The sequence below is a fragment of the Cibotium barometz genome, chromosome 47, assembly GCF_041138505.1.
Source record: "Cibotium barometz isolate CiBa-2024 chromosome 47, ASM4113850v1, whole genome shotgun sequence".
Taxonomy (NCBI): Eukaryota; Viridiplantae; Streptophyta; class Polypodiopsida; order Cyatheales; family Cibotiaceae; genus Cibotium; species Cibotium barometz.
The window spans coordinates 45,237,192-45,309,280 of NC_141092.1; the positions used below are offsets into that span (position 1 = coordinate 45,237,192).

Genomic DNA, 72,089 nt, shown 5'->3' on the forward strand with positions numbered 1-72,089 from the left:
AAACATTCTGCCCACTCTGTTGCCTTTTGCAACCAACCTGCACTTGTCTTTGAAATCTTCAACATAGCACCCATCAGGGTTAAACTGAACCTGCAAACCCTGCTCAATCATCTGGCTAATTGAAACCATATTCTTTGTTATATTCGGTATATGAAGTACATCTGTAAGGTACTTCACTTTGCCATCCTGCATAGACAATGGCACATCTCCAACGTGGGCAATTGGATGAGCAGTGTCATCCCTTGTTTCCACAAAACCTAGTCTTTCCGGGTTTTTCATCTCCTTGAACCACTCCCCATGACTCGTCATGTGGTTCGAAGCGCCTGAATCCACATACCATACATTACCTTTTTGTGCTGCATCAACATTTTCAGACATGGCATTCCGACATGCTGCATAACAAACAACCTTTCATTATCCTCATTATTTCTGCTTGAGGATGCATAGTTGTTTTGCTGTACTTTCCCATTTTGCATGTCAGTCTGCTTCTTATAACATTCTGCCTGCACATATCCAGGCTTACTACAATAATAGCATTCACGTGCATCATTATATTGCCTTTGCCAATTTCCACGGCCTCTTTGACTCCCCCTGCCTCTGAATTTGCCTCTTCCACCTGTGTGTTGTTGTTGTTGTTGTTGATTCTAGGACTGTTGTTGTTGCTGCTGCTCTGCTGGCCATAATTCTGATTACCTGTTCGGCCACCTCCTTGACCTCGTCCACGGCCTCCTCTACCTCGTCCTCTTCTTGAACTCGTGTAGAAGGCCTGTTGCTCTGAACTGTTTTTGCTTTGTGAAGACTGTTGGTCTTCACCCAAGCTCTTCTCTTTGATAATCAGTATAGACACCAAATCTGTAAAGTTGGGAATGTTTTCCCGAGTCTGAATAGACGTCTTGAACGCCTTGTATTGTGGCCCGAGACCACGTAGACAGACTTCCACCTTGTCATCATCATCTACTAACACACCAATAGATGCGAGGGATTCCACAATGCCCTTTATCTTCAGCGCATAGTCATTCACAGACATGCTCTTTTTCTCCACAGTATGAAGTTCATTCTTCAACTGTATCTTACGTGCCTTGGTATTTGTTTCATAGAGCTTTACCAAGGTGTCCCATGCCTCCTTGGGGGACTTGGCATCCTGAATGTTCCCAATCATGGTGTCCTATATACTAATGGATATCCAATACATAACCTTCCTGGCTCCTTGGTTCCAGTCTTTAAACTCTTTCACATCTACAGCAGTCGGATTTATATCCGGTATCTCCAGTGCCTCTTCATGCTCACCTTCTATGTAGTCCCAATAGCCTTTTTCCATCAGGAAATTCGTCAACCTGAACCTCCAAGCATGGAAGTTATTCTTATCAAGCTTCTCAGGCACAATTTGAGTTATCCCATCATTTGACATCTTACCAAACACACAATTTTACCAGAAACTGCACTCTGGTTTTTTTGCACAAACTGCTGTATTTTCTGCACAGTGGTACTATAGTACTCTCAAATATCACAACCAATGACTTCAATGTGCATACATACACCCAATGGCAACTGTAGACCTCTTTGCAGCACCCACAGTGTCTGCTCAGTCAATTTGTCTTCCTGCAGTTCTTAAAACAGAGTTCTGCAGAGAATCGATGACTTACTTGCAGTGCTTGAAATCGCCTGCTTTCTGAAAAACGGAGGTCCAGACACGCCCGAAACGCGTTTTTGGCCCAGAAAAGTTAGTCCGATAGGACAATATAGTTGCCCTATAGCTTTACTCCCGCGAAGAAAGCTCCTCAATCATAGATCGTTGCCGGTGCCTCCCGTAGAGCTCCCGACAAGGGTGTAGTCACCAACACAAATAGGGAAGAGTAGTTGTTGCAGCTCTTACCCTCGTACCGCTTCCTGTGGTTCTCTTGCTTGCAGCTCAGCCCTTAGCACGAACCAGTATGGAATTGATTCATGTATTAACTTTATATATATATATATCTTGTCTTTGGTATGATTGTATTGTGTAAAAAGGCTGTTTTAACAAACCTTGTGAAAAGGGCCGTAATTAAGGAACATGTTTATTTGTCAAACAGTGTGGTAGGATTAATTAGAAAACAAATTGAAGCGTGAGTAGGGTGAGAAGTGGGAGGATGGAATGCCCCGATGGCACCATCCTACAGACGGGTGGACCCGATTAGTCGGGTAGCTTTCCAATAGATTAAGAGAGAGCCCTACGCTAGATAATTAGGTTCTTGGGCAACTCTATTCTAGAAGACTAGGCCAGTGGCTGTGCCTTGCATGGATGAGGAAAAAAGCGTTGTCCCTAGGAATCAAGACTAGTAGTTGCCCAAATTATGATCAATTACCCTATGGGTGATTTGATTTTTAGAAGACCACACTCCCCCTGCTGCGGGCGGCGGGATAGAACTAGGTCTTACCTATGAATCGTATCCTTGAATCTCTATATGGTCAAGGTGTCGAGATGAGTAGGAAATTTTCTCTCTAAGATAAGACTTAGTGGACTATCTTAAGTGTTTCCCCTATTTTTGGAAGGGGGGAACCTTACAAATCTATATTGCCTTGTACCTACTCACTAAAACATCAACGTTATACTTGAGCTTATGTAACCACTTGCATCCAATTTCTGCCTCGGTAATCTATATTTCCTTGTACCTACTCACTAAAACATCCAACGTTACACTTGAGCTTATGTAACCACTTGCATTGCCTTCTTTTCCCTAGGCAAAGGCACTTTCATTTGCATCCAATGCTGCCATCTCCTTTTCCCTAGGCAAAGGCACTTTCATTTGCATCCAATGCTGCCATCTCCTCATTCATGGTATCTTCCCATTTCTTATTTCCAAGTGCCTATTCAAAACAAGTGGTCTCAAACTCATGTATTTCTTTAACCATGTAAGCATAATGACGGGCTAGATATCCATCATATCTCAACCTGTCAATAGGGTACCTAACCCTCATAGACCTACATACACCTGGATCAATGTCAGGTGTCCTCAAAATAGTCTTGGTTCTCCTTACATAAAGGATTATCCATAGACAAAATGCCAAGTGTTGAGATATCGAGCTCATCTAGTGAGGCGGTGGACACTGATGACCCGCCTGGGGGATAGGCCCCACATTTACACCACTGGCATGGTTGGTGAGATCTTGGGTGATATGCAGCCAGTGGGATGACAGGCTGTGAGATAGCCATTCTAGAGACTGGCATAGTTATAGCGCCAGCTCATTTAGTCGGGTTCACACTATAGAGAACCCGTGTATGTATTGGTTGAGTACCTTTCATATTATGTGTACTCTTATTCTTGTATATGTAGTGTTGAGTGTTGAGTGAAGAAGAAGAAGATTTCAGCCTCTCACCTTGTGTGTTCTCTATTAGGGTTTTGTGAGTGTGTGTGTGTGTGCTTGCAAGAGCTCAAGCTCTCTTCCCCCCTGCATCTTTTCATGGTATCAGAGCCGAGTGTGTGAAAAGGATAGAGAATGGATCGGCAAATGTTACCAAATTGACCTTCCGATCTATGCAGACTCTCAACTTTCCATTCTTCTTTGGGATAATATTAGGCTATAGGTGATAGCCACTCTGACTTCTCCAATGATATATGAATCTAACCTTCAAAAACTTATCTATTTCTTACTTGACTTGTCGTGCATAGTTTGGTACATTTTGTATCTTCCTTGCTTGATGGTGGGTATTGCATCCTCCTTGAAATTAATCTTGTAATGCTTGATTTCCTTCATATTTGTGTGGCTCCATGCAAACGCATCTCAGTGTAATGCTTGATTTCCTTCATATTTGTGTGGCTCCATGCAAACGCATCTTTATATGAGGTTAGCAATTCCTTTTTCAAATATTTGCTCAGTTTGAAACTTGCTCTCACCATTTGTGGGTTTCTTTCTCACTACCCATTTTTTCTTCCGTGAGCTCATCCTCCTACACTACTCTAACACTACGCTTTTTACCTCTTCATTCAACTGTTTGAGTGCAAGAACCGTGTCCCCTCTATCGGCTCTTCTAGTCATTTCTCACTATCTTGTGTGGAGCATTGATCTTCAATAGGCTCAAGGAAAATAGTTAAAAGAGTCAAAGAAAGTAGAAAGTGTTAGAGCATGAAGAAAGAAGAGAGAAGTCTTCACATCATCCCTGCAAACTATCATTGGTAAATATAAAGGAGAGATAATACATTCTTTTATTTCCTTTCTTACTTTAAGTATTCTAAACTCATTGATAACACCTTGCAATCAAGCATGCTAATCAAGTATTTCCTTTCTTACTTTAAGTATTCTAAACTCATTGATAACACCTTGCAATCAAGCATGCTAATCTCATTATATGTCAAGTTTTATCACACGTGGTTGATCCCACAATTTTGGTTTGCTTATCCTAAATTGGGATGGCCATTACTTCACCTCAAATCTTTGTTGGCCACATCAACAAGTGGAAAAACTCTATGGATAGACAACTTAATAGTGGTTACATGCATGACATAATGTTTCAAGTCACTAAAGCTAGCTTAGTTATCACATTAATTCTTATATACATTTTTTTCCCCAATGCCTAAGAGCCATTCATTTTATGCACAACACTTAAGGAAGTAGAACTAACCTTCTTCTCAAAAGTTTTGCTTAAGATTGCCTCATTTTATGCCTCAGATTGCTACAAAGACCATATTAAGGAGTTTGGGAAAATGCCATTACTTTGGGAATTTTCTTTTCAATCTACTTTTTGGTGTATCTTGAGCATACTAATTTGCAATTTGTTGAAGAAAGTGGATTTAGAACCTACTCTTCAAGAGCTTTCCAATGATATGTCACATGAGGGGATTTTGAGACAAAATCTTAAAAGGGATCACCATGCCTCCCCCCTCCCCCACCCCCTTCCCCTTTTTTAACCTTGTAAAATGGGGATTGGGATTCTTCCAAAGTCCCTAATATGGTCTTTGCAATTTTATGAACAAAATTTAAGAGAGTAGAATTACCCTTTTTCAATCCCTCTAATTAGCATATTCTCTTCCATTGTCTCCATGGTTCACATTAAGGTTACAGCTATTTTTCATACTATATAAGGCAAGCGTTGATATTATTGAGGAGAGGCAAACCTCCTCATGGATTGACCATTACTTTAATATTTGTGAGCTTGATTGCAAATTATCTTTTACTTACTTAAATAGTGGTAGTCATTTCATTCTCTATGCTTTTTGGTAAAGTTTAGCTTGTTAAATGCTTTACTTTTCTATTTAGTTGATAATCTTTTTGCATGCTACTTCCACAACATCTATTATTTGTATAGTTCGTCGATGATCTTAACATGATATAGTATTTGAGATAACTCTATTGTTTTTAATTTTTTACCTTTATTATTCAGCAACCCATGTGATCATTAATTGCCCAACATTTTCTAGTTTTTAGTGGGTTCTGAAGACAAATTCACCAAAATTACACTACATACTACAATATAAGATAGAAAATTTCAAAGATTCACCCAAGTTTCTAAAGTTTTAGTTTTATATATATAAATATTCACCAACCCATCTATACTTATACTTTTTTTTTGGGTGTCTTATTTTTTACCCTATTTTGGCTACTCCTATGTGATTCTTTTCTCTTTGATAAATGGCTCTTTTTAATTGTAAGTGCGATATCCCAACCTACTCATGCGTCTTTCCATATTACAGCTAAACAACATGGCCTAGTTGGTCTCAAGTGTCCTTGATAGTAAAGTAAATAAGATTTCTCATTAAAGCACTTTGTGATTCTTTTCTCTTTGATAAATGGCTCTTTTTAATTGTAAGTGCGATATCCCAACCTACTCATGCGTCTTTCCATATTATAGCTAAACAACATAGCCTAGTTGGTCTCAAGTGTCCTTTACTATCAAATGTCCTTGATAGTAAAGTAAATAAGATTTCTCATTAAAGCACTTTTTGCATGGCTAGAGAACTCTTTGCATCATGTTGTATGCCCTTTTTTATTTAAGATAGTATCCATGTCCCATCGTCCGTAATATAATTGTTGAATATAGTAACAGTTGAAATGCTAGTTCGAGGCTTCTTAAAGGTTGCCATTTTGTGGAGAAGAAGAGACAGGATGAAGAAGATGAGAGCTAAATTTGGGCGAAACTTAGAAAAAAAGTACCACTATCTTGGAGACGAAGAAGATAAGAGCTAGATTTGGGGGAAAACTTAGACCTAGATTTGGGGGAAACTTAGAGATTGTCTATCATTAACTACCACTATCTTTTCAGCTTTGAAGCTTGTCCGTGCCCAAAGATTCATAATTCTATCCTTAGTATTATTTTAAGTTGAGTGTCTATTATTTTAAGTTGAGTTATTACTATTTTAAGATGTGTTTTGAGCATTATTCTACTGTAATTTCTTAAATTCTTATTTTAAGGTCACTAATGAAAATGTCAAGCTTCTTTGTTACAAAAGCCTCTTCCTCATTGGTTGAGTGCCACTCTCTCTCTCTCTCTCTCTCTCTCTCTCTCTCTCTCTCTCTCTCTCTCTCTCTCTCTCTCTCTCTCTCTAAAACGAAAAGGCCAAAAAATGAGCCTCTTCCTCATTGGTTGAGTGCCACTCTCTCTCTCTCTCTCTCTCTCTCTCTCTCTCTCTCTCTCTCTCTCTCTCTCTCTCTCTCTCTCTCTCTCTCTCTCTCTAAAACGAAAAGGCCAAAAAATGAGCCCACATTTCTCCTAATGCAATAAAGAGTCTGTGAAAGGCCATTTTTTCTTTGTCCTTGTTGCTAGTCATTGAGGCCTAGTTATGTTGAATCCATTAAGAAATGAGTATATCTCATTGCCCACCACCATTGCGTCCAGCAAAGAGTGTGTGCAAAAATGGTCCCGCGACGCCTTTGCCCGCATGCGGCCTTCCACAATCCATGCTCATGAAACGGCTCCATCGGCCTGTCGAGCGCATCTCGCGCGTTTACCTTGCGAGTCTCACCGATCACTTGCGTTCATGCCCGGCTCCCTTGGCCTTGTCTCAGGTCTGGCCTTCTTCCATCCACGATCCGTCGACCCGCCGGTCGCGTCTTGGCCCGTCGGCACAGCACGGCTCGCCAGTCCACCGGTCGATCGTTTTTCCACCGTTTTCCATTCGATCACCGTTTTCGGTCCGATCACCATCAAGGCGGGGAGGGCAACCCCCGGGGCTCTCGGCACCCATGGAACCTCGTCGGCACACGGGAAGGCCTAACGTGCCTACCCCCGGTGCGTGAGTGCGTCAAAATGGAATCAAAATATCTCAATTTTTATGTGTTTAAAACTTATGCTTGAATAAGTTTTAAACACATAAAAATTGAGATATTTTATCTCTCCTCTCTCCTCATTCAAGTCTAGTTCCAAAAAGTTAGCTTAACTGACCTAAAAATGGTCAAAAATTGACCAAACTGATTTGGAAAATTCTAGAATCAGTTTGTTTGGTTAGGAGCTCAATTTTTCTTATAAATAGAAGCCTCTTCCTTGTTGAAAAATATATAGTGTCTTATGCTTTGTTACTCTACTCTACCTAAGCCAAGAATTGTGAATTCTTTAATAATTCACTAGTTTTTGACACTTCTCTCTTTCTTCAATCCCCATTGGTGGCTCCATCAACATACTAAACCAATTGATTGGTTGGGGGGCTCTACCGTGAACAAAGAATCAAGCAATTTGTAAGGTAATGAGTGAATTTTGATCATTTTCTATAATTTCTCAATGTTTCTCTCTTCTCAACCCCTCTCAAGCTTGAGAAGCTTAATTGGAATGGTTTTTGAATGTTATTGAAGTTAATTGATGAATGGTAGTGAAGAGTTACATAATTTGATGAATACTATTGAAGTTAATTGATTAATGATAGTTAAGAATTACATAAATTTCTATTTATGCTTAATCCAAATGGTTTTTATGTAATTTCTCTCTCTCACTCAAGAAATGGTCATACTCATGACCCATTCTCAATCCAAATGAAGCTTTTCATAAAGCTTTTCCTTAATCCAAGATTAATCTATGCGCTTGAGGTCAAATTAATGGCTTTTTTCTATGCTTTTAGTTTATGTATTTCATGAATATTGATGATTCAATCCATTAGGGATTAATGATCCAATTAGGGATCATTCTAATTATTTCCTTAAAGATAAGCTTTATCCCTTAGAAAAATTGAGATTTATCAGTTATAGCAGCGGAGCTATGGCAAAATTTTTATAAAAATTACTCATAAAATGATTTCATTCAAAGCATAAAAAGAGGACTTCCTACCATATTCTAGGAATTATCATCCTAGATTAATTGAAAGATATTCATTGTAATCCTAGAGAAATTGATTTTTATATTATGCATAATTGAAATTCATGCATAGAGGTATGTATAAGAGATGAATATTTTATTATAAAAGTGTTACTTTTAGCATAATTGAAATTCATGCATAGAGGTATGCATAAGAGATGAATATTTTATTATAAAAGTGTTACTTTTAGCATAATTGAAATTCATGCATAGAGGTATGCATAAGAGATGAATATTTTATTATAAAAGAGTTACTTTTAGCTTAATTAAAATTCATGCATAGAGGTATGCATAAGAGATGAATATTTTATTATAAAAGTGTTACTTTTAGCATAATTGAATTTCATGCATAGAGGTATGCAAAAAAGATATGGGAAGTGATAAGATATGATAAGATGTATATGAGATGAGTTAGGATGTGATAAGATGAGTTAAGAAGTGATAGAATGTGTATGGGATGAGGTAAGAAGTGTATGTGATGGGATAAGATGTATATGGGTTGTGATAGGGTGAGAATATGGATGTGAATGTGGATGGGTATGTATGGATGTATGCATGTAGATGTGGATGCATGAATGTGGATGTATGGATGTGAATGAGGATGTGGATGTGGATGCATGGATGTAAATGTGGATGTGTATGTATGGATGTATGCATGTAGATGTGGATGCATGAATGTGGATGTATGGATGTGAATGAGGATATAGATGTGGATGTATGGATGTGAATGTGCATGTAGATGTGGATGTATAGATGTGGATGGGAATGTGGATGTGGATGTATGTATGTATGTGGATGTGGATGTATGTATGTATGTGGATGTGGATGTATGAATGAGGACGTGATAATGGATGTATGCATGTGGATGTGGATATGGATGTGTATGTATGAATGTGGATGTGTATGTATGAATGTGGATATGGGATGTGGATGTATAAAAGAGGATGTGAAAATGGAGATAAGCATGTAGATGTGGATGTATGGATGTGAATGTGGATGTGGATGTGGATGTGGATGTATGGATGTGAATGAGGATGTGGATGTGGATGCATGGATGTAAATGTGGATGTGTATATATGGATGTATGCATGTAGATGTGGATGCATGAATGTGGATGTATGGATGTGAATGAGGATATAGATGTGGATGTATGGATGTGAATGTGCATGTAGATGTGGATGTATAGATGTGAATGGGAATGTGGATGTGGATGTATGTATGTATGTGGATGTATGTATGTATGTGGATGTGGATGTATGAATGAGGACGTGATAATGGATGTATGCATGTGGATGTGGATATGGATGTGTATGTATGAATGTGGATATGGGATGTGGATGTATAAATGAGGATGTGAAAATAGAGATAAGCATGTAGATGTGGATGTATGGATGTGAATGTGGATGTGGATGTGGATGTATGGATGTGAATATATGATATGTGATGTGAAGGAATCTGAAGTGAAGAGATGGAAAATGAGGTGATTGGATGAGTACACATATAAATGGAATGTGGAATAAGTAATGTGGATTAATGAGGGATAATGTGGAGAAATGAGAGTTAATATAGAAACTGTATTTGTAAACTGTTTGTAAATGCTGTTTGTAAATGGCTGTTTTATGTCAAGAATGCTGGGGAAGCATTTTGACCGTCTTATGATTAAGGTCGTGGAGACCTAACTGATGAGACGGAGAGTCAATGGAGGACGTCTCGCGTAGCAAAGTAGGCCGAGGTCTTGACCAGCCTCGGTTCGATTAAAATGGTGAGCTTCCGGTATGGTGGATGAGGGACCAAGGAAGTGGCCTATGAGTGAAGCGCTAGGTCACCTGCGACGAAGGATCCTAGAGGGTGCTGACCATACGGTGCTCGGGCTCTTGGTCGCCTAGGATACCCACGCGTGCGTCGAGGAAGATATTGGAACAAGGAGTAAGAGTTGTTTTTCTGAAACCGAGCATAGATCTGGTTGATTGACCTTGCTGGTCTTCAATGGATGAGTCCATGGCTTTTTTTATGGATCTGTTGGTTGACCTTGCTGATCTTCAACGAGAGTCCATCTTAATTTTTATAAGTGATTATATTGCCGAGTATTATGGGCTAGGAACTATTGAAACAGCCCCTGTGTGGACAGGTGGTGAGCGTTCTAGTTGCCAATGATGCCATAGATACTCTGATGATGAAGGAATGATGGGAAATTAAGAATCAACCGGATAACTTGGAAGATGGTGATCAGTGATACTATGGTTTTATTAAAGGATTGTTTTAGAACTGGTTGAATCTATGAAAAAGGCAATTTCATATTGGGTGTGTGAGTGGTGTGACTAGTTTTATTTTTGCATGAACATCCGGCTAGGGGGCCTGGGAACTCTTTTCCCTGGTACCCGGGACAAAAATCAAATTCTAAATTGGATCTCATCACTACAGTGGTTGGGCGGTTGGCTAACCCATGGGATTGGATGGGGTTAGGCTGGACTGATGGATCTGTAAATCGAGACTCAACTTTTGTTTTTACGATAGATAAAATAAATCCCGGACAGTAATTGTTCTATGGATAGGAATCAACGGCTGTGCCTCTTGAATGGGAAAAAAAGCGTTGATCCCAATGATCCAAGTGCAAGTTTCTTCCTTGATCTGATCAAGTATCTTGAAGATGCAATTGGATCAGCTTGATCAGAAATGATCTTGACTACGTTAGAGTAAAAAGTTTTCCTGGTGGAATCACCCGTGCTTTCTGGTAAAGGAAGTTTTTTCCGGGTTCGGTTTTGAAACAACCGTCGGATTAGTCTCTTGTCCGGATATCCGTGGGTGAGGCCCCGAATGTGGGACCTCTGTCCTGCGCGAGAAGTGCTACTTCCGCTGCTAGTACCCCGAATCCGTTGCTCGGTGGGAACAGGGGAATCTCACATGCTTTGCCTCTCCTTGCACCTCCTCCCCGTATAGATGCATTATATTCGGGGTGGGCTAGCATACCCTCAAGGCACCAAGTCCCTTCGGATAGAAATAGGGATAAAGAATGGATCGACAAATGTTACCAAATTGAGCTTCTGATCTATGCAGACTCTCAACTTTTCATTCTTCTTTGGGATAATATTAGGCTATAGGTGATAGCCACTCTGACTTCTCCAATGATATATGAATCTGACCTTCAAAAACTTATCTATTTCTTACTTGACTTGTCGTGCATAGTTTGGTACATTTTGTATCTTCCTTGCTTGATGGTGGGTATTGCATCCTCCTTGAAATTAATCTTGTAATGCTAGAATTTAGGGTTGATTTCCTTCATATTTGTGTGGCTCCATGCAAACACGTCCTTATATGAGGTTAGAAATTCCTTTTTCAAATATTTGCTCAGTTTGGAACTTGCTCCCACCATATGTGGGGTTCTTTCTCATTACCCATATTTTCTTTCTCATTACCCATATGTGGGGTTCTTTCTCATTACCCATATTTTCTTTCTCATTACCCATATTTTCTTTCTCATTACCCATATGTGGGGTTCTTTCTCATTACCCATATTTTCTTCTGTGAGCTCATCCTCCTACACTCTAACAGTACGCTTTTTACCTCTTCATTCAACTGTTTGAGTGTAAGAACCTTGTCCCCTCTATCGGCTCTTCTAGTAGCCATTTCTCACTATCTTGTGTGGAGCATTGATCTTCAATAGGCTCAAGGAAAAATATCAAGGAAAATAGTTAAAAGAGTCAAAGAAAGTAGAAAGTACTGGAGCATGAAGACAGAAGAGAGAAGTCTTCACAACATCATCCCTGCAAACTATCATTGGTATATAAAGGAGAGATAATACATGCTTTTATTTCCTTTCTTACTTTAGGTATTCTAAACTCATTGATAACTCCTTGCAACCAAGCATGCTAATCTCATTATATATGTCAAGTTTTATCACACATGGTTGGTCCCACAATTTTGGTTTGCTTATCCTAAATTGGGATGGCCATTACTTCACCTCAAATCTTTGTTGGTCACATATCAACAAGTGGAAAAACTCTATGGATAGACAACTTAATAGTGGTTACATGTATGAAATATTTCAAAGTCACTAAAGCTGGCTTAGTTATCACATTAATTCTTGTATACATTGTTTTGCCCTATGCCTAAGAGTCCCATTCATTTTATGCACAACACTTATGCGAGTAGAACTAACCTTTATTATTCAACAACCCATGTGATCACATTGATCTTAAGTTTTTTAATAAAAAGAACCAAATAATGTTTTATTCTAGAAGTAGTTGATAAAAAGTGACTTCTTACAAAGAGAGGTTTTTTCACAAAAGTAATTTGGTTGAATTATTTTATGTGCCTTTATTAATGTAATTAATGTCATGTAATAAATACTCATGTTTTGAGTATCAAGCCATTAACTCGAGAGGAATTATTTTATGTGCCTTTATTAATGTAATTAATGTCATGTAATAATTACTCATGTTTTGAGTATCAAGCCATTAACTCGAGAGGAAGTGCACCCACTTTGTGCCATACTTTAGCCTCAAGGAAAAAATTAGGGGCTATTTTTAACCTAAGGGCTATTTTAGAGGGGTCTTTGATATTGTTGGGCTATTTCACCAAAAACTTTCAAAAAAAATTACCTAATATTTTCTAGTTTTTAGTGGGTTCTGAAGAAGAATTCACCAAAAGTACACTACATACTACCATATAAGATAGAAAATTTCAAAGATTCGCCCAAGTTTCTAAAGTTTTAGGTTTATATATGAAAACATTCACCAACCCATCTATACTTATACTATTTTATTCATGTCTTATTTTTTACCCTGTTTTGGCTACTCCTATGTGATTCTTTTCTGTTTGATAAATAGCACTTTTTAATTGTAAGTGCGATGTCCCAACCTACTCATGGATCTTTCCATATCACACCTAAACAACATGTCCTAGTTGGTCTCAAGTGTCCTTGATAGTAAAGTAAATATGATTTCTCATTAAAGTCCCTTAAAATCACTTTTTGAATGGCTAGAGAACTCTTTGCATCATGTTGGGGATGCCCTTTTTTGTTTAGTTACTAAGACCTTTAGAGTATATTTGAGTGACCTAACCTCTTTTTTTAAAGTAGCAAGAATTAACTCTCGTAGAGCCAAGGGTGATTGTTGCCAATTACATGTCAACTTTCGATAGATTGATGAGTTGTGCTCATGGTACTCATCTACGAGACTCTAAATTTGTAACCTCATATAAAGTGTAGGGTCATAGTTTATCATTCTTATCTTTTAGGTACCTTTACTAGACCCTTGATGTGAAAATTACTACCTGATATTGCTATTTCTATTGGCAAAAGAAAGTAATGCTCATTATATCTTCAAATATAATAACATTATTTTTGGTTTTTTAATGTTGATTGACACCCATTACACTAATTTAACTCCTTTTGACCATCCTTGAGTACCTTGCTTTCATTCCTTTATCATGATTGTTTGTCTGTAAAAGATAAGAAATATTTTTATGAAGCTTATAAGAATGAGTGATTCCATTTTATGTAGCATGTGCCCACCTTGTATAAATCGACTATTTTTTAGACAACATTCATACAAGAATATGCATCTTCTTTGTTGCTATATACTCTGTTATTCTTTAGCTTTTAAAAAAAAAGGCATACACCTAGAGATAACCTGAGATTATGTAAACAAAAAGATGGAAAGGTAAGGTTGTGATCTTATAAATTCCATAAATAGTCCTGAATGGAGAGGCATGAGGTTTCAATGATACACCTAGAAGGTAGCTTGAGATAGAAAGATTTACGTGATCGAACAAATTCTTTTAAAAAAAGAAGTCAATGGGGACGGCATGGAGTTTCAAGTGCTATGTGGAATTATAGATGACAAGGTGCTTGTTTTTGTAAAGGTCTTGAATGAAAGTAAAAAGGGGAGGAGGAGGATCTCACATATGCTAGAATGCTTAATGCTTATGAACTAGAAGTCTTATTAGAAGTGTTGACAGAAGATTGATTGGAAGTAAAATAATATGTGGCGGGCCACTAAGGTAGGAGTGACTTGAAAGTAAAAAGAAGTGCTTTAGTAGGGTTGCTTTATTCCCCTTTTTTTCCAAGTGACGTTTGGTAATGCTTTAGGATGAATGAAAGCCAAGTGAATGTAGCTCTCTCTTGGGGGAGGATGAAAAGGGCATTCCATCCTCCACTTGCTTAACTTCACGCTTCACTTGTACACGATGGAGATTAGTGTCAATAATCCTTCTCTAATCTAGCTTAAGCTTGGATCACATGTCATGCCAACAAGCATATAAGGGGCCTTGGGCATGGCTTAATCAAGCCTCTTCACCTTAATCTAGCTTAAGCTTGGATCACATGTTATGCCAACAAGCATATAAGGGGCCTTGGGCATGGCTTAATCAAGCCTCTTCACCCTAATCTTCACCTTAACCTCGAGATGGATAGCAAGAAGGCTAGGGGAGTGGCATCATGTGTGCTGCTGGTTGCCTTGTGTTTCATGTCAGTTTCTCAAGCCCACTATCTCTCAGTTTCCTCTAAGTGGCTGGTCCGAGAGACGGACGGGACGAGGGCCAAGCTGGCATGTGTGAACTGGGCAGGCCACCTCGAGCCCATGCTGCCTGAGGGCCTCAACAAGCAGCCTCTCTACAGAATCGCCTCTGCAGTGAAAGGCATGGGCTTCAACTGTGTCCGCCTCACATGGGCTACCTACATGCTCACCGACCCATCTCTAGCCAATCAAACCGTTACACAGGCCCTCACAGGCCTGAACCTGCAGAGCACCTTGAAAGGCATCGCCATCCACAACCCTGACCTCGTCAACCGCACCCTCGTCGATGCCTTCAAGTGGGTGGTCGCATGCTTGGCGCGCGTGGGGCTCTTGATCATCCTCGACAACCATGTGAGCAAGCCCCAATGGTGCTGTGGCGATAAGGATGGCAATGGGTTCTGGGAAGATTCTTTCTTCGACCCAGAAGCATGGATTGAAGGCCTCGTTTCCATGGCTTCCACATTCCAGGACAGGCCCGAGGTGGTGGGTATGAGCTTGAGGAATGAGCTCAGAGGGCCCAGGCAGAACACCCGCGACTGGTACAAATACATGGTTTTAGGTGCTAATGCCGTGTTTAACACTAACCCGAAGCTGATTATCATCATCTCCGGCCTTCATTATGACACAGACCTGCGCTTCTTGGCCAAAACGCAGCTTGCTTTGCCCTTCCAAGACAAGCTTGTGTATGAGATGCACTGGTACACATCCTCCTATGGGGTGAATTTTGCAAAGGGCAACCTCAACAAGGCTTGTGCAATTGCAACATCTAGCTTGATGAAATGTGGGGCATTCCTGGCAGCATCCAATGGAAGCTTGACAGCCCCTCTTTTTATCAGTGAGTTCGGGATTGATCAGAGGGGGGAGAACCAGGGTAATAACAGGTACATTAATTGCTTCTTTGCATTTATGGCGAGCTTGGACTTGGATTGGTCATACTGGCCGTTGCAAGGGAGCTACTACACTCGCAATGGGCGCCAAGGTGATGAAGAGTTCTTTGGCATCCTCAACTCACAGTGGAGTGCACCCAGGAACATCAGCCTCCTCGCAAGATTGCAGGCCATCCAGCAGCCTTGGCAAGGTGAACTGTGATTAAGCCTCCTCGTCTTGTTGTATCAGCTGCTAATTAGTACAAGAGCGATTATTATAATAATGGGGTTAAGCCTAATCGTTTGCCTAATCCAGCAGCCTTGGCAAGGTGAGTGATTAAACCTCCTCATCTTGTTGTATCAGCTGCTAATTAGTACAGCCCATTAGAGAGTGATTATTATAATAATGGGGTTTAGCTTAATCGTTTGCCAAATCCAGCAGCCTTGGCAAGGGAAGTGATTAAGCCTCCTCATCTTGTTGTATGAGCTGCTAATTAGTACAGCCCATTAGAGAGCGATTATTATAATAGTGGGGTTAAGCTTAATCGTTTGCCTAATCCAGCAGCCTTGGCAAGGCCTCCTCATCTTGTTGTATGAGCTGCTAATTAGTACAGCCCATTAGAGAGCGATTATTATAATAATGGGGTTAAGCTTAATCGTTTGCCTAATCCAGCAGCCTTGGCAAGTGATTAAGCCTCCTCATCTTGTCGTATCAGCTGCTAATTTTAGTACAGCCCATTAGAGAGCGATTACTATAATAGTGGGGTTTAGCTTAATCGTTTGCCTAATTCGTTAACCTATTTGTGATTAAACATTTGATGCAGTTATTGGTAGCAGCAGCTCCAAACGCGAGTATCAAATCCTTTTCCATCCGGCGACCGGGTTGTGCTTGCGGAAGGGCTATAAAAACACGCTCCTGTTGGGGCCATGCACGGCAGACAGCACCACCCACTGGCGATACACTCCACAGGGCCGCCTAGAGATGGTGAACAGCTACTTCTGTGTGGCCTCCGATGGAGAAGGCCAGCCCGCCAAGCTAGAGGCCATAGGCACCGAGAAGAATGGTCCTTGGACAATGGTCTCTGTAGCCAAGCTTCAGTTGGCAACAACGATTCGTCATGGCCATACTAGCGTAACCAACCATCACCCCAATATCATGAAAGCTAACTCTAATGAAGACAATGGTGATGATAATCACAACAATGATGATGATGATGATGATGATGACGAGCATGATGATGATGATGATGATGATGATGATGACGAGCATGATGATGATGACCATGATGATGATGATGAAGGTGACCACAATGACCATGATGATGAAGGTGACCACAATGACGATGATAATCATCATCATGATGACCATGATCTTGACATGACTAATGAGCCAGCCACACCACAACATGATGTCACCCACAGCCTCACACTCTGCCTGGATGGAAGCACCCCTCCATCTGTGACTACCAAGAGGTGTATATGTGTGCAAGATGATGAGATGGATTGTGGACCAGATGATGATCCCAGCTACCAATGGTTCATTCTTATCTCTACCAACAACCCCCCTAGTGTGCATAGTGGTGCTTCCAAGTTCTAATAGCCCTCTAGCACGGGTGCTTTGATGGAACCACCCCCCATCCATCCATTTGGAGGCAAGATAATGGGGCTAACACATTGGACTACATAGTAATTACTCATGTCAATGTGGAATTTATACAATATTCATGTACTAAAATTTTATCATGAGGACATTGGGCTACATAGTAATTACTCATGTTAATGTGGAATTTATTGTACTAAAATTTTATCATAAGGCCATATATTCATATACAAGGCCTACTTGTTTGTGTGGGTAGCATGTACATCACCTTATGAAGTGGAAGAAGATATGAGAGTTACTTGATTTTGCTGACCAGGTTATAGATAGCATGTGTGCATTATCTCATCAAATGGAAGAAGGTACAAGTTTCTTGTAAAAATAACATGAAGTGTGTATGTGTGTGTCACATAGTTACATAAGTCTCTTGAGAAAAGCTTTTATAAATGTAACCATATTTAAACTACAAGATTTGTGGGCTCTCCTTGTTCACTCTCTCAACAAAACATTATTGAGAGAGAGAGAGAGAGAGAGAGAGAGAGAGAGTTTTGTTTATTGGCAAAACTTCTCGCCATTAAAATATGGAGGAGGGGAATGTAGCGACTAGGCTTTGAGAGGTGGAGGAGTAGTGAGGCTTAGTTACAATGCAAATAAAAATTTACCAAGGAAAGTCTTGATGAACTGATGGCGGAGTAAGCTTGCACATGATTCCACGATTCCACATAAAGAATATTTGAGCTCTATTTAATTCAAGTGGTGTAATAGTCTACACACTCAACACCACTATGTAATAATCACTAACTTAGCTCTCTTTGTAGTCCCAACCCTTACCCAAATCAAATATTCTTCCACCCTTAGAAAGCCCGACTGATCTTATTTAAATGCATCTATTTATTAACTTATAAACCTAACTACCATTACTAGCTAGGATAACATCTCCTTCATCACTTTCACCCCACACCTGTCATTCTGCCTCCTCTTTTACATCAACATACAAAAGCACTCATCCCATGCTTATTATTCCATATGCTCCCTTATTGATGTGGCCTCTCCATGTCCATGTAAAATGCACTTAATCGCACTTGAGCCCTTAACTTGCCTTCAATCACCCATGCACATGCCCTCTACAAAACCCACTCCTCTTGTGAATCCTTTGTTTTGCCAATGTCAATATGTACAAGTCCACATCAAGGATAGCCCAACATTGTTTTTCAAATCCTACACCTGCACTACTCCTCAAATGTGGCACCCATGCTCTGGTCCTCCTCCTCCTCTTTTTGTGACCACAATTTCAACATCTTGATCCCTTCTTGTTTTTCCAAAATGCACCTTCTAAGTATTTGATCATCGATGCCTATTTTCTAAAGTTTCCCATCCACCACCACCACCACTATGAATTATTTACTCCTAAGTGTTGCTTCTTCCTCTGTTATCTTGACATACAGTACTCCAAAAAGAAAAAATCCAATAGAAATTGTAGCATCTCTTCATACTAGTCAACTTCCCACTATCTACTCCTCCAAACGGTTGTGCATCTAGGAAGTCATCCTTTACTCCTGTTGTTGATGCTTCTCTAGACTCCAATCTTGATAGTACTCAATGTGTGCTTGATGGTGAAGTTGAACTCCTGAAGCAGTAAATATCCATCATCGTGCCAGCTTTCCTACAAGATCAAGTTTGTTCCCAGATATACAGAAATGCCTTGTGATCCATGTGGAATTCAAGCTGTTTCCCAGCAGATAGTGCCTAAATTTTTTGATAGACTAGGTCAACCTTAATGACTCCTTTTATGTGGTAGAATAGATCCTCTCCAATTTAGAAAGCCTCCTACGTGTGTAGTACATTCAACCATCCTTCTTGTGCTTCTTGCATTTGGGTGCTTTTGGCCACATCTGAAGCATCCATAAAGACATGGAAAATGAGGTCATAATTGGACTATTGCATAATGGGTGTGGAAGCCATTACTTTCTTCAAATTTTTGAATGCCTCTTGACACCCTCCAGTCCAAACATACTCTACATCCTTTCCTATCAAAAGCAATACAAGGGTGTGGCTACTATATCTACTAGAAATCTCATGAACCTACTGTGCCATTTGATCCATCCCAAGAAACTAGCTAATTCCTTTGGATTTTTTGGTACTTGTAGTTTGACAAGACCTTAATCTTGGATTAATCCACTGTCAATCCATTTGTGTTGACACTTTGTGTCCTAGTAGTAGGGACCCACTAGTAGCTGTAAAAGCACACTTTTTTACATTCAAGCTGATCCTTGTTTCTCTATATTTCTTTTAAGCATAGAGTGTGGTGGCCTGTAGGTGATTTGCCTTGTTTCTAGACACCAAAATCATCCACAAAGACTTCCATAGAGGTGGTCAAGTATTCATAGAATATCTCCTCGAGAAGATTTCCAGTGCATTTTTTAGCCCAAATATCATCACAATTTTATCACATGGGAAGCAAATTCTCCCTAATGTCACAAAGGCCATTTTTTGTTTGTCATCGATGGCCATCTTGGGACCTGATTATACCCACTGAATCCATAAAGAAATGAGTATATCTCATGGCCCCCCACTATATCCATTATAGAGCCTATGAAAGGCCGTTTTTTCTTTATCCTTCCTAGCCATCGGGACCTGATTATACCCACTAAATCCATCAAGAAATCAGTATATCTCATGGCCCACCACTGCATCCAACAAAGAGTCTGTGAAAGGGATAGAGTGTGGATTGACAAATATTGCTACATTGAGCTTCCTATAATCTATGCAGACTCTCAGCTTTCCATCCTTCTTTGGGATGATGGCTATAGGCGATAGCCACCCTGACTTGTCCATTGGATATATGAATCTAACCTTCAAAAACTTATCTATTTCTTCCTTGACTTGTCGTGCATAGTTTGATTCATTCGGTATATGTCTTCTCGGATAGGTATTACATCCTCCTTCAGATTCATCTTGTGCTTGTAGAAGCTAGGGTTGATTCCCTTCATATCTATGTAGCTCCATGCAAATGCATCCTTATATAATGTTAGCGCTTCTTGCAAATCTTTTCACAGTTTGGCACTTGCTTTTAGGATATGTGGGGTTCTTTCTCATCACCTAAATTTGCTTCTGTGAAATCATCCTCTTGTACTCTAATTATGCTTTTTGACCTCTTTATTCAAGTGTTTGAGTGCAAGAACCTTATCCTCTACCGACTATTCTAGCCATTTCTCACTATCTTGTGTGGAGCATTGATATACAACAGGCTCAACAAAAAATATCGAGAAAAATAGTTAAAAGAGTCAAAGAAAATAGAAAGTGCTCGAGCATGAAGAAAGAAGAGAGAAGTCTTCAAGTCGTCCCTCTACAAACTATCATTGGTGTATAAAGGAGCGATAATACATGCTTTTGTTTCCTTTAAGTGCTTCAAGGATTCTAAACTCATTGATAACCCCTTGTAACCAAGCATGCTAGTCTCATTATATGCCAAGTTCTATCACACTTGCTTGGTCCCACAATTTGGTTTGTTTTTGTCCTGAATTGGGATGGTCATTACTTCACCCTGAATCTTTATCTATCATCAAATGTTAAGTGGAAAACCCCTAAAGCAGACAACTCAATAGTGGTTACATGCATATAACATTTTAAAGTCACTATTATCACACTAATTCTTATATGCACTAACCTTCTTTTTAATGCCTCAGATTGCTACATATTTTATGCACAACATTTAAGCGAGTAGAACTAGTTAGCATATTCTCTTCCATTATCTTCGTTGTTCAGATTAAGGTTACACCTCTTTTTCATACCATATAAGAAAGCTTCGGTATTATTGAGGAGAGGCAAACCTTATCATGCATCGACCATTACTTCAATATTCGTAAGCTTGTTATCATTACTCATGTTTTAAGGATCAAGCCATTAACTCACTCTATGCGATACTTTTGTCTACTCCTATGTTTAGATTCTTTTCTCTTTGATAAATGGTTCTTTTTAATTGTAAGTTTGAAGTGCACCCACTTTGTGCAATACTTTTGGGTACTCCTATGCGTTTCTTTTCTCTTTGATAAATGGCCCTTTTTAATTGTAAGTGTGATGTCCCAACCTACTCATGGGTCTCTCCACATCAAAGCTAAACAACATGTCCTAGTTGGTCTCAAGTGTCCTTGATAATAAATTAAATAAGATTTCTCATTAAAGTCCCTTGAAAGCGCTTTTCGCACGGGTAGGGAACTCTTTGCATCATGTTGAATGCCCTTTCTTGTTTAGTTACTAAGACCTTCAGAGTATATTTGAGTGAGCTAACCTCTTTTTTTGAAGTAGGAAGAATTAACTCTTGTAGCCAAGGGCAATTTTTCCAATGTACATGCCAACTTCCCATAGATTGATGAGTTGTGCAAATGGGACTCATCTACAAGACTCTAAATTTGTAACCTCATATAAAGTGTATTTGAAATTCTAAGCATAAGTGCTATGGTTCATCATTCTTATCTCTTGGGTACCTTTAATGAACCGTTGATGTTGAAAATTACCACTTGATATTGCTATTTCTATTGGCAAAAGAAAGTAATGCTTAGTATATCTTCAAATAGAATAACATTACTTTTGGCTTTTTTTACTTAATGTTGATTAACACCCATTACACTAATTTAACTCCCTCCTTTTGACCATACTTGAGTACCTTGCTTTCATTCTTTTATCATGGTTGTTTGTATGTGGAATATATATATATATATATATATATATATATATATATATATTTATGAAGCTTATAAGAATGGTGATTCCATTTTATGTAGCATGTGCCCAGCTTGTATAAATCGACTATTTTTGAGACAGCATGAATCATACTAAAATATGCATTTTCTTTGAACTGAAAAAAGGCGTACACCTAGAGATAACATGAGATTATGTAAACAAAAAGATGGAAAGGTAAGGTTGTGATCTTATAAATTCCACAAATAGTGCTGAATGGAGAGGCATGAGGTTTCAATGGTACACCTAGGAGATAGCTTGAGATGATGTAAACAGAAAGATTTCAGTGATGTGATAAATTCTTTGAAAAAAGAAGTCAATGGAGTTTCTTAAGTGCTTTGTGATAAATTGGTAGTGTTTGCATGTACGTGAACTAGATTGTGGTGCACATGTGAACAAGGTCTTAGGATTCAAGTTTATTGGGTTAAAAGGAGCATCAATAGATTAAGGTTTGAAAAGGTGAGGAGGTTTGAAAAGGTTTGCAAGCGTTGCATTAGTATGAACAAAGGATGAAGTAGTTTTGGGAGCCTTTGGGATGGGATACCATGATTAGATGCTCAATATACACAATACAAGAAGAGAGAGAGGTGGAAAGGATGCATAGGAGAGAGGTGCACATGAGTGAATATTTGATTAATTGATTGTTTGATACGATCACATTGATGTAGGCATTGATGCCTCTAGGGTCGCACCTCTTGAGGGAGGGTCACACCCTTTGGTTAAGGTTATTAATTGTAAATTAAAATTTACTTAAGTTAATTAATATTACAATACCTTCACCCCGCTTCTTGACCATGGCAGTCACCTAATTGATCTTTTGAATCCAGTGGTTTAGTCTCATATGCTCATGATCACAGACATCCTTTGACATCATGGGTTTGTACAAGGCTTTGTGTTGCATCATGGAATCAATTGATGAAGCTTTGTGCCACACCTTCTTGCTCAATTGGTAGCTCGATCATTCCCATGTGAGTGTGCCATAGCTTGCTAATGACGTGATTCTATGCAAAGCACAATCATACCCCTTGGTGGTAAAAGCACTACAATTACCCTGGTGCATGTCCCATTTGCCATTTTGCAAAGAGGTGTATGTGGACCCTATCTTTTGGCCATTGTAGGCGAGCTACTCCATGAAGAGTTTGAGCTTCTTTCCATGAGACAAACATACAAAGAAACTCGCATGTTTTTCAATCATGTCTGCATTTTTTTTCTCTCCTAAAATCAACAAAATTCACCTTCTCATGTTCTCCTTAAATCAAGCTTGAGACATTGAAATTCCTCTAGTGATATTGTCAGGCTTAAGAGGGCCGTCAAAGTGGCCCTCCTATCTAGCTGGTATCATCACTATGCTAGGAGGTGAAAAGAAAAGCATGTAACACAAAATTATTGCTTGAATATAGGAAGAATACCCAAAGAATCTCTCTCTCTCTCTCTCTCTCTCTCTCTCTCTCTCTCTCTCGCACTCAAAGAGCCTTCTATGGCAAAGGTATTGTTTAATGTCTAAGGTCCACCTTAGTAAAACTGATTAAGGTCCACCTTAGTAAAATCGATGGTTTAACATCCACCGGTCCACAAGCTCCTCCTCCTCTTCCTCTTTATCTCACAAGCACACTTACACAATCCCTATTCTGAGAGGTCATCCTTCTTCTCGTCTTTCTCACAAGCACAAATGTGTAATCTTTTTTCCTTCGCAAAACAAAGAGGAGTAAGTATGCTAATGTCCACCAAAGAGAAGAGGATAGCTCATTCTCTCATTTTTTGTAACATGCACACATGCATGCGCTTGCGCGCGCACACACACACACACACACATACATATACAAAAGACTCAAAGGGCCCATGAGACCATGAATAGTATAATGATACCATGGGTATACAATGCTATGGAAAAACTTTTTTTTTTAAAGGACGTAAAAACTAAAAGCTGAAACATGACTCTATAAGCCTCCTGATGGCAGATGTCGCTATGGTGAGGGCATGTCATGTCATTGAAGAATATCATATCTATCTATGTGTGGTGGAGATCCTCGGTGCTCTCGGTAGGGGAAGCTTGGCATGTAGGATGGAGTAGGCATGCCTAGTTAGGACACCTCTAGGACGCAAATATGGCCCCTATGTACAGCTGGTATGACCTGATGTCGATGCGGGGGTGTCAGCATGGGTGGCTAACGTGGATGCTCGTGGGTCGTCTGAGCACTATCAACTACATTGTGAGACATCTCTGGTCCTCGCACTGCATCACGTGTGTGCTAGTGGCCCGAAACCCTCTCATCCAAGGGCCCTGCATTGGGAAATCACTCATCTTCCTCCTCTGCATACTTAAAATGCACTGCGATTTCTTTGTTTCTTGAGTAGATCCTTATATAGCTGCAATTTGATATCTGCACGCAGGCGGCTTGGTCTTCCCACACAAAGGCCTTACAACTTCTGGTCATAAAAGCGGCCACTATACCAATGGGGGCCTACAGAGATTTGAACTCGCGACCTCCCCTTCCCGAGTCGAGCTCGGGCCAATGAAAACTCTTAACACATTGGTTTCTTTGCTCCTTTTTTTCCTACTTTATTTTACTCTCTTGATGCAACTTATGTGTGGCACCCCTGGATGAGGGGTGTGTATCGACTTTGGCCCATAAAGAATTGGAAAGTAGTAGGCAAAGTCGACTGGGGTGAGACTTATCAACTTGCATTGGTTCCAAAGATACCATCTGCCTCACAAAATGACATAATGAAGGGCTTACGAAAAACGGCCAATGATCAGAACAATGCATGATACCAAGGTGGTTGTACAATTAAGGGTCCTCACTTTGGAATCGTGTCATGCGAATTGGACACCGTTGACCTAGCTCGATCTAATTATGCTTCCAATCACATCACCCCAAGTGGTAGTTACTACATATGTACATATGTCATGCTCATTAGAAGATCCTCAAAAGCTCATTTTCTCAAAAAAACTGGTAGGTTGTGCACCCTTTCGAAACTTGTAGAAGGATCAAAGGAAAGTCTCTCTCTCTCTCACTCTCTCTCCAACGGGACACCTCCCAAAGAGCCATCACAGACTTCTTTGCGATGCACGCATCCACATCAGAGTCCACCACCTATACTAGTGCTTCAAAGCCCACCACCCCTACCTGCACCCCAAAGGAGTTCTTAGCAAGAGAGCTCGATCCATTCTACGAGCCAAACGGCCCCGACCCAAAGCATCAGGACCCTCCACCACACAGAGAGATCCAAGAGATTCTCCACTTACATGACATGCTCCCATCACTCTTTCTGCCTTGAGATTGGTACTGGGTAAGGAGAGATCACATGATAATCATCTGCTATCCAGATGTATATTTTCTATTTTCTTTCCAATTCCTCCATGGTACCACTGTACCACTTATAGGTCTTCTGTAGACGTTAATGTCTCTCTCTCTCTCTCTCTCTCTCTCTCTCTCTCTCTCTCTCTCTCAAATATGACAGTACATGCATGGCTATTTACAGAAACAACACTTACTGTGTTATTTCCTTCCACCCAGACTCCCATCACCTCCAATGCAAGACATTAATATAACTCTCTCTCTCTCTATATATATATATATATATTAATGCTTGAAACAGACAGTAGACCCATCGAGCTTCGCGCACTCCGTTTCAAAGATGGGAGGTAGACTCCTATCTAAATGCAGCATCAGATGAAGTAGATGAGAAGGCATTTCATCAAGCACTATTGGAAGCACTCCACTGTAAATGGCAATCATCAGAAAAAAGGGCTAAATTTGAATATTATGGCTCATCACATACTCAAGTGAAGAAGACAATGCTCAGAAATACATATGCATGCCTATTCCCGCCAATGCAAGGAGAGGTCTTGCACTTATCCGGACTAGGTCACACACACTCGAGATTGAAAAAGGAGCATGGAGCAATATCCCAAAAGAGAAAAGACTATGAAAAGTATGCACTTTGAGAGCAATGGAGACTAGGAGAGGTCTTGCACTTATCCGGACTAGGTCACACACACTCGAGATTGAAAAAGGAGCACGGAGCAATATCCCAAAAGAGAAAAGACTATGCAAAGTATGCACTTTGGGAGCAGTGGAGATGGAGGAACATGTCCTTTTAACATGCCCACAATATGACCACATAAGAAAGGACTTTAATACCATTCTAGAAGGATATCATGACTTGGTGGATCTGCTCACACATGCCAAGCTTGCTGCTGTAGGCATTTATATCACCAAGATTCTTAAACATCATGGCTACCTTACAGCACAATGCGACCATATGACAAGCTCCATATCACTCCCATGAAGGGAGAAGGCTTTGTATTTCCCTCCAATGAAGGGAGGAGGCTTTGTTTTCTTGTTTCTTACAGCTTTGTAATAATTTCGTGGAGGTCCCATGGGCCGTTTATCGGCTCCTAGAGGACGATAATACATTCTTCTTCTTCTTCTTCCTCTCTCTCTCTCTCTCTCTCTCTCTCTCTCTCTCTCTCTCTCTCTCTAAAATGGTTTAAGTATATTTCCTAACTATGCAATATGTACCACCATTTTACCTTTTCCATTGCATGTTGTTGTGGAAGTTCACACGGGCCCACTTGTTGCACCTTATAAAACCAAGCTGCTAAGCATGCCAGTTACATCACTGACCATGTCTGTCTCAAAACCCCTCCACAAGCAGCCATTGCGTTTACATATAAAAAATCCAGACCACACTTATCCACAGAGTCAAAAAAACCTGCTTGTTCTGATGCCCTTGCCCTGACGGTTAAAATCAGGCATTTGTAAGTGTGAGTAGGTTTCACTGAAGTACTACTTGCAATATATCATGCCATCATCTTGAGAGGGACTTCAATAAAGACTCAAAACGATTATCATGCACACCAGAATGCAGAAAGCCCTCAAATAAAATATACAAAACAAGCTATATGAGGATGTCACCTGACAGCAGTAGCCACAAAGAGGACCAATGTGTGTCTGATTATTTAGTTTCTACATGTTAACAAATATCCTGATTAACTTTGACCTGAGCCTTACAGAAGTCTTACAATCTGGCAATTTGATGTACAGATTTACCTTAGGCACCCACCACATAGGTTTCATCCATTCAATAAGGAAGCGATTTTTGACACCACAGTGATCTTACTAACAGTACGTTCTCATCATTGGAATTGCTGCCTTCGACGACCATACAACAGCTTCATTGACCCATCAAGTTTGGCACTACCATTAACAGCTCCATAAACTTCCTTGTGAACAATGCTATGAACATAACTAACCACAATATAAGGTTCCCGCAATGTTCCATGTGAACCCATTCTACATCAACTAACAGCCCTTCAGTCCATAGTCTATTCCATCTTCTTTCTGAGCTCTCATAAACCAGGAACCCATTAGTTTGAACCCTACTAAATAGTCCTCTAAATCTCTCATTCTCGTGGCCGGGCTACCCAAAGAGAGCTCAGAGCACGGAGTCGTGAGAAGTAGTCACCCATAGCCAGCAGACCCCTTGCTGCCTGACGTGTTGTGAGAATGCGATTCATCTGCTGAAGAGTCTGTTGCCGGAGGTTGTCAGCCTGAGGAAAAAAACATTAGCATTTTGTATGATATCATCACCCCAAACTAAATGCATAGTTTCAGCACACAATGACAAAAAATACAGACCTGGCGCACAAAGTTCTCGAGTGTCCCAAGTTTACCCATGGCCATGGCCATCTGTCCCATATAATTTGCCACATTTGAAGTTCCAAGTGAGCCAGCAGCCAAGGTATCAGCCAAGTTCTGCTGTAAAGCTTCCATTCCCTGAGACAACGCATCCTCAGCCTGCTGTGAGGATTGCTGCAGATTACATACTGCTAATAACTGCTGCTCTGTGAGTGGTTCCAGCTGAGGAATTAAGATCTGCTTCAAGCACATTGGTGTTAGAGCCTGCATTTGTTCTTTCAGCCAAATGTCTCCTCTATAAATGGTGTGTTGTAAAGAACAGAAAGGCATGGTATCATTGCAACCTAAACACGTAACTCAACAGTTCAACAGAAAAATGTTATTTGTGGGCATACATGCACATACATGTGTGTGTGTGTGTGTGTGTGTGTGTGTGTGTGTGTGTGTGTGTGTGTGTGTGTGCACGCGTGCAGGTGTGATATATATATATATATATATATATATATATATATATAGAGAGAGAGAGAGAGAGAGAGAATATAAATATTAACATCTACGGAAGACCTGTACCATGGATATACTCAGTGGAAAAGGTAATTTAAAAAAATGGAAAAAAACACCAATGCGCGCACGCGCGCGTGTGTGTGTGTGTGAGAGAGAGAGAGAGAGAGAGAGAGAGAGAGAGGGAGAGGGAGAGGGAGAGGGAGAGGGAGAGGGAGAGGGATGCATGGTGTTTGCATGCGCCAGTATAAGACCAAAAGTGTTACAATACATACATGAAATGACTGTATCATGGAATAAGATAAAACAATCTAGCTAAAAAGAAGAAAGCATCCGTGACATAACAATGTGTGTGTGTGTGTGCATGTGTGTGTGTGTGTGAGAGAGAGAGAGAGAGAGGAAGAGGGAGGGGGAGGGAGAGAGGTGTGGTGTTTGCATGCGCCAGTACGAGACCAAAAGTGTTACAATACATCGATGAAGTAACTGTATCATGGAATAAGGTAAAACAATCTAGCTAAAAAGAAGAAAGCATCCACCGTGGTAAAAAAATATTACATGTATCCGTGTCGTAGCCGAAACATGAGAGAGAGAGAGAGAGAGAGAGAGAGAGAGAGAGAGACCTTCAGAAGTTCGGAAGGACGAAAACCACCCATCCACATGAAGCAACGCTCTGCTGGTGTCTTCCACATACCAGACACAATATGGAAAACATCTGCTTTCACAGCAATTCCTTTCAGCCGGAAAAGCTCGTCGTAATGTGCAACACCATTGTCCACAAGCACACGTAAATCATTATCAGTCACATGTCCAGCTAAAGCAGACCGCAGCTCAGATATTTGTCTATTCTGCTCCTCAACCCAGCGTGCATGGTCCATATCAAATGCAAAAACACCTAATAGAAGCCAGGACCAAAAAAAGAAAATCTTAATATCACTATTGATCACTAGCCCCAAACGAATGCAGGACTAAAACTCTCTCTCTCTCTGGGAATTCTGTTCAATTTGTTGACTGGTCTACATGGTACCTACTGTACGGGTACTTGAGCGCATGTTCAATATTATATGTACAATGCATACTGTACCTTCTCTACTCATACCAAATAAGCACAGTTGCTAGATTTCACGGGGACTTTTACACATCCAGAGCATACTGGTTGCCTCCCATCTGCTGTCTCAGCATGGAGCGCCAACCCCCCCCCCCCTCCTCTTCCTTCCCCCCATTCTCTCTCTCTCTCTCTCTTTCTCTCTCTCTCTCTTTCTCACACACACGCACGCACGCACGCCCGCGCACGCACGCGCGCGCACACACACACACACACACACACACACTGATTCTTTGGTCCTCTCCTGGCAGCTAGTATTGCAAGGGGGACAGCCAGCTCTTGAGAGCCCTCACCAACAACAGCAGGAAGTACACCGGGGCCAAAAGTCCACCCACACCCGTGGTGTCATGAGAAAGAAAGAAAGAAAGAAAGAAAGATATATGAGGTGTCTACTAAAGACCCAATGGGCCTATGAGACCAAAGTGATACAATAATGTCCATGGCATATCCCATCATGGAATGGAAAATAAAACAGAAACAAAACATAAACATAGCTATCTCACTCGGGTGATACAAAACTGTCTATGGAAACTCATCATGGAATACTAGGAACATAGAAACATGACAGCAGCATCAGCTCCCAGTAGATGGTATACAACTCTCCAAAATATCAAGCATGGGGATATTGATGGGCCCCTCGAATTAGGCACTTCCAAAGGGTTGCCTTGGCTGTCCATTGTGTTAAGTGTGCTAGAAGCGGGGTGTCCAATACACAGGTTCGTTTCCCCACTAAGAAGAGGGAAATAACCGTGCTCTGATACCAATGAAACCGATCCCATCAAGTGGGAATAGACTCCGTTGGACACCCACACGCGTAATTGCACAACTTAAATATCACAATTTGAATGGACAACTTAATAACAACTGAAAATGAAATGAAATGAAATGTTGATAGATGGACACTAGCACTGGGGCCGGAACGGGCCGAACCCCCCCCCTCAATATATGATATATTATTGGGAGTATTTAACAAATACAATGCTCCATGGGTTCAATGAACCAGATGATATCCATGTACAACTGAGATGAATACAGTACCAAACAAGAAACTCGAAGTAGACGTTCGAAGGAGTGCGACCCACTTGAGTGATCAAGTCTCTACGGTCCTGTGCCTTCACTGGAATCCGCGGAGAGCGCCCCACTGGTGTTCCAAGACCACGCACAAACAGGCGCTCCCGTACTAACGCCTGGCTCTTCCGATCTCGGCACCCATGGACCGTGCTTCTCCAAAAGCTTGGACTACCCGGCACCGAACGGGTGTTAGCGGTAGAGAGAATCCTTTATCAGATTTACATCAAAATCCTCTACTTAAATCTGAATCCACTTACTTGTAGGTCGCTAATGGAAGACAAATACCAAAGGCGTTTGTTAGCGGTAGAGAGAATCCTTTATCAGATTTACAGCAAAATCCTTTACTTAAATCTGAATCCACTTACTTGTAGCTCGCTAATGGAAGACAAATACCCAAGGCGTTTGTGTGCAGCTACTTGAGAGGGACACCAGGGCACAACAGCCTGTCGAGGAGGATGAGGAGGAGCTGCCTGTGGAGAAGGTGTAGCCACTTGAAGAGTGAAGAGGAAACCTGGCTCCAGCCGCCTGCAAGGTAGAGGGAGCAGCCCACCAGCGTGTAGCCACCTGAGAAAGGCGAAGAGATGCAATCGCCTGGAGCGCAGCCTACTGGTAGAACACAGTCGCCTGAGGATGCAGAAGCCGCCTGGCTGCAGTGGAGAAGGGGCAGCCATCTGCAAGGGAGGAGGCGGCGGCTGCGGGAGGCGGCGCAGCTGCCAGCTGAAGAGGAGCCACCAGCTGAAGAGGAGCCGCCTGGCTGCAGAGGACAGCCGTCTGAGGGTGAGCAGAAGCCGCCTGCTGAAGAGGATGCAGCCGCATGTAAAGGAGGAGGCGCAGCCTGCTGGACAGAGGGAGCAGCCGCTATGGAGGGGAGACAGCCGCCTGCTGGAGAGGAAACGGCCGCCTGTTGTAGAGAAGGTACAGCCGCTTGCAAGGAAGGAGGAGCAGCCGCCGATGGAAAGGAGGAGGCGCAGCTTGCTGGACAGAGGGGGCAGCCGCTATGGAGAGGAGACAGCCGCTTGCTGGAGAGGAAACAGCCGTGTGCTGAGGTGGAGGTGGCGCAGCCTGAGGAGGAGGAAGCGCACAGTCGTCTCTTTGTAGGTGATTGGAGGAGAAGCACACGACCACAGCTGGCCGGCTCCCCACACTTGCATGGGGGCGGCGAGCTTCAAGGAGTGGTGTGGGTAGGTGGCCATGCACCTACCCCCACACACACAAAGGGTTAAGTGTGGGGTTTCCCTCCCCACCTTGGCCCACACGTGGGTGCCCATAATGGGTGCCCACTTTTAAATGAATGTGAACTTACAACCTTATAAAATTAAAGGTTAGAAAGGAAAGCTATTAAACCAACAAGTGCAATACACTTACCACCTATTCAGATGCAACAAGACTCGTCAGAAGACAGAGCAAACTTCATGACTCACTGGCAGGCGTCCCCGCTCAGTAAGTGGCACTTCAAGCAGGCAAACACAAGAATACAAGTCATGCGAAAACAGTTTCAAACATGCTGCATGTGCAAATAGTATCATGGACATATCTCCTGTTCATGAAACAAGTACAAAACATCTGTCGGCACAAAAATGGCACGACAGAAAACATAAATCTCGGTCTTCCTATGGAGTGACAGTCCCATAAGTAAAACACAGTTCCAGGCACGAGCCTCCCTATGGAGTGACAGTCCCATAGGCAAGACACGGCACAAATACTGGCTCTTCCATGGCGTGACAATCCCATGGATAGAACACAGTTCAGGTCATACACGGGTGGCACCAGTTTGGCTCCCGTCCATACGACACCATCCTGCTAACACACGGGTGGCACCAGTCTGGCTTCCGTCCATGTTAAGCAAAAATACTGGCCCCTTCACATGAGACACCGGCTTGGCCTCAAGTGAACGAGACACAAATCTGGAGATGGACCAAATGGTCAGCCAATTGGTGACAATATGGACACTTATTTGTCCACGACAAGGCCGACTGCTGGTCACCCAATCCATAGGTGTTTTCAAAGGCCTATACAAGGCATCATTGCTCATTGTTGTGACTCATTCAGTCCAGCCAAGGACTAGGTCATAGACTAGGTGTAGTTAGGTGAACTTCTACCTTTTCCAAGACAGCCTATGGCTGTAGGACTTGTAATACCTTTTTCCACATTATAATATACTGAATACTCAGCTCTCTCTCTCTCTCTCTCTCTCTCTCTCTCCCCTCTATCTCTCTTGCTGCGTCTTGCATCAGGGTGTTCCAGGATGGTGTTTAGGGCTGAAAGAAGACTACCAGAGCTTCCGCATGTGACATTGGTATCAAAGCATAAGGCTCAACAAGGCTAAACATTGATTCAGTCCCAGATGAAGGTGCACAGGTCCAAGGTACACAGGAAAGTGCGCAGGTACGAGGCCCAAGGAAAGGAACACAAGACATGGAAGAATTCCCAAGAGTTTGGTTGGTGGTGTTCCACAAAACCCAAGGGAATGGCAGTCCTATGAGTCGGGTGCCACTTGAGGCACACCAGGAAAGGCTTTCAAGCAACGGTTGCAAGGGAGGATGATCCTCCAAGGGGTGGAGTGAGAGTGCCTGACTCAATACAAGCCGGGTTTTCAATGAAAAAGGTTGCTAGGAAGGGAAGGATGACAAGTTGGGACTCCATGAATAGATAATGGGATGATGACAATCATCCAAGAGCAGAAGTTGAAATCCCGTCATCAAGTTTAGCAGAAGGCGAGATGTCATGTGCAAGACATGTGCAAGGCTGATCCCAGAGCTGATTCTTGAAGGGCCAACAGATAAAGAACATGAATAGAACCAAATTAGGAGCTTGTGTTGCTTGTATGGGCAAGGAAAACCTTGTGGAGAGAACCAAAGGCTGTCGGCCAGCACTGAAGTGGGTCTATCTTCTGTCGGCTGCAACATATGGACATTTATTTGTCCCAGACCTGGCCGACCACTGGTCGGCCAGTCCAAATGTATTTTCAAAGGCCTATATAAGGCATCATTGCTCATTGTTGTGACTCTATTCAGTCCAGCCAAGGACCGGGTCATAGGCTAGGTGTAGTTAGGTGAACTTCTATCTTTTCCAAGGCAGCCTATGGCTGTAGGACGTGTACTACCTTTTTGTACATTATAATATACTGAATAGTCAGCTATCTCTCTCTCTCTTCTCTATCTCTCTTGCTTGCGTTTTGCATCAGGTTGTTCCAGGATGGTGTTTAGGGCTGAAAGAAGACTCCGAGAGCTTCTGCATGTGACAACCAAGCTACTAAGATCCTACCAAATTGGGTCAAGTGAAGTCTGTGAAGAGTAGTTGAGGTACTAGGGAAGATGTCCCAGTGTTGTCGTTACAGCTCTAGCAGACAAATTGTACTTCTCCTTGTCCCAGTGTTGTCGTTACAGCTCTAGCAGACAAATTGTACTTCTCCTTGCCCTTATCATTTTGCTTCTCCATGTTCTTTAGGTAAGTGTGTGTTCATATTTCTTGATGACATACTTATATTCTCAGCCACTGCGGAGCAGCATGAGAAAGATGTAGAGAACGTCTTGCAACTTTTGTGAGATAATGGGCTCTACGTAAACGCAAAAAAGTCTATCTTCGGCATTACAGAGGTTCAATACTTGGGCTATATCATCAGTTCCGCTCGGATTCGATTGGACCCCTCGAAGGTTCAAGAGATCTTGGATTGGGACATCCCTCAGACCGCCCAAGAGATCAGTTCTTTCATAGGTCTTTGTCAAGCCTACAACACTCATGTTCACCAGTTTTCCAACCTTGCAACACCTCTCACCGACTTGCTCAAGGGGATGAAGACTCATAGACAAAAAGTCACAATCATAGGCAAGGCACTTGATGCATTCCGTGCACTCCAGAAAGCAACCTCACAAGGTTAGCATCTTAGGATGAACCTTTCGAGGTCATTACCGATGCCAAGAATGTAGCCATAGATGCAGTTCTTCAACAGGACAATAGACCTGCGGCCTATACAGTAGACAGTTGGATGTCGCCGAAAAGAATTATTCGGTTTATGACAAAGAGCTTTTGGGTGTGATCACAGCGCTCAAACATTGGAAGCCTTTTCTTTATGGACAAGTTTTCTCAGTCAAAACAAACCACCAAGCACTTAAGAAGCTTCAAACTATGCCAAGTGTCCAGTGGAATGATCGGCAAGCCAGATGGAGTCAGATCTTCCAACAATTTAGAGGAATGATCGCCTGGTAAGCATAACCCAGTCGCAGATAACCCAGTCACAGATGCTCTTAGTCGAAAGGCCAGCATCCAGACCATGGAGGAGTCTACCATTCTCGAAATCACTGGGAAAGACTTAGATAGCATGAAAGATCAGTATGTCGATTCCCCTGAGTTTTGTACTCAATACAGTTTGGTCCTCACCTCTGAGCCTGGCCATTACTCAGTAGAGAACAGTTGGTTGTTCTACAAGAACTGCCTCTCTGTCATCTAGGAAAAGCGAGCAGCTCTTCTCCATGATATCCACCATGACTCCTTAGTTAGAGAACATAGAGATATCAACAGTACCCTCGAGAAATTGGAATGGTCCTTTTATTGGCCAAAAATGAGACATGATGTTTATTCACATGTTCAAGCCTATAAGATTTGTCAAAAAGTTAAGATTTCACATACGAAAAAGGCTGGGTTCCACATATGAAAAAAACTGGGTTACTTCAACCTTTGTCTATCCCCAATGGACCTTTCATCGACATTTCTATGGACTTTGTAAGGCCTCTACCAGCATCCACCGGATCTCGTAACACTCAATGTTTTACCATTGTGGATCGCTTCAGTAAGTTCTACATGCTCATCCCATGCAAGCATATGGCCACAGCTGAGAACGTAGCTCGCCTTTTTCTCAAGCATTGGTACCCCATTTGTGGTTTGCCTAGCACCATCACATTGACGGGATTCCAAGTTCACCTCGCATTTTTGGAGGACATTATTCGAGAACTTTGGGACCAAGTTACAGTTGTCTAGTGCGTTCCATCCACAAACACTCTGAACTATAGTGCATGGTGACAAGATGGCTCATCATCAATGCAACATTGTATAGCAATAGAATCCTTTAGGATTTGATGTTTGTCGTACGTCGTGACCCCATTGTAATCCTCAATCCAAGATATGTCAGGCACGAGCTACGTTGGTCATTCCTCAGCCTTAAAGAGAGTCAGTCAGTCAGTCAAAGTCCCTTAACCCACTTGGAGAGAATTATTCATGCATAGAAGCCTTCGTGTTTGCATCAGGACATGTTTGCATTTTGCATAGCATTCATCCCATATGCATATAGACCACCTAGACCATTGCAGAAGCCTCAAGATATTATCCAATATTTTATCCTATTTATTTGACATTTTTCCCATATTTTTTCAGCATTTAATACCATTATTTCACATATTATCTAGTCGTGTAGCTTCATGAAACCAATCGACCAGTTTTCCAACCAACCGACCAGCCAACATACCCATACCAATAGCATCGCTTCTTGCATTCATTCATCATTTAGACATCAGCCTTCAAGTGTTACATCCTTCAGCAGAAGGAGCACCAACGATTGAGCATCCAGCCCCTCATCATCAAAACGCAACACCATTCAGCATTCAGCCACTTCAGAACCTTGCGTTTTCAGCATATACACAGTTTTCAGCATTCATTCATTCATCGTTTTGCTACAGCCCTTCCAGTGAAGGTAAAACGCATTCATACATTCATTTTCAGCATACATACACAGCCTAGAACAGTCCCAATCAGCCCCATCTCTCAGCCTCAGATTTGCAGCCTTCCTACATTCCATTGGAAGAGTGCATAGGCTTGAGATCAGTCATCATTGGTGCTTCTACAGCCATGTACAGTTCAGCCCGACTCTTGGTCTTTCAGAGATCTTGTGTTTGGCTTATCTATAGTCCAAAGTCAGTCCTCAGTCATTCTCTTCAAAGATAATAAAGCAAATACTCCTAGCCATAGAAGGGGGTCCTTCAGTGGGTAATTTGGGACCCAATAAGGTGTACAGATCTATCTCTCTCTCTCTCTCATCTCTTAAAGTTTGAAGTGATAAAAGTGGATTTATAAAGACTCATGAAACTCAGGATAAAGAAGGCAGTGTGAGACTTGTGTGTGACAGGATCCTCCATTACACATAATTCCGCTACATGTTACATCGAGAACAAAGGTGCTGAAAACTGTTTATCAAAGTATAATCCTCATCTTTAAGCTTCCACATGTTACACCTTCTATCATGTGCATACCCTAATCCGGATGCAAAATGACATGCTTCCCAATTGCAGCCACCTTTTAGGAAAAATCCAAGGGCGAGTAAGGTCCAATTAGGCAGCCTGATAGACACCTGGATGTGCCCAGGCTGTGCACCAATAGATGAGACATTAAACGGGCACAGTATGGAGATGTTTAGTGCCCGTTTTGATGATATTTTTGGGTGTGAAAACTCATCACCGACCAGCATACAACCTGACATCAGATCCATATATAAAGGAAGGTCAAGGAACATTTGCACGCACTCAGACGAGACTTTTAATATTCTTTACTCCTAGTAAGCATAATTCTTACAAGTGGTATCAAAGCTAGGCTCACGGACATTATGCTCACATGCGCCTTTTTTTCTTTTTAATCCAATGACTCTTTTTCTTAGCTCTCTCAGCTTGTAGGTGCATCCACGCCGCTCATGCCCAGTAAATCTTCTATGCCAGTGCATGTGTACCAACTCATGCCTTTCAGAAAAAACTGAACACTACAGCAAGAGCAGGCCTGAGATCAACTAAAGCTCAGCCTGAGCAAAGCAAGAAAATCAATCATGTGCTGGCCAAGTAGCCCTACCAATTTTGGTACATTAATATGTAGCAGTCTTTTAGCATGATCAAGCACCTACAGGCTGATGGGTCCAGCCAGATACAATCCATGCACTATCTGAGCTCTCTTAAAATTGGGAAAAAAAACTGTAGTAGGAAAAGAAACGATTCTCTAATCAATGCAGCCAGAATCTGCAATGTACCTGGATGACTGTGATCTCCAGAGGAGCCCGCCATGTACATTCCCTGTAATTCACATGAAAGACTGGGTGAGCATAACTGGTTCCCTGCATACTTAAATCCCTAAATCTCATTGTCTAATGGAAACAGGTGGCATTCACATGCTGCTGCAAGCCATCTTACCTGTTGCCTAACTCGTTCAAGTTCTTGTTCGAGTTGGTTAAGCTTCACACGGCTCGACTCCAGCTGTTGCACGTAAGCCTGCATAACAAGTGGATGCCTTTGTCAGTTAAATTGAAAAGCATAAGCTTAGATATTGCACAAGCCGCGTTGCAAGCTTGCTTACCTTCTTCCTCAAGCGGCTTTTGCGAGCTGCTTCACGGTTTTGTGCCAAACGTCGAAGGACCTTAAAAGAAATAAACACATACCCCAAAAAAAACCTAAACCATTAACATTGCATGTATGTTAGGAAAACAAAGATTGGTTCATTAAAAAATCGTGGTGTCCCCAAACAAAAAATTGGAGCTTAAATGTGAGAAGACAGTGAGTGCATGTGGTTATCAAAAGACAAAAGAATCCAGCATAAGACTCGTTCATTCAAAAATCGTGGTGTCCCCAAACAAAAAATTGGAGCTTAAATGTGAGAAGACAGTGAGCACATGTGGTTATCAAAAGACAAAAGAATCCAGCATAAGACTTGTTCATTCAAAAATCATGGTACTTCCCCTGAAAAGCATAGAAAGCATCCTCTTTGCAATGAATCTATAAGCAAAAAAGGCATCAATATTATTGGGAGGTTGCACGGTCAACACAAAACCCACCCAGACCATATTAACCATGGGGATCCTAGGCACAGTAGGCGTGCGCCGTGCGCTCACACAAGATAGGCACAGTACGCCTCATTGTCAGTCCTAGGGGTTGTGTGCGTACCCACCATCCATGGGGCATCCCACAATCCACTTGCCAGTGAAGTGCTGGAATGGCCAAAATGGGGAAAGACCTAGCTGACCAGTGACAAGCCGGGCCAGCTAGATTTGGAAACCTAGGGGATGGCATGCTACAGGAGCAAAGACCTGAAAGGTGTCAAAACAGTTTGGGGGATGGCATGCTACAGGAGCAAAGAAGGTGTCAAGACAGTCTGTAAGCAACCTTAGGCAAAATGGACAATTAAATAGTAATTGCATTCACACACAACAAAGAAAAGGGTCCGAATGGCTGGGGGGGCCCTTGCAGCGTTTTTTTTTTTTGGCTTCATATGAGAGTGTGAAAGTACAAACGGCTGACAGAACTTTACTTTTTAACTCACCATGTGCTCATGCAGTTTCACAAAACAGGAACCCAGCAGAGTTTCCTGCACCTTTCAAGATTCCATCAGGGTCACCTGCATGTTACCCTCTGCTGCAAAGGGGCACCTTCTGCTGGCTGCATTTGCAAGATGCAGGAGTGGGCTGCATTATGCTTTCTACAGGGTGGTGGCTTGACGGATGATAACTAAAAGGGTTTGGGGGCATTTTATCACCTTCATGCTGGACAGCCAGCAGCCAACTGCTGGTCATTGCTGATAAGACTGGTGATAAGACTTATGTTTTAACCCTGTATTGCCCCTTTTTTCAGGAACTTACCCAAAGACCTTGCACTGGGCCGCTGTTTTGAGAGCCAGGCCTCTGTAAGCAGTTCCTCTGGTAGGCTGCTTCTGATCACCCCCTCCTTGGCACGCTCCTGGAGCACTTTCCCACCTTCGTTCTGGCATCTCTACCTGCACCTGCCCAGGTTCTTCCTTACCCACAAGTTCCCAGCTTATTTATTCTTAAAAGCCAGTGCCTCCAGGAAGCTATAAACCCTCATAGGCGTGCATCTACACCAACCCTGTAGGCAGACCCAAACCTACACTCGATCAACCACATCCGTTCCGTGAGTGGTCACAAAGGTTTGTTAAACTCTACAATTACCCCGACTAGCCTGTACATGTCCTCATGAAGCCATTACATATGTATCTGAGGACTGATGCATGTGACAAAACGGGACCAAGAGATTGAACTCCTTGAGCAATAAGCTCGATGGCCACCGCCAGTAAGCTGATGTGGATGGGAAACGGTGGAAACGGTGGAAAGGGGGGTAACATGGACCACATGCGGGCACATTGCCCTGGGGTCTCGACTCTGAAGAGCATAACAATCACCTAGAGCAGCCTTGCATTACAAGAACTGATGTGATCGCCCACCTTGCCCATAGCTGTGGTACCCTCTAACATAGGTTACATATACCTGTAAGAGCTGAACCAATATTCCCTCTTTGCAGCATTGGAGACTTTCCCTTGGCTGAAACCTTCGCAATGAGAAATCAACCCAATCATTAGCGCTATAGGTTTTTCACCTCAAGTACCCATCTTCGGAGTCTTCAATGCATACAGAATATCCAACCCTTCCTTCCACTAACACGCTTGTCCTTAGCTAAAAACCTCTTCCTCGTAATGCTTACCTTTTCCCCAGTAAAGTCTTTTCAAGCCTATCATTCCATTTGATCAGATATTCATGTGCTCTATATGCCAAATATGTCTCCTACAAGAGGCTTCTAAGGTCTTTTGAGGCCTATCATTCCATTTGACCAGATATTCATGTGCTCTATATGCCAAGAATGCCTCCTACAAGAGGCTTCTAGCCTTGCATTTACCAATGCCCGATAGATGAGGCACCTTAGGCTTCACACCCCTTAGAGTAACATATCCATATTTCCTCTCCGAATCATTGTATCCTACCCCTTGGTTCAAACCTTCACATTACGAATCAAGTCAGTTGCTACCAGCAAGCACAAAACAACAATATGTACATAGATGCATCTATCGAGAAATGAAGTCTTGAATACTCTACAGTGGGGGTTGAAGATGAATTACCTTGGAGTCTGTAATCTTTCCACGTTCATGATCAGAAGAACCTGATGCTATCGCTAAGTCACCACGACCCCCATTCTCCAGCTAAAAACAAGTAGAGAAGAAGCTTTCCAATCAAGAAGCAGGTAGCTTGATACAAAAATTAATGGTATTCTTTAAGGATTTAAATGGACCATCAAGTGGGGCAAAACTTACCCTGTTATTGTCCTTAGTCTCTCCTTCCATACTTGTAGAGGTCTCTGCTCTAGGACTATGATCAGCCCAGTTCTGGAAGTGACGGCCTGGTGGCGATTCAAAGCCCATACGGATGTTATGATTGGCAGGTGTGTTCTGTACAGATTGTGACTCTGTGCTGGCTTCAGACAAGGAGCTCACTTGAGAGGCCTGACGATTATCCTGCTCACCATCATAACACCAAATTTAAAAAAAGCAAGATTCAATTACAAAACCCTTGAACATGGATCACAGGAGGTAAAGATGTTCAGTTTACTCTACCTCTTGTCGCACGTCGAACCGAAGAGGAATGGCAGGCAAAATGTTAGCAGTGCCTGTATAGTTTGTTTGATAGAAACCTACACAAGCTCGTGATAATTCAATAAAATAGTTGATTTAATAAAAGCTAATAAACAAAAAGTTCAACAGCTTTTCTCTCACCTTTGTCAAGAAAGCCTGCTCCTTCAGTCAACCCACCAAGGGTGACCTGTTGATTGATCTTTCCAAGGCCGAAGATCTCTGAACACTTAGCTTCTGAGATGTCTCTGTTATCCAAAGAATAAAATCCTTTAAGCCTAAGCCTCTCTCTCTCTCTCTCTCTTCTCTCTCTCTACACACACACACCCCGTCCCCCTGGGTGTGTGTATCCAAACCCATGTGCATGTGTGCTTTGAGAAAGAGGAGGGAGGAAGCAAAAACCTAGAGACAGGTAGAAAACTTATAAGAAACAATGCAATACAGCACATGCAAAACAAAGGTCAAAATGCCGTCAAAGCTGAGATGGGTGCAGCTCTACACCAGAGTCCAACGTCAATGGCCTTGTTGGCTCAAAATAACAGGAATATCAGGATAATTGACTGACTGTGAAAATGATGCCATTAGGCTGCCAGATTTCAAATGTCAAGCATTACAGAACAGCAGCAAATTAATAGATATGGGGTGAGCTTGGTGAGGCTGATAGATTGCGTAGATGGTAACATATTGGGATCCCCTTGCTTACTCCAAACACCTTTTCTAAGACAGCAAGAGTATTAAATGTCAAGGTACATGTCACAGAGATCAACATCAATCTATTGAATATACAACATAGATGCGGGAAACTCCCCAAAACAACTCTACACGAGCGTTTCAGCATACATAGCTGCAACCAAAACGCGTTTCCCTCCCAAATCGTTTCAGGGATATCCAAGACGGCGAGGAAACACCCGGGGAAACATTTCAGTCAACACCGAACATATGGGGAAACGTTCGGTCACATCAAGCTAAAATAACATGCATTCAGGCTTTACCCACATCCATTTTGTATAGCTTTGGGCTCATCATAGAGATATCAGCAATATGGTGGATTGAAATCCACGAGGACATTCTTCCAAAGACTCACTTTCTCGTGCATACTAACCCTGTCTCCCATTACTATGGTCTAAACAACTTTGTTTCCGCCCCGACCCCCCCCCCCCCTTCTGAAAAATCCGTTTCCATTTCCTAGTTTCCCACAACTCTAATATGCAATATGTTTGGAGGCCTTCAAATTGCATAGATGACATCAAGACCATACTAAATTTCCCATCATAGGAGGCTCTAGCATTACAGGCCATGTAAATTAGTATATACCTAGATGAATCCAGGAACATGCCCAAATTCACCTTATAAGAAAGTGCAATTTATAACCTCATGGTAGTCATCCACAAGACAATAAACCATCAACTCCATCATGCATAGTATGGACTAGATACTACGACATCCCTACTAACGTCATCAATGCCGAATAGTGGGTGTAGAACTTGGTATCGATATATGCTCCCACACACACCCCCCCCAACGTACCCACACACACACACGAGCATACATTCATACAAAGGTCTGTGTACCGAGTTTTTGTCAGAGCTCCGGAGATGCAGGGAAGACTCAGCCATAATGAAGCCTAGCACTAAGGATCATAACAAATAGAAAGAATTATTACAACAAAGAGGTAGTTGATAGGCCATATACACCACTAAAGTGTAACACACGGAAGCTCTGGGGGTCTTCTTTCAGCCCTAAACACTACTGGAAACATGCTGGAAACATGCTGATGCAAAACGCAGACATGAAGAGAGAGTAGAGAGAGAGAGATATGCTGGAAAATTCATTATATTCCTATGGTACAAAAAAGGTACCTAATTCTGCAGCCCTAGGTTGCCTTCATACAAAAGGTGAACATCACCAAAATCTGTCCTGACTCCTAATGCTGGACCCAACTCCTAGAGAGTTGAATGATTACAACTATGAGCACTCACGCCTTTACATAGGCTTCTTGAACCATAGATGAGCTGGCCAACTGCTGTCGGACCAGTCGACTGGGCACCTTCTTCCATAAACACTAGTCGGCCAACTTAAACGCATCAAGCCCTTGAATCCTCTTCTTCTGGTACAACCACCTTGCCTCTCTAGTACAGCCGACAACCCTGTATGCAGCCGACAGCACCATCCAACAGCCGACAGCATCCCATGCCTTCCATGCCCTTGCTCCTAGTCCAAACTAGTCACTTCTGTATCTTGTGCTCCAAGTCCTAGCTCTAATGGTCTTTTTATGGCTCCCTCTTCTGGATTAGCCCTGAGAATACAGATGAGCATGTCATGCACATGACATCCCCCTCTGCTAAACTTGATGACGGGATTCCAACTTGTTCCTTGGATGACTGTCATCATCCCAATCTTTTCCCGAAGTCCCTCTGTCATCCATCCATCCCTGGCAAACCCTTTTCTGTGAAAACTTGGCCCGGTCTCCAAAACCACTCTGTCTCTGAATAAGATCTATGTATCTGTTCCATCTAGTCCCCAATCCATTCCTGCCCTGACCCTGAACACTGTCTTGGTCTTCATTCTTGAGAAATGAGTCTGGCACTCTCACATCACCCCTTGGAGGATAATCCTCCCTTGGGACCGTTGCCCGATAACCTATCTGGCTCACAGGACTGCCATCCCCTCTGGCTTTGTGGAACACCACCAACAAACCTCCTAGGAGCTCTTCTCAATTCTGTGTTCCTTGCCTTGGGCTTCGTATCTGTGTACTTTCCTGTACCTTGGACCTGTACACCATCATATGGGACTGAATCAGTGTTAAGCTTTGCTAAGCCTGATGCTCTGATACCAATGTAACACGCGAAAGCTCTAGGGGTCTTCTTTCAGCCCTAAACACTCCTGGAAACATGCTGATGCAAAACGCAGACATGAAGAGAGCGTAGAGAGAGAGAGAGAGAGAGAGAGAGATATGCTGGAAAATTCAATATATTCCTATGGTACAAAAAAGGTACCTAATTCTGCAGCCCTAGGCTGCCTTCATACAAAAGGTGAACATCACCAAAATCTGTCCTAATGCTGGACCCAACTCCTAAAGAGTTGAATGATTACAACTATGAGCACTCACGCCTTTATATAGGCTTCTTGAACCATAAATGAGCTGGCCGACTGCTGTCGGACCAGCCGACTAGGCACCTTCTTCCATAAACACTAGTCGGCCAACTTAAACGCATCAAGCCCCTGAATCCTCTTCTTCAGGTACAGCCGCCTTGCCTCTCTGGTACAGCTGACAACCCTGTATGCAGCCGACAGCACCATCCAACAGCTGACAGCATCCCATGCCTTCCATGCCCTTGCTCCAAGTCCAAACTAGTCACTTCTGTATCTTGTGCTCCAAGTCCTAGCTCTAATGGTCTTTTTCTGGCTGCCTCTTCTAGATTAGCCCTGAGAATGTACATGAGCATGTCATGCACATGACATAAAGATAGAAAGAATTAACACAATATCAACTGGCGCCTTATAAGAAAGTGCAGTTTATAACCTCATGGTAGTCATCCACAAGGCAATAAACCATCAACTCCATCATGCATAGTATGGACAAGATACCACGGCATCCCCACTGACATCATCAGTGCCATGTAAATTAGATCCCTTTGCTTCATCCCTAACACCCTTGATCTCAACACCTCACATGTTGCTTGGTGCTGATCATACTATGCTATCCCAAAAATGCCCAACTCGGGCCTCAACGTGAAACTTAGATGAACTAACTGCCAGCAGACACATCAGGCCAATTGACTTCCATGAGGATGCAGTCAGGCTGCCCAACTCAATCCTGAGAGGGACAGAGAAAGTATCATATGAAGATAAAGTCTTTGCTAGAAGTTCAAGCCTACATCTGTTCCCTTTTTTCATAGTTGAGATCCTAACTTTTCTCATGAATTGTAAGCTTATTTGTGGTGTTTCCTAAGGGTAATCCTACTGGGATCAGTGCCTGGAACAGATGGGATGCTGGTAGTTGAGACGCCACTGGTTGTGTTAAGGCAAGCATGGTGCCAGTCTAGCCTCTAACAGAGGGATGCTAGGAATGGGACTATGTCAGGTGTCAGATGGCCTTGCGGAAGTGATTTTGTTAGCATAGGTAACGCATTCAGTTGTTTTAGGTCAGGTACTGATTTTCCCATCAGAGATATGCATCCAAATCAACCTATGTACAAACCTAATCCTCAATGTCACTCTGGCATTTGTTCCTTTTATCAAATAGGGCTACAAGTGGCCAGCACTCGCCTTATCTCTCAACGCATGCATCTATGCTAGTAAGGATGGGTGCGACAGCCAAGGTGGTGAATCCACCGACCATTGCATTATGTTCATGTGAGGTGTTGTTCACAATATCATGAATGAAACTGTCACTGAGAAGACTACAGTAAAAGCCTAGCTACTTCCCATGATGTGCAAACATTGGAGCGTTTCTGGCCTAGCAGTCAGGTAGACTTGCTCAAAAAACATCGCTGGATCAGCTTAAGGACATAGTTTGATTCCTTAAGAGACATGTATCACCTCATTGCAAAACGTTTCTGATCAAACAGATTTTCAAACACAACCGCATTCTCTCATCATCCCCTCCCATGACACATGCAAAAGGTCAGAAGCTTTAAAAGGGGTCAAGTTCAAAGCAGAAGAAAGAAACCCTTGCATTCATGCACGTGCTCCTCTACTCATATGTTGAATGTTTCACATATTAATACAAAAAGATACACATACAGAAATTAAAAGAGGGATTGGTGTACTATGAAAAGCACATATCCTAACAGGCATGTAACATCTGAGTAAGAGCATCGTGGTTTAGGAAGAGAATATACAAGAGGTGTTATGGTGCAAATTAAGGATCCATAACACCATGTCCAAGACCCCAATGATCATGAAACTGAAAGGGATTCGTGGAAGGCATGGGACCCTAGAAGAAGGCAATAACCCTAGGGCCTAAACCAAGAAGAGACTTTACAGCTAGACTCCCATTCACACACTAAGGTAAAACATAAGGCACCTCAAAGTGACTAGAGAACCCCTTTTTGCTCAGATACTCAACAATATGATAACCATTATCTCTCTATTCACAGGTTCCAAACACACATTTCTGGTCAAAGATTTCTTTTGACATGAGAAATGGGAAGTAAAACACCGATAGGCAGGGCTAATTTTGGACATAGGACATTACCTTCTATTTGGCGTTTTAGATCCTGCAGTTGCCCGCATTTTTGTGTTTTGGTGTACTTTTTGACAGCGAAATTTAGAAAAACAAAACTTTTCTGGTGTTCAAACAGCCCTAAAACATGCAAGACAGGCATCAAACACAACCTTGATGACTGGCACTTTGTCATACTGATTACTACGCTAAGCAAGTTAAATTAAGCGATACGACCATGCTAAATATCCATGACATCCCCAAAACAGTGTAGCTCAGAAAACATCATGGATAAGTATCAGCACATTAGGTAAGCCACAGTTCACATAAAAAGAGCTAAGCTAAACCAAAAATCACAGCATAGAGGGTTAGACTGCGACACATCAATACCTGCCTTTTCATGGAAGCTTTTTCAACAGATCTTAGCAATTAAGAGGGTTCAATTAGAAAGTACATTAATAGAGACTTAAGTGAAGGGAGCATTACATGGACGGTTGGAGAAAGCTCTGCATGCCGTGGCCAACACTTGGTAGTGCCAATTCCTGCCTGCTATTAGCCATTGGACCTCCCCACCATGCCTTCTCTCTTCTTGTGATGGCACTGTGCAAGCTGGGATGTGAAGATCAATGGTGGCGTTGAGCTGCAAAAGGTCCACAACAGCTCTTTTCTGTTTTCACTGTGCACCTGGGCATGAGCGGATTTGATCAATACATTAAAAGCCCTTTTACGGTTTTCTCAAAACAGTGCTGTCTGTAGCGCAACCCCTTTTGCTGCGGTCTAAACGCTAATTTCAGGAGCCTACAGAGCTCATCTCAAGCGCCTCAAGCTCGTGGCTATGGTGGGCTCGGAACTGTGAGAGAGAAATTGGGCGAAATGGGCGAAACAAAAGTCACCCAACAGCGTCTTTCACAATTAGAGGCCAATTAAAATTGCCCACAAAGCTCAACAGAAGCTACTGGCTATGGCGGAGAAAGCCCCCCCCAACTGATGACGAGAGGACGACGATGCACCAAAAAAATGACTCAGCTCATTTATCCTCGTTTTTCCGGATTTATAAAATACCCACCATTTCTACTGTTTTTTTATGAAAAGTCGTTAATAATATTACTCAATTTTTATTAGTTTAACAACAATAATATTTCCACCTTTGATAGTTATTATGGACCCACTATCTCTTTCCTAAAAACACCAAAATCATTGAAAATTATTACTACTGTTTTGCTGCCTCATTTTTCAATAAATTGCTTTTCATTTTTGCCCTTTTTGAAGACACCCAGTAATTAAAAAAGGACCCATTTTCCCTCTCTTTCTAGAACACCCACTTATCCCCCTTTTTTCCCAAATTATTAAAAACCATTCTTATTTTCTACTTTCTAGGTAAATAACTTGCCTCATTTATGCCCTCTTTTCTAAGAAGACCCCTAGCCCCATATTTCCTCTTTTGTAAGAAGACCCCTAGCCTCATTTATGCCCTCTTTTCTAAGAAGACCCCTAGCCCCATATTTCCTCTTCATTTACACATCCATATTGTGGTCTTGACATCTATTATTGCCTCTCCACCACTCATTTCCTTCCACGTGTCAAGCATGACCACATCCACATTTCCGAGAATCAAGCACATTCATGAACTCCGGTTTTCGCAAGATCGGATCTCCCTCCTTGATATCTTGACTTTCTGTGTTTAATTTTTATATAGGAAATTTTTTAATACCAATGTGGTTTTTTTTTCACTCCTACAAACCAATGTGGTCTCATGTTGAACCTTGGATCCCCAAAACAACTCCTACTACTAATGCCCCGTACAAATGGGTCCACCATTTCTATATAGGAAGTTTGTAATGTGAGTTACTTTTGAGTGATTTGACAATCCTCATGCCCCCTTTTTTTTTGCTATCAAATCTTGTCGACCCCATTTTCATAGCAAGCAAATCTTGTCAACTAAAGATCCCTCCAGTGCTCTTAAAAAAGTGTCTTTCTGAACCAATCAAAATAAAGATAATGCTAGAAAGTAACCAAGATTTAGTGCTTAAAAGTAGAGAAAAAAGCAGGATTATAACTAAAATGTATGTTTTTTGCTCCTTGAAAATATATAAAATGCCAAATTCCAACCTGGAATTTTCAATTTCAATCAAGAATAATACACTGCGAAACGGGGTTTTCGAACTATGTATCCATCTCTCTCTCTCTCTCTCTCTCTCTCTCTCTCTCTCTCTCTCTCTCTCTCTCTCTCTCTCTCTCTCTCTCTCTCTCTCTCTCCTCTCTCTCTCTCTCTCTCTCTCCTAGAATATGGAAAAAAGAAATTATCACACCCACATTGCAATTGAGTTACTAAGACAATATCCTCTCAATGAAGACCTTACCATTGGGTGAAAATAAAATTACAACTTGTAATGAAAGAAGTGGCCATCTACATAATCTTGGGAAAAAAGAGTTGTCACCTACATAAAGAAAACCGAACTGAGCTAATAAGTTTACTTAAGATAAGGAGGTTCTAGTTTGCATAGATGTAAAAAGACTTTTTGATCATGTGAGTGAAGCATGTGTGGTGGCCACTCGAGCTCCAAGGATATTACCCATGGATTATAATAATGAAAAGTAGTGTTGATGGGGGTGCCATTGGACTACTTTCACTCAAAAGTAGTGTTGATGGGGGTGCCATTGGACTACTTTCACTCAAAATATGTTATGAACTAGGCTTAGGATAAGAGAGCCAACCTTGTGTTAGTATCCAATCACTTGGCCCAAAGTAGTGTTGATGGGGGTGCCATTGGACTACTTTCACTCAAAAGTAGTGTTGATGGGGGTGCCATTGGACTACTTTCACTCAAAATATGTTATGAACTAGGCTTAGGATAAGAGAGCCAACCTTGTGTTAGTATCCAATCACTTGGCCCCTCCATTTAATTAGGTATGCATGTGTGAAAAAGAAAAGGGGGTGATTTGCGTTGATCTCATTATACACATGTCTTTAGACCCATGCTTTCTCTAGTGTTTCTTATAATTTACACCCCCATCCACCCCCCTCCTTTCCCCTTTCTCTCTTTTCTTTGAGAAGGGATTACGACCAATTTGCAATTTGGCGAACTCTTGCCAAGAAGAAGAATTCATGTTATAAAGACTAGCAATAGAGTTTTTTTTTCATTCACATTATGTAGGGGTGTCCTTATATTTGCTCCTTCACCATAAAAAGTGTACTTTGATTAACATGGCTACTTTTCCACTTTAAGGTGGTGTCCATGAGATAGTTAATCATCCTAAACCATCTAGTAAAATGTAAATGTCATGTGAACACTATAGCTTTGAGAAGCAAGCATATCCATCAAGATCTAGTAAAATGTAAATGTCATGTGAACACTATAGCTTTGATAAGCAAGCATATCCATCAAGATCTAGTAAAATGTAAATGTCATGTGAACACTATAGCTTTGATAAGCAAACATATCCATCAACAAGAGCAAAACCTACTCCCATCATTCAAACACTTTTTATCAAAAAGATTGTACTATAGCTACCATGTGCTGAAGTTACAAAAGGTCCATGTGCGCTCTCTCTCTCTCTCTCTCTCTCTCTCTCTCTCTCTCTCTCTCTCTCTCTCTCTCTCTCTCTCTCAATGCATGTGTGCATATGTGTCCTTGTGCATGTGTCATGTGTGTACGTTTATAACTTGTTATGGTCCAAGAGACCAAGGATCAACTTTAAGAGTTTGCCACATCAAGGGCTGCAATGGCTGCGCCAGAGTTGTTATCATTTTCTTTGCTATTGTATTATACCAAGGTTACTCTTTGTATGCCATATATGATGTATAGCAATCTCTCTCTCTCTCTCTCTCTCTCTCTCTCTCTCTCTCTCTCTCTCTCTCTCTCTCAATGTATGTGTGCATATGTCATGTGTGTGTATGCCATATATGATGTATAGCAATCTCTCTCTCTCTCTCTCTCTCTCTCTCTCTCTCTCTCTCTCTCTCTCTCTCTCTCTCAATGTATGTGTGCATATGTCATGTGTGTGTACATTTGTAACTTGTTATGATCCAAGAGACCAAGGATCAACTTTAAGAGTTTGCCACATCAAGAACTAAAATGGCCACGCCAGAGTTGTTATCATTTTCTTTGCTATTATATTATACCAAGGTTACTCTTTGTATGCCATAATTGATGTATAGTAAACTCTCTCTCTCTCTCTCTCTCTCTCTCTCTCTCTCTCTCTCTCTCTCTCTCTCTCACACACACACACACACACACACACTTTTATTATTCACAACACATTATGCACGTGCATATTCATTATTCACATTATGCATATGCTACTTTAAGAGGGGTGGTACTACTTGAGATCTGACCAACCATGCATATGTTTACTAGGCATATTCTTAAATACCATTTTTGTTCTTAATACTCCTTGTATCCATCGTCAAACTTTCGCCCAATATATAAGCCAACAACTAGATTACATATAGCAACAATCCAAAGAGGTTTGGAGACAAACATGGGAAGAGAAGTTTAAGCTTCTTCTTTTTTTTAGTCCTCATGAAAGGTGTTTATTATCACTTTTCACAAATGCTAGTTTCAATCTTTGTGCATTTTACTAGTAATTAATGGGCCAAGTGGTTGGACCAAATGACTCCAATGTTGAAGTTATAGAAAGTTTGAACCCTTTTCTAGAAATTTTTAGTGTTTAAAAGGTGATCATTCTATATATCAAGAGCAGTACTACTTTTTTTCAAGTCCTCATAGAAGGCCCTTAACAGAAGGTGTTTGTTATCACCTTTCACAAATGCTAGAAAAACATCTAATGTTTAATTTTTAATCTTTGTGCATTTTGCTAGTAATTCATGGGCCAAGTGGTTGGACGAAATGACTCCATTACCTAAGGTACAAAAAGTTTGAATCTCCCCTTCCTATATTTTTTTAGTGTTTGCAACATGACAATGCTATATCATGAGTTAGTAAATTTTTGTCAACTCATTTTCTCTTGCTTGTGAACTATGTAAAGACGTGAAATACCAACCACAATTTCAATGGTACCTCTCCACTTATGTCCCCACTAGATTGTTATATCCCCACTAGAATGGTGTAAACCCCCCAGAGCATCAATTTGTGTATAGTTGATTGGTTTATATGCTAGCATAATTGACTTCTTCATTAGTTCCCACTTAATCCACTTTCTTGCTTCTCCATTGTTGTGAGGTCCCTACCCACTTGTCCTAGGGTCCAACGACAACTTGGTACACTTGGGAAACCTTCTCTTAGGTGCCGAAGTTCCATTTTTGAGCCCAAGGTAGTAATCCAGACTCAAAACCTTGTGGACACTGAATTTAAATTTTTTTTATTTTTAATTTTTCTTTCTTATAAATGAAGCACTGAATCAAAAATATGACTTATACAAGTACTTCAACAACTTGAGATGCAAGCTACATGATATATTTATCATGTCAGTGTAATAAAAATTTCTAGTTCAAGATTTGAAAACAACCATATTCACAAGGAAAAGCAACATACTCATCCAACCCACCCGTTAGGTGGGCCAACTTGCTTTCCCCCAATTCTTACTTCACCACCCTTATTGGAGCCCAGAGCAAGCCCAACACCAAGTGGTTGTTTCATCTTAGGGCTTCTCACCCGCAAACCTGAGACCAAATAGGCCGCTTCAACTGGACTCATCCATGCCAAGGTGGAGGACTCGAAATCCATAGTGGGTCATACCCCAAACTCCCTTCTCTTTACTCTACAAGCGAGGACAACCTCACCATGCTCGTCCATTTATTTGGCCAGATCTGCTTTTTTCATTTCATTGGGTGCCAGTCCTTAGCTCAATTATAATTTTTGATGTCATTTGGGATTTAATTAAAAAGCATAAAAGGGTTTCAACAATGGCATTACTTTGAAGATTAAATTTAAATTACTCACACACATGCTTTTCTTTCCAAAATGGGAGGAACCTGGGCACACCCACTTTTATACCTTTCTGGCTATATATGTTAAAACTTTATAATAAACCTTTAGCCTAATTTTTTTAAAAGAGAAATTAGCATTTTAATGTATACATGCAACTTTAATATAGGTTAATTACCAGCATTATTTCACCACACACCCTTCATGACATCTCTTCTAGACATAAATTACAAGGTAGGGAAACCATATTCAAGACTACTATGCCCAATTATAGTACAATTGAGATCTTCTCTCTCTCTCTCTCTCTCTCTCTCTCTCTCTCTCTCTCTCTCTCTCTCTCTCTCTCTCTCTCTCTCATATAAAAAGAGAATCCAAACTCAAGTATGAAAGATAAATTTATCATCAAACTTTGTGAACTTGGAGATAAAAAATTTCCATTTAATGTATACATACAGCTTTAATCTAGGTTGATTACTAACATTATTTTACTTGTGCACCCTTCTTTAGATGTAGAAAAGAAACCTTTGTTTACTACAATCACACACCCTTCTTTTTGTAGTAACTTTTCATGATAACATATCTCTCATGACACGTCTATACCCCACTGAATCAATAACAACCCAAGACTCACTAAATCTATTATTTATGAGATTTTAGAGAAACTTATAAGTCCAAAATAAAACTTAATTACCTAAGTTTCTCTATCAAGCATCTTCAATCACTTTTCATATAAAAAATGAATATAATTTATCTAATCTATTCTATTAACCTTTTAGACCTCTAATTCAGCATTTGAAAGGACATTTAAAGTTGTATATGAAGGCCTAATAACTTTACTATAAACAATTAAGCATTTTAATATTTTAAAAAAGTATTTTTACCTCTAGTTTCTAAAAATCACACATAGAGCGAGAGGAAAATAAATTTTCACACTAGGGAATGCTCAGGGAGGGAATAGAAGGTGTTGAGAGAGTGGGTGAGCCTCTCCTTCACGGAGGGAGTAATTTGGAAAGTATAGAGCGAGGGAGAGGAGTCGCCTTCTCATCTTGTAGAGAAGAAAAAATGAGAGCTACTAATTCTTACTCCTTCACCATATGGAGAAGGAAAAACAAGAGCTACTAATTCTTGTTCCTTCACCATAACGAGAGCTACTGATTCTTGTTCTTTTAGCATATGGAGAAGGTGAGGTGAAAGAGGCAGGAAAAGGTGAGGATGAAAGAGGCAGAAAAAGGTGAGGATGAAAGAGGCAGGAAAAGGTGAGGATGAAAGAGGCAAAAAAAGGTGAGGATGAGAGTGAGGTGGAAGGAAAAGAGTGGGGAGGGGGAGAAAAAAGAGGAGCCACGGGTAGAGGTGGTGAATTGAGCTGGGATGGAGGTGGTGAATTAGTCAAAATGAATAATAATAATAATTTTTACCATTATTTTTTCTTAGAAAATAAGAAATACATAATATCACCATTAATTTACACCATAATCACTGAAAATCAAGCATTATAGAGTGGCTATAGCTCAAAGGGAGATGGTGGATTCAATTCCCATCTTCCGCACTCTTTTTTTTTCCAAATTATAAAAATCTTGTTGAATAATTTATTCACAAATTAATCTTTTTCACATTTGACTAGCTTAGATATGAAATGGGCCTACTCTAGGGTTCCTAAATTGTCCAAAAGATGAATTTTGAGTAGTCAATGACCCCAATCCAACTAAGAATTCCCATTTTCCACTTTTTTTCTAAATTCGATCCCGTTCTTATCAAGTCTTTAACTTTAAAAATATGACCTAACAAAATCCAAATAAGAAACTAAGCATATACACAGGTTCCTCGAATTGGGAGAAGTTTTCCAAATGATAAAATTTTAAAAGTTAACTTTCTCTCTCTAGGCATATTTCTCCCTCTATAATCTTTAATTAAATGAAGGGCTTTTTGACATACATGGGGTGATCCTCAAGGAGGGATCATACATGGGGTGATCCTCAAGGAGGGATCATACATACTCCAGCACTAATAAAAATGAGATGTCCTTAGCTTAGAAAGTGGGGATATGCTTAACGCAACTTATCTTCTCTTTTTTGTGTGGCATCTTCTAATGGGAGGAGTTTCCATTTTGAACTAAGATTTCTCAAACAAGGCGGTTATGGAAAGGCTTCTCCTTGAGGTTAAGTATCCTCTCTAGCTCTACTTGAAATTTACCTCGCTTAGGGATCCCTTATATCCAAATGAGTGCCTACTATCTTAAACAAGGTGGTCCAATGGATGGGACTTCCTATCTCTATCACTGACTACTCGATGAGTCAGACCATTAATTCACACAACTTATCTTGTGTTTTTTGTGTGGCATCTTCTAATGGGAGGAGTTTCCATTAAACTAAGATTTTGTCAAACAAGCTTCTCCCTAAGGTTAAGTATCCTCTCTAGGTCTACTTGAAATTTGTTTTGCTTAGGGATCACTTATATCCAAATGAGTGCTTACTATCTCAAATAAGGTGGTCCAATAAATAACCTAGGTGCCCATCCCTACAAGAAACCCTTCTTGATTGAAGTGTAGGTTTTTGAATATCCTGGATGTCCAACTAGGGGTGTTCAAGTCAAGAGTTTACCTTAGCCTTGCCAAAGCATGTGTCATTGTGTCTAGTCCTAAAGCTACAAATGCAACGTCCCTATGTGAGTGTGCTAGCTCATTTGTCACACTAGAATGCTCCTTGTTGGGGTGGAGATATAGTTCTATAGGCCTAGATGTAGGCAAAAAGAGATGGTTCTTCGTATAATGGTTCTTGCTCACAAAAGGTGGGGGATTAAGCAGAAGCTAATGAAAACAAAAAACATACAACCAATAACCCTATCTAGCAAGTATCCCATCAAACATGCAAGATTCAATAGCATACATATAGGCACGAAAAGGGAAAAGTAGAGCTCACTGGTAAACTATTGCACGAGACTAATTTATTGTTTAGTGTCAAAATTGACTTATATTTAAGTGACTAGTTTTGCACAAGGCCAACCAAACTAAAAAAGGGACCGTTCTCTATTACTAGTCTTAAACAAGTATGTATATAATGAAGTCCTTAGAGACTTTCCCTATTTGACATTAAGCACATAGTAAGGCCAATTTATATGTTCTACCAACATCATCATCTGATACGTGCTCATTTGAGCAGGTATGTCGATACTCTCATCAAGTGTAACGAGTGGTGAGTGTATGTTGTGTTTGTGCCTATCAACATTTCATATTGGGATTAATTGTTCTGGAGATAGCAATTAATTGGAACAACTAATGTGTTTACCTTTGTGAGATAGGCGATGAGCAGTACGTGTGTCGCACATGGAGGATCTTATCTATATCATCTCGGATTATTATTATTATTTTGTATTATTTTATTGGCCATGTGCAAAATGATTGAACATATTATTTATGCACGCTTGTGCATGGCGTTGCTATATTATGTTAGAAGAGTTTTGGTTATTTACACTTAGTGTATGAACAAGCTCTAGTGTTTGAGCTATTTTTTGTAAAAGTGAAAAAGCAAGCCCAATTTTATATGCACAACTATTATTAGCTCCTTGGGCTTTATGTTGAATGCAATTCTCAAAATACTCATGTCGTGAAAGTGGGAGCTACACGCATGAGGGGGGAACATTGCACCTAATAATGTGTTGATGATGATGTTGACTCTATTTTTCTTGTTTTATGCTATGCTCTATCTTATCAATTTGATTCAAGTCTTTGGTTTAATCCTTGATGTATATGTGAGTTTGATTAATTCTTCAAGAAGTACATGAGGTCTGGTGACAATGAGCTATGGGTAGTTGCAAAACTGAAGAATAGGGAGAAGCTCACAAAACTTGAAGAATAGGGAGAAGCTCACAAAACTCTAGAGGATAAAGAAGACTAAGGCTTAAGGACTCTTGAAAGGTTTATGGGAAGTTTCTAAGCCATAGGATGGAGAGCAAGATCAGGGGCTAGAGATTAATGTCACCTTTTCTTCAAAAACCAACTCTGTTCAAACCAAAACCACCCTCTCATGAAAATTGGTTTTTCTGAATTCTTAGCCTCTCCATGATTCAATTGTATGGATAGAATAAGCGATTGAAAGAGTCTTGTCAGATTGCTAAACCCTTGCTCATTACAAAAATCCATAATGGAAGGTAGACGGTTGCCCATAAATCAATTTGAAAAAAAAAACTCTTACTAGCTTTTAGAGAAGATAAATCTTTGGATTAAGGTTAATCAAGAGGGAATCTTTGGATTAATCAAGAGGGAATTAAAGCAATTATTTTCTCATGGCCGTATTTTCTCTTTGCTCAGTGATGGCAATTTTTCTCTTTCTTTTTTTCAAAGTTGCACTACATTTATTTTTTATTTTTAAAGCTTAAACATTAAGCTTATACTATTTCAAGTTTATTGCATTGGATTTTCTTTATTTTTTTAAAAAAATTCTTTACTATGCGCTCCTATTGCTTCATTCAATATTAAAAGCTTTAGTATTCATTTTCTCCATTATGGGCTTGTGGGCTCTTACAACCATGAATATTTTTTTTAAAAAAAAAATACCTACTAAGCTTTATTAGCTCTAAAGCTTATTAATATTATAGGCTTAAAAAGTCTATAAGTATTTTAAGCTTTAAAAGCTTATGTTTACCATAAGCTAAAAAACGTATATTTATTTAAGTTTCAAATTCCTCCTTCTTAACCTTGCCTCCAAGTCTTAACAAGTGCCCAAACCTTGGGCGTGATTATTTGACAATATTGTCAACATTTCTAAAGAGTTTCTGAACGTGTTTTTTCTCGGATTCTTCAACATCAAGGAGTCTTTAATAATTCATATTCTTACATCAAGCATCATTATCTTCAAAGATTATGTTTGCATCGACTTAAAGCGGCATGACAAGCTTCTTTCCCAAACAAACGAGAATCAGATAAGCGTGGTACTTCTTCAATTTTTAAATTATCGCTTCTTAAATTATTTTATTAAAAAAAGTACAAAAATTCGATGAGAAAGAAGAAGACTTCTACTACGTGAGTATTCTGACTCTTAAGGTAATATATTCATCTCATTTGATTATTTTTACAATAAATTTTATTTAAGACTTTTTTAAAAATTTCAAGGAGAGTTTTTATACATCAAAAGTAGAACTTCTTGGAGGAATTGGCCCTTCCATCTTGAACTATGATTTATGAATTTTTCACTAAGGTATTAGTCTTGTGGTATAGGACTTAATCCTGTGTGAAGGATTCCGATGCATACTTATCCCTAGATTTATGTGGTATGGGACACTAGAATTTATTACGCATAAAATTGGTTGATTCATTGTCTATCTGCTGTCATAATTAGAGAAGATATTAGAATTTGTAATTGTAAGACATTAATCTCCTTTGCTCACAATAAGCAAACACGCAACTGAGATCATTTGCTTATCAAGATAGGAGGATGTTACATAATATCCACCCTTTAGCTGAATGGGGACACGTGGATGCCAGTGTGCCATGCTAGTGAATTGGTGTCATGGGTGACCCCACATTAAATACTAGTGTTATTGGTATAGCTTGAGACCATACTTGATGAGTGTATATTGTAGTTACCTAGTGTTATTGGTATAGCTTGAGACTATACTTGATGGGTGTATATTGTAGTTACCTAGTGTTATTGGTATAGCTTGAGACTATACTTGATGGGTGTATATTGTTGAGGTGTAACAAGTAGTGCCATGCTTGACGTTTGTATGTGGTTGAAGTGAAACAACTAGACTACGCTAGACAAGTGTACACAGTTGAAGCATAACAAGTGGTTTATGCAAATGATGTGCCATGCTAATTGAAGTGTAACAAGTGGTAATACATGCCATCATGCTAGATGATGTGTAAAATGATGCTCTCATCAAGTGTAACAAGTGGTGAGTATATGTTGTGTTTGTGCTATTGGGATTAATTGTTGTGGAGATAGCAATTAATTGGAACAACTAATATGTTTACATTTGTGAGATAGGTGATGATGAGCAGTGCGCATGTTGCACATGGAGGATCTTGTCTATATCGTCTCGTATTATTATTATTTTGTATTATTTTATTGGCTATATGCAAAATGATTGTATATATTATTTATGCACGCTGGTGTGTGTCATTGCTATATTATGTTAAAAGAGTTTTGGTTATTTACACTTAGTGTGTGAAAAAGCTCTAGTGTTTGAGCTATTTTTATAAAAGTGGAAAAGCAAGCCCAATTTTGTATGCACAACTATTGTTAGCTCCTTGGGGGTTATATATTGAATACAATTCTCAAAATACTCATGTTAAGAAAGTGGGAGTTGAAAGCATGAGAGGGGGGGGGGGATTGCATCCAATAGTGTGTTGATGGTGATGTTTACTCTACTTTTCTTGTTTTATGCTATGCTCTATGTATCAATTTGATTCAATTCTATGGTTTAATCCTTGTTGTATATGTGCGTTTGATTAATTATTTAAGAAGTACATGAGATCCTGTGACAAGGTAAGATGGAAAAACACCTTATGATAAGAGGTCAAGTAGGTGAAACCATGTTAACCTATAGAGTGGTTAACATATCCCCTTCCTAATGGTGACCACGTCCTTCCTAATGGTGACCACGTCCTTGTGTCACCCAAGTTGTTGGGTGAAGTGGCTGTTGTTGAGGTAGAAAGGTGCGTATGGTCCAAGATACACCATGAAGTTGGCGAATGAGGTTAAGTATTATGGTTTAGAACTGATTCGCAAATAGGATGTAGGCCAAAGCAGTGATGTTAAGTAGGACCGATCCGTATAATGGGATATAGGCCAAAGTAGTGAGAAGCTTTGGGGAGCCTTGATGGCACAGCAGGCAACGTGTTGAGGCGGCATGAAAAGTGAGAGGTGATGTAGGAGTACCAGGACCACCATGGAATGATTGGCATGGGTGGATTTTGGCAGTTTGGATCTTTATGGCATGACATGAGAGTATGTCCCGATCTCACAAAACGTGCTGCTAAGAGATGAGGTTAGCCAACAGGTGCATGCTTGTGGGTGCCGTGAGATGTAAGAAGTGAAAAATTTGTGATGTTGAACTATGTAGGTGACGTGCATGGGCAATGGGTGGAAGGTGTGCCCATGTGTGTGCCCTTCTCCAACATAAAAACTTCAACGCTTTTGCTTTCTTTGGCTCTCTTTGTTGCTTTCTTTGACATTTACTTGACTTTGTTCATGGCTATAATAGAGCTGGGTGGCCTCTATGGCTTGATGGATTTGGCGTTGTCGTGCACAAGGTAGTGTGGATCAATGGGTGGTGTGGTAACGATGAGGCTTTGAAAGGTTCTTGTTTATTTGAGGAAGGTCTAGGCGAGGTCGTACTATCGGCGGCTAGGCTTGCGCCCACTATGTCCCCCCATCCATAAATATACTTAGAGGGTTGTGTCGATTATGATGCTTAATGTAGGTTCTGAATGAGTGGTGCCTATATGTCTATTATGATGCTTAATGTAGGTTCTGAACGAGTGGTGCCTATATGTCTATTATATGTAGAGCTCGTGTATATATTGGTGTGCACATGTCTATTATATGCAAAGCCTTGCATATATTTTAGGTGGTGTACATGTGTTAGATATATGGTAGTACCACATTGTGAGAGGTCATGCACTTATGCCATGGGCACTTTTATCCCATTTGAGTTTTTTGGCCATCCAGGTATGAATAGACACCTTAGGGTTAGCTAGTATATAAGTAACCCCATTCTCATAGTTTAGGTTGTTGCTCATTTGTATTTTCTCTTTTGTACTTGCAGAGAGAGCCTTTATCTCTCTTATTGTCTTTGAGCATTGTGTGTGTGTGTGTGTGTGTGTGTGTGTGTATGAGTCTAGTTCCATTCTGTGAGCTAACAACGGTATCAGAGCAAAGCTTTTCATAGCTTGTTTTTTGGTTTTATCTACATTGTGCTAAAGCTTTCCATAGCTTGCTCTATTTGTTTTTCATTAGGTGATAGTGGTGGTGCAGCTTAAAGTTTTCTATTGAAGCATCCATTAAAGCTTTTTCTCTAGATAGTGAAGGAGGTGGTTTCTTCTTTAATCAACTCTTGTTCAAGCTTCTTCTACTTCAAGCTCACCACTACGATAATTGATTCATATTAGTCTCACAAGCAATTTAGCTCCATATAGTCTGCCAAAAATACAATAGTTGAATCACCCTCACAGTTGGATTGTCTCAGTAGCATAGGCATCAAAATGATCCAATCATATCTTTCCACGGCTTCACCAAGTGACATGTGGTAGATAGAATTGCCCATTTCTGTGATCATTTTCATCTGAGATCATATCTTTCCACGGCTTCACCAAGTGACATGTGGTAGATAGAATTGCCCATTTCTGTGATCATTTTCATCTGAGATCATTTTCGGGTATAAGCACCCAATTTCTTGATTGTTCTCAGGTTTAAAATCTCCCGATTCAACTCTTGAATCATAGATAGGTTTAACTCTTGAATCGTAGGTTTCTTTGATCGACTAATTCCATTTTTTGGTGATTTCACACTGTTCATTGATTTGATTCCACTTTGTTTGGTTGCTCGTCTGATCACTTGATTCCAAAAGTTAGATCATTCAACAATCCTACCTTAGATTGGCGATTTCACACTATTCATCAATTTCACTTTTGATTCCACTTTGTTTGATTGCTCATCTGATCACTTGATTCCAAAAGTTAGATCGTTCAACAATCCTACCTTAGAGATCCAACTTTGATGATTCCACTTTGTGAACGGTGATTCTATCTTTTAGGATCATCCAATTCCATTATCTGTGATCGTCTGATTTCACTTTTTGGAATCATCTGTGATCGTCCGATTGCATTATATGTGATCAACTAATTCTATCTTTTAGGATCATATGATTCCATTATTTATGATCGTCCGATTCCACTTTTTATGATCATCCAATTCTATCTTCTGTGATCGACTGATTTTACTTTCCTTGATCATCTAATTTAGAAGTCAAATCGTTTGATCCACAATAATCCAAGACTCTAATCAACGATTCTACTCGTAACTTTTTTAGTGGTTTGCAAATTGTTCAGTTCAAGCTTTCTTTTCGCATCTTTCCTTCTCAAATTCACCAACAATCATCAGTATTCAGGTATGGCCAACAACTTAGCAAATGTTTTTTTTGGTATTCTTTCTAAAGGGGATAAATTAGATGGGTTGAATTACTCCCTATGGACTTGTATGGTCAGAAATGTCCTTGTTACAAAGGGCATATAGGGTCTTGTTTCAATGGGTGACAAGGCTCCCCCCTGGCATTATTTCTCCTACTACTCCTAAAAGGGGTTAGGGCCAACAAATCCAGCCTTATGCTCCTCAAATTACTCCTAAATAGAGAAGATGGGATTCACATAATTCTTAAGCTTTGGAATTTATTGCCTTATTAGTTAAAAGGTCTATTTTTTTGCACATTTGCTCTTGTAAAACATCCATGATGCGAACACTCTAGAAATAATATATCATGTAAAGAATGATGCAAGAGTAGGTTTTCTCAAAAGAAGGCAACTTGACACTGAGAAAATGCAAGAGAAGGGGTCTATGAATGAACACTTAACCAAGTTATAGGACTTAAAAGAAAAACTTCTTAACATTGATGAGATCATTCCTAACAAGGATATGGTTAGCATCACCCTTAACTCTTTGCATGAATCATGAATCTTATATGGGTTTCAATACGTTCCTCCAACTTTCTTTGAGAGGTAATGCAACCCCTATTAGCTTACTATTGTAGGAGGAACCGAAAAGAATTCCTCTGAGAGTTCTAAGGGCAAGACATTTTAGTAGAAGACCAATTTAAACAAAACTTTTCTGAACAACCAAAACAGGTGACTTGTTGCTTATCCATGCAATTGAAGATTGCTTTAAACTTCAAAATAAGAAAAAGAAGAAAAAGGAATCCAACAAGAGTTCTATCTATTTTTCCTTTGATAATCAGAGTTCACTGTGTTAATGATGCACCACCTTTAGATCGATTGGAAGATGCAATTAATGTTGAAAGATAAGAAATCAATGAATCTAGGCTTATTCCTAGATGGGTTAGTAGCACCTTACAGAAGGATAGCAAATTGTCTGTAGTTATAATTCTAATCAAGATGCATGTCTTAGTGAAACTATCTCTGATAGCTACTAACCCATCTAGGCTTATTCCTAGATGGGTTAGTAGCACCTTACAGAAGGATAGCAAATTGTCTGTAGTTATAATTCTAATCAAGATGCATGTCTTAGTGAAACTATCTCTGATAGTTAGTTTCTTGATAATGGTGCTTCTAAGTACCATAACTTCTTAAAGAAGTTTGATCAAGCATATGAAGATTGCACAAGGTGGTCACACTATTACGTGTGCCAACAGTGCCTCTTATCATGTCAAAGGTATTAGTGAGATAGTTCTCACTACTGTTATTGATGAGGATCTTTTTCTCCAAAATGTACTTTTTGTTCTAGGAATTTAGAAGAATCTGCTTTCTTTTCCCACTCTTAATGTTAAATTTATAGATGACATGCATTTTCCATGATAGATGTATGACAAGTGCGATGTTGCTTGTATGGAAAACACTTCTAATGTAAACAAATTATTCTGACTCGATCTTTAACCACTATTGGTTTGTATAAATTGGACATATATGACAAGTGTGATCTTTCTTGTTCGGCAATGTAATGAAAGATACCTAGTTTTGTGGCATGCCAAGATTGGTCACACTTCTATTTTGCAGAAACATGGGATGCTATAGGATCTTCTTCAACTTGATCCACTCCCGAGAGATGTTTGTGAAGAATGCATTCTTGGCAAACTTTCTCGCTAACTTTTCCTAAAGAATGCATTAGATAGAGTTGCAACTCATACATAGTAATGTGTGTGGTCTAACAAGGACTACTTCCTTCAGAGAAAACTTATACTTTGTTACATTCATTGATGACTACATTAGATATGGTTGGTCTTACCCTATGAAGGAAAAATCAAAGGTATTTTCTTATTTTCAGCACTTTGTTGATATGGTTAAAAATGAAATTGGCTTAAAAATTCAAACTGTCTGTTCAGATAGGGGGGAATATATGTCTAATGCATTCAAATATTTTTTTAGCACAAAAAGGAATTAAGCATCAGTGTACAACTCCTTATACACCACAAAAAAATGGCATTGCTGCTGAGAGGAGAAACAAGGCTCTCATCATGGAGATGGTTAGATGCATGGTTAAAGGTCATCAGCTTCTACACAAGTTTTGGATGGAACCAATTCTTTGTGCTACTACCTGTGAACATGGGTCTACTAAAGCTTTGAGGAATATTACTATTTATGAGGCTTGGTTCAATAAAAAACCTAAGGTTGAATACATGCATGGTTTTGGTTGTTTAGTATACGCACATAGCATAAAGCAGAACTAAGCTTGATGTGACAAAGTAGGAAATGCATTTTTATTGGTTATAGTGTTGAAAGCAAAGTTTATCATCTCTACAATCCTCTCACAAAGAAGATTATTGTTAGTATAGGGATGTCATTTTTGCAGAGGAGGATTCTATCTATCCAATGATGGAATTCAATAAGCATGCATATGCCAATTCTCTAGACATGTTTACCTATGCCAATATCTATTGATTCTCTGTAGATTTTGCCTAATGACCTGTGTTTATTGCAAGATAGGAATGCTCAAGGCTTTGATGCATGCAGGCATATGCCAATTCTCTAGATATGTTTACCTATGCCAATATCTATTGATTCTTTGCAGATTTTGCCTAATGATCTGTGTTTATTGCAAGATAGGAATGCTCAAGGCTTTGATGCACCAACTTTAGATCAGCTAGAAGATATAGGCAATACTGAAAGGTCAACAAAAATCAATCAATCTAGGCTTATGCCTAGATGGGTTATTGTAGGATCGCAAATTGTCTACTCCTTTGTAGAGTAGAATCACATACAAGACCATATTAGAGAGTCTTGAAAAATCTTATTACTTTGGGAATTTTCTTTAAAATATACTTTTTGGTTTACCTTCAGCATACTAAATCCAAAGTTGTTGAAGAATGTGGATTTAGAACCTACAAGAGCTTTCCAATGATATATCAGATAAGCTGGTTTTGACAAAAGCTTAAAATGGTTCACTGTGCCTCCATTTTTTATATCTTGCAAAATGGGAATTTGGATTTTTCCAAACTCCCTAATAAAGTCTTATTTGGAGCTTGAACCACTTCTTTTAGCAGATATTGTTGAGTTTGCATTTCTTAATCTCTACATGATGTAGATGAACCTGAGTCTTTTGAAGAGGCTCAAGAAAATCCAAATTGGGTGAAATCCATTAAGATGAAATTCATACTATTCAAAAAAAAAAGATACTTGGAATTTAGTAGATCTACCACTTAGCAAAAAAGCTATTGGCGCACTGAGTGGGTTTTCAAAGTCAAGACAAAGATAGATGGATTTGTTGATAGATTCAAGGGCAGATTTATTACAAAATAGAAAGATATTAATTATGATGAAACTTTTGCTCCCACTTTTCATATGACCACTATTTGATTTATTATTGCTTTGGCAGTCCATCATAGATGGAAAGTGTACCAATTGGACATCAAAACATCATTCTTGAACGGTGACTTACAGGAAGAAGTTTATGTGAGTCAACCAATTAGATGTGCTCTACTTGGTGAAGAATAGAAGGTGTGTAAGCTTAATAAAGCTTTATATGGTTTGAAACAAGCTCCTAGGGCTTAGTACCATAAAATTCATGTCTATATAAAGCTTAATAAAGCTTTATATGGTTTGAAACAATCTCCTAGAGCTTAGTACCAAAAAATTCATGCCTATATGACTGGACATGGATTTCAAAATAGTGCTATGGAAAGCACTTTATATGTGAAAAGTACAAGCACTTTATATGTGAAAAAGGACATGGATTTCAAAATAGTACTATGGAAAGAACTTTATATATGAAAAAGGACAAGCAAGATTTTCTTGTTATCATTCTCTATGTAGATCTCTGTGGATGACAAGCTCGTGTCAGCCCCACCACCAATGAGGATTTCATTACGGATTTCAAGGGTGACCTTGCCTCAAATTTTGAGATGCAAATATTGGTCTTTTGCACTACTAATTAGGTATGCAGTTTATATAGCAATATGGTATAATTATTACTTAGTCAAAGTACATCAAGGCACTACTCAAGAGGTTCAATATAGAAAGTTGCAAACCAATCTCTGCACCAATGGAGCATGTTGAAAGCTTAGTTTGCTAGATGTTGGTGAACCATTTGATATAACCACTTATGATCAAGCTATTGGATACCTAATCTATTTGTGTAACTCATGGCCAGACATCTAGTATGGTTTTTACAACTTTTAAGGTTCATGCATTGCCCAGGTATTAAGCATTGGTAGGCAGTTAAACATATATTTTGATATTTTCAAGGCACTTAAGATCTTGGATTATTTTATGCCAAGAGGAGGGTAGTTTAGAATTACAAACCTTAACAATTCCCTCACTGATTCTAACTAGGTAGGCGATTATGATACATGTGTTGGCAACAACTAGAAAGCCCATCTAACTGCCATTAGGGTTCTTCCCTTCAGTAAAACAGACTCATCATGAGTCAATAGTTTCTTATTCTGTAACAGCTTTTGTAACAATTTTCTTGAAATCGGGTAGTACTCTTATGGATGTAAGGAGGAAGGGGATTCTTCCTGCTGTGTGTGTGACAATGTTCAAAAGAGGATGTCTTCTGGGTAGTTCCATCTCTCTTGTTACTACTTTGTGTTGTATGAATGCCTGTTTTTTGTGTTAACTACTATAGAGAGGCATGAATTAATGGGGATCTAACCCGCACATAATCTTAGTTAACTCCCCTTTATATGGGCAGATTGGAGCTCCATGCTTTGTGTTGGATTATTGCATTGAGCATAGTAGAGATAGTTGTTGCTCTTCATGAGCTCACTAGGTGGTCCGGAACCACTGAAGTGTCAAGTCTTGTCGGACAGTGACACTTTTGGCGATCCTGCTAGGGGAACTAGCATGCAGAAAGGGGTAAAGGAAGGTAAGGGTTTAGTTCTACATAGGAAGCTTGAATGGTTTTCATGTGCATGACATGCATGAAGGAAAACCAATGGTGGTGCCCCATAAAAGAATGCATGGATGGAAAGGAAAGGGTGTCACATCATTCTCATCCCACCCCTACCTCATCATTATAATTAGCCTCATAATCTGTGCAATAGGCCTAAAAGGCCATATCTACAAAGAATTTTAAAGAATCATGAAAGCATCAAACAATTATGGCCGACCAAGGGGAAGCATGCACCATGATAACGGTTTGGGTGCACTGTAGATTCTTGTTCAAACTTATGCCTTGCTTGGTTTGCATTTATCTATTATGCAACTATAAGCCTTGCTATGTTTCTTACTCTCTCTTACCCTCCTCTAGCTATGTGCTATTTGGCAAGATGGTTGAATTCAAGTACTCATCATCGAACTTGTACAAAGAAGCAAGAATGCATGAAGAATGGCTGGAGAGGATGGGCCTAAAGGAATTTGCAAAGCTACCCTGGGAAGAATTGCAGAGCACAATTTCAAGGCAGGTAAATAGTTGGAGCAGCTTCAATGCTCCAACATCATCATGCCGCCCTCACGGGAGAAGAATAAGTTCATGGCCATGTATGTATTAGAAGTATTCCGCTTACTAGGCAAAGGGGGAGATCGAAATCAAGCTAGCAGAAGATGAAGATCTCATCATGGAGTTTGGCCCACTAGAAGGCAAGGCAAATGAATATAAGATAACCGAGAATGTTGATAATAAGGACATACAAAAGTAGATGAGGTTTGTAGTGGATATGCTCAACCTAACACACAAACCCCAGTGCATGTTTAGAAAGACTTTTGGGATGGTGAAAGCTATAGAGGCTGGCATACAGGTGGCCTGGGTAAACGTTCTGTACCATAATCTCAAAGAGCAGATTGGAAAGCTCACAAAGCTGAATGAAAAATCCAAGATCGGGCTGTATCTTGGGGGCTGTGTTTCAAAGGAAGAGTTTAAGCAAGAGCAAAAGGACCATGTCCCTAGGAAACTTGAAATCACTAGGCTGGATTGGCTAAATTACCTAAAGAAATGCATGACAGAAGGCCTTAAAGAAATGTTGAAACTACAAATCATCATTAGAGAAAAGGATGTGGCATGTGCTCAAATCACAAGGGGACTGCAGGAATTGAGGAGCTTGTTAGAACCATTACAAGAAGAACTACGTAGGAGGAAAGCAAAAGCCAACCAAGTGGAGAGCCTGCAAAGGCAGTTTTAACAGAGCTCTAAGAGGCCAATAGAGGGCTAGGACATGAGGTAGAAGCATTAAAAAGAAATATGTCCAAGCAAGACTAGGAAGCCCAGCGCATGCATGAGGAGATGAACATAGCCATAGAGCAACAAGTGATCATTGAGGCATATGTCATGCAGATTAGGAAGGAGAACCTAAAGATAATAACAGATGTCTAAAATAGGGCAGACAAAGATAAAGTAGAACTAGTGAAGGTAGAGGCTAGCGTGACTGGTGGTACTGGATGCCGAAGAGTATCCAGAAGTCTATGAGCTACAAGTAGAAAGAATGGAATAGTGGGAGACACATGCACTGGAAGACCTCAGGGAGGTGTGGGGGGCATATTTGGAGAAACTCAAATCAGTGATGTGATGAAAGAACCCACACCTACTTACAAATAGATAATTCCACATAAGGGAGAAGATAGGAATCCAGATGGAGGATTAGGGGCAGGCAGCTAGATCCAGAATCGGGATTGGATTCTAGAAAGTCTTTGGATGTCCCAACCTACGGCGGTGGAGTTGAAAAGGAATCAGGAGAGGCAGCAACGAAAGTAGGGAGTCCGAAGAGCTACAAAAATAAAATGTCGAGCTACGACATGAAGTGGAAATATGGAAAAGGAAGTTTTCAGTCTTGAAAGGAGAAGGAAAGAAAGTAGTAGTAGTAGAAGCAGAAGGTAAGGGCAAGGAGATAGTGATGTGGATTGGCTCAACAATAGAACATATCCTTGCTACTAAGGGAACATGCGTGGGCAGCCATAAATAAATTTGAAGAGAAGGTGAACGATGAAGCAACATTACAAGTTCAAGTGGAAGAACTGGAGGCAGTCTCATTGAAGAGTACAAAGAATAACATGAAAAATACGGCCATACCATCAAAGCTCTAATGAAAGAGGTAGAGGCAGCCACTCCCACAAGAGTGACAGGGGCAGGTCTAAAAGGATGAGGAAAACAGAACATATGGATGCCTTGAGAAGAGCTTATGTCGATGAATTACAATCCAAGGATAAGATGATTGTGGATTTCCAAGGCTGGGGAAACTAAGAGAAGAATGCAGAATAGGAGTGGCCAATCAAAGTTGTAGGAAGAATTAGGACATTAAAGCCTAAGTGCTTAGAAGGAAACAACACTACAATACATGCATCCAACTCGTGTGCACCGCACAGCAAGCGGGAGCCATGAAGCCTCCCAACTGGAACGAAATAGTTGATTTCATGACTAAGTTGGAAGCCCCTATGGAGGCTGGATCAGGCCAGAAGGACACGAATCGATTCCCTGGTGTGGATTGCAAAGCTGGATCATCCAGAGATGTGCGGGGAAGAAGGGGAAAATTATGAGGAGTGGATCCAAGTGAGGAGGCAACAACTCAAGCAAGGAGCACTATTGTCAGCGCCTCTCACCAACAATGGAGTATGCTGGTAGAAATATCAAAGGGAGTGCTAGGATTGGACTATTTAGGAATACCACCATCTGGTTGGAAGTGGAGCCAGGGTAGCATAGGGGGCAAAAAAGAACCAGAATAGATAATTTTTGAAGATGATGCCATCTTTTTGGAGCACAAAGGACCCCACGCCTTTACAACCGACATGGCAGTAGTCGCTATGGTAAGAATGAGGGCCAAATACCCGAATGCAAGGCCGATTGAAGTGTAGTTCAAGAGGGCATATGAGAGGACCGAACTAGGACATTCTTAGTTAGCAGTTGAAGGAGAGCATACGAGCCAAGGTAAGCCAAAAAAAGTATCATCCAGTTTGTGTCTGGAGGCACTACAGCACAAGGTGGGACCGACCATAGAGTCGTCTGGATGACACAGTCCATAGACTAGGACACAGTCCCCAGAATTGGACATTTTCAGAATGCAAGCAGGAAGAGGTGGGCTTCGCTATGCAACATCCACCACATGACCACTTGGGTGTTGGCCGGACAGCCCATTTGGCCACCATCAAGGTTCCTACCTTTAGTAATGGACTCATCATGAGTCGGTATTTTCTTATTCTATAACAACTTTTGTAATGAACATCCATTCCTCCTTACATCCATATCCGAGCTACACAACTTGTTGTTGTGTAGGTTGTCGGGGTAGATCCCGCTCTATAGCAAGGTTCCAAAATCCTTTTTCTTTCAGAAAGCTTTTGATCCTGTACTTCCATGCTTGGAAGTTCTTTCTATCCAACTTCTCACCCACAATCTGTACTGGGTTGTCTGACATATTTGCTCAATGTGTAAATGCACCTTCTATACACGTCCAACCTCATAAATACGCCTTCCTCAGCTCAACCACACTCTAATAAGTGTCCCAGATACTCCAAAGTACTCAATCAACTTCACTGTTGATGTAGAAAATCACTCTGAGTGCATTCAAATTGAACTAGCAAGTCCAAAATACCTTGTTTTGACGCACTTTCCAAGGCTTCCAAATGCTTCAAATTACAATATAGTGGTTCAATCAAGTGTGGATAACTTGCATTGACACCTGAACAAGCTCAATGTTGCATATTAACACCAACGAAGGTGCATACATACCAGAAATATCAAATCCCCTTCTTTGTTTTGAGAAAAACCAGTAGGAAAAGTGCTCTAATTTCTTCAATTCTTGTCCAAATTGAGGGACCAAGAATTCATTAGCTTAGCAATGATGTCTACTAACTCCATGTAAAAGGAATTAGACCAATGGTAAAAATTGAGTGAGTAATTTGTTAATTAACGACCCTTTGTTTCACCCACTAATCACAGTTTATAGCATTCTTAATCAGCTCATAATTGGCTCCCAAATGCATAATTGCACCAACAAACCACATAGCATCCTTCTCCTCTGTGTGTATCATAGTATTGCTAAGAAAATTGTGCAAGTAATCAACCAACCAAGCTTGAATTAGACCTCAACCAAGCAAAAAAGGTAAAATTTGCTCTGTTTTAGCCTCCAAGCTGTGCCACCTACAATTAGGGGGAATTGAGAGCTTATGTGTGGCTAATGATGGTATATAGGAATTGCCAACACCCTTAGGCATGCACTCAAGCCATCAACCTTATGATTTTTGCAAAAAACTGGCTCCAATTGCATAAAAAATGAGCATCTATACACTGTTTTTGTGAGGGCTTCAAAACAGAATTTTTCCAATCACTTCAATGCATCACACTTGCTCCAAAATCTCTCTAGGGCTTGCACATGAGTGGCCAACACATTCCCATCACCAGATACATGAATCTTTGCCAGATTTGCAACCATTTGCAACATACATTCACCACCATCAAGCTTCAATGGAGAGCTTACAAAAAACAGAATTTTTCTTTGCTTTGGGCAATGCAAATCTGATATTGTTTGTGATTTTGCACCTGCAATCTGCTCAAGGATGTTTAGTTTTCCTTACCCGGTAGGCCAAGCTCTCAGATTTGGTGAAAATCAGTGTGTTCCAAGCTTCACAGCTCCAATGGGTGGCAGGCTCCACAGCTTTTCTTCACAGCTTCTTCTCCCTCTTCTCTCACTCACTCATAAACCCTAATAGAGAGCACCGAGCTTTGATACCATGATGAAAAATAGGTAGAGGGAGAGGGAACACACACACAGGAGAAAACCCTAATGTATTAGTCAAATCCTAGCCATAGAGGGAAGCCAAGTCCCTTCTCACACAATGCATAAAGCCATAACCCCAAAAGCTACAACACACTACTTGTGTCCACACACTGCTAACCCTAGCTACTGTCCACACAACTATGACCAGTTGGACGCGGTCATTTATGTCTCACACATGCTACTACACCTAACACACCAGCACATAGTGTAGCTGGCACAAGATGTCATCGAGCTTGAATCTCAACAAGTAGTACAAGAGTGGGGATGAGGTGCTTCTTCTCACCGGTTGCTTCTTGTTGTTTGTCAGAGGTGGTTTTGCGATGTTGGGTTGAAAGGAACAAAGATATCGGTGTTGTGTATTGAAGGAATGCACACCATCCCCTCTCTCTCTCTCTCCCCTCCATGCTCTCACCTTCTCCTGCCTTCTCCCTCTCTCTTACCTTCTCCTGCCTTCTCCCTCCCTCCCTCCCCCCCCCCCCTCTCTCTCTCTCTCTCTCTCTCTCTCTCTCTCTCTCTCTCTCTCTCTCTGTGTGGGACGGAGACGGGCTCACTGTGCTGACATGGGCAGAGTTAGGCAGTTGACCCCTGTTCTCCACCAATCTGTCTTCTCTCCACCCTCTCTTTGGTGCACAGCCTTCCTCTCAACCTCTCACACCTGTCAAAAACGTTGGACGACATTGGGGCAGACCTAGTCACCTTCTCTTATATTGGTGTGAGTCGCGGATCATCTCGATGGCATTTGTGGTGATGGTATCGAGGGTGAAGGCATTGGAGACGGTTAAGGAGGAGGATAACACGAAGGGGGAGAAGAGGCTAGGCAAGGTGGGGGTAGTTATGTGGGCACAGGTGGCTATGGAGCATAGGCGCGAGGGGGAGAAGAGGCTAGGCAAGGTGGGTGGTGGGCCACAGGACTAAATGACACATTATGAATTAGGAGGGATCTAAGGCTAAAAAGAGGCATCGCGATCTTGCCTAATCTAGACCGTCGGATTCCCGTCGAGCAAGTGAACTAGGGGTGAACTCAGGAGGGGTAAATTCAGGGGTGAACTTAAGGTATACCATCGTACTTGGAACCAACCGTTGCTCATGAGACTCTCAAGCTTTCAACATCTAACCACTATGCTATACTTTCCAACAAGTTGTGGAGAGTGTTTTTAAATTTAAATCTTGGTATTTTGTTCCTTAGTTCACTTTCTTGCTAGAAAATGTTTCTCTAGTTCACTTTCTTGCCGGAAAAGGTCTCCCTAGTTCACACTAGTTCACTTTCTTGCCGGAAAAGGTCACCCTAGTTCACCCCTGGTTCACCTCGACTTTACCCCTACGAGCTTTAACCCTAGTTATCCCTAAGTTTACCCCCGTAGTTCACCCATAGTTCACTTGAGAATCCAACGGTGTTGATCAAATCTTGATCGTGATGCCTCTTTCCAACCATAGATCCCTCCTGATTCATGATGTGTCACTTAGTCATGAGGGTGGGCGGAGGGTAGTTATGGTGGGCACATGTGGCTATGGAG

The 72,089-nt window shown here is 40.8% G+C and overlaps 2 protein-coding genes across 2 annotated transcripts; one reads left to right on the top strand and one right to left on the bottom strand.

Annotated features, from left to right (window-relative positions):
* The first annotated feature begins 14,363 nt into the window (after nt 1-14,363).
* LOC147611744 (glycosyl hydrolase 5 family protein-like) lies at nt 14,364-17,535 on the top strand. Its single transcript, XM_086784790.1, has 2 exons — nt 14,364-15,844; nt 16,457-17,535. Exons 1-2 carry the CDS (start codon nt 14,656-14,658, stop codon nt 17,227-17,229), a joined length of 1,962 nt encoding a protein of 653 aa, XP_086640916.1. The 5' UTR covers nt 14,364-14,655; the 3' UTR covers nt 17,230-17,535.
* Nucleotides 17,536-26,836: 9,301 nt separating this feature from the next.
* LOC147611745 (transcription factor TGA2.2-like) lies at nt 26,837-46,873 on the bottom strand. The gene is made up of 11 exons (XM_086784791.1): nt 46,313-46,873; nt 40,804-40,907; nt 40,645-40,721; nt 40,345-40,545; nt 40,153-40,233; nt 37,609-37,668; nt 37,446-37,523; nt 37,286-37,328; nt 28,733-29,004; nt 27,612-27,848; nt 26,837-27,523 (listed from the first exon to the last, which is right to left on the bottom strand). Exons 1-11 carry the CDS (start codon nt 46,384-46,386, stop codon nt 27,377-27,379), a joined length of 1,374 nt encoding a protein of 457 aa, XP_086640917.1. The 5' UTR covers nt 46,387-46,873; the 3' UTR covers nt 26,837-27,376.
* Nucleotides 46,874-72,089: the final 25,216 nt, after the last annotated feature.

Bases quoted from the DNA above. Each gene is read 5' to 3' on its own strand.
- LOC147611745 (XM_086784791.1), bottom strand. From the start codon at position 46,386: ATGGCTAATAGCAGGCAGGAATTGGCACTACCAAGTGTTGGCCACGGC. The intron at 40,546-40,644 runs GTAGAGTAAACT...GATGGTGAGCAG, and splicing joins GGTTCGACGTGCGACAAGAG to GATAATCGTCAGGCCTCTCA. The intron at 37,524-37,608 runs GTAAGCAAGCTT...CTTGTTATGCAG, and splicing joins AAAGCCGCTTGAGGAAGAAG to GCTTACGTGCAACAGCTGGA.
- LOC147611744 (XM_086784790.1), top strand. From the start codon at position 14,656: ATGGATAGCAAGAAGGCTAGGGGAGTGGCATCATGTGTGCTGCTGGTT. The intron at 15,845-16,456 runs GTGAACTGTGAT...CATTTGATGCAG, and splicing joins CATCCAGCAGCCTTGGCAAG to TTATTGGTAGCAGCAGCTCC.